Source organism: Macrotis lagotis, chromosome 5, assembly GCF_037893015.1.
Source record: "Macrotis lagotis isolate mMagLag1 chromosome 5, bilby.v1.9.chrom.fasta, whole genome shotgun sequence".
Taxonomy (NCBI): domain Eukaryota; kingdom Metazoa; phylum Chordata; class Mammalia; order Peramelemorphia; family Peramelidae; genus Macrotis; species Macrotis lagotis.
Window position 1 is genome coordinate 97,113,011 of NC_133662.1, and position 55,517 is coordinate 97,168,527.

General features: G+C 36.7%; 1 protein-coding gene across 1 annotated transcript; it reads right to left on the reverse strand.

Annotated features, from left to right (window-relative positions):
* Window positions 1–5,497: 5,497 nt before the first annotated feature.
* COQ3 (coenzyme Q3, methyltransferase) lies at window positions 5,498–32,442 on the reverse strand. Its single transcript, XM_074187220.1, has 7 exons — window positions 32,313–32,442; window positions 22,480–22,588; window positions 20,719–20,868; window positions 15,054–15,153; window positions 13,766–14,008; window positions 10,017–10,176; window positions 5,498–7,678 (listed from the first exon to the last, which is right to left on the reverse strand). Exons 1-7 carry the CDS (start codon window positions 32,425–32,427, stop codon window positions 7,494–7,496), a joined length of 1,062 nt encoding a protein of 353 aa, XP_074043321.1. The 5' UTR covers window positions 32,428–32,442; the 3' UTR covers window positions 5,498–7,493.
* Between the last annotated feature and the right edge of the window lie 23,075 nt (window positions 32,443–55,517).

The window sequence follows — 55,517 nt, forward strand, 5'->3', positions numbered from 1 at the left end:
GGAATATAATATACCAGAAGGCAAAAGAGCTTAGAATGCAGCCAAGAATCAACTACTCAGCAAGGCTGAATGTCCTCTTCCAGGGAAAAAGATAGACTTTGAATGAACCACGGGAATTTCAAATGTTGCTTTCGGAATGGCCAAAGCTGAACAAAAGGTTTGATCTTCAGATACAGGACTCAGGTGAAGCATAGAAATTGGAGGAGAGGGGGAAAATATGAGGGACTTAATGATGAACTGCATGTATTCCTGTATAGAAAAATGACACTGATAATACTCATATGAACCTTCTCAATTAACAGAGCAGGTAGAAGGAGCTTTTTATAGATGAAGCACAGGAGAGAGCTGAATTTGAAGATAAAATATGGTGTAAAAATGGAGTCAATAGAAAAAAAGGGAAATGTAATGGGAGAAAGTAAAAGAAGAGGGGGAATAGGCCAAGATATTTCATATAATAAGATTTTTCTTTTTACAATGAGCTATTGCAATGATATGGAGGGGGGGAGGCAAGGGGGGAATGAGGGAATCTTTGCTCTCATCAGAGGTGGCTAGGAGAGGAAACTGCATATATAATCAATGGGGTATAGACATCTGGAGTAAGAAGGAGAGAAGGGGGACAGGGGGAACAGAGGGATTTGAGTGATGGAGGAGAGAATGGACCATGGGGTGAGAGTGGTCAGATATAACACATTTTCTTTTTTACTTCTTGCAAGGGGCTGGGATTGGAAGGCCTGTCCTAGACCATAGGGCCAGGTGGATACTGGGCCTAAGGGGTGGTGTTGGGGCTCAGGGCCTCTTGGCCGCAGAACCAGGGATCTGTCTGCTGCGCCACTCAGCTACCCTACAGCAGAGTCAGAGTGAAAGGAGAGAGAAAATATAGGACATGGTAGTGGAGAAATAAGAAAGGAGGGAGTTGCGATCAGCAATGGTAATGTTGGAAAAATCTGGAAGTAACTTTTGCAATGGACTTATCGCATAAAGAATATGATCCACCCGTGAGAGAGTTTTTGTTGGTGTTGGAACAAAGACTGAAGCACATTTTTTATTATTATTATTATTTCGGGGAGGGTGTAGGGCAAATGGGGCTGGGTGGCCTGCCTGGGGCCACATAGCAGGATGATCTCTGGGTGTCTGAGGCAGGATTTGGACCCAGGTGCTCCTGGCTCAAGGGCCAATGCTCTGTCCTCCACCCAGCCACCCCTACTATTATTACTATTTTATTTTATTTTGGGTCTTTTTTTTCCTTTTTTTGGTTTTTTGCTCGTGGCTCCAGGGCTGGTGCTCTGTCCATTGCGACACCTGGCCATACCTACAATTATTACTATTATTTTTTTAATTTTAATTTTTTCTCTCCCCTTTACTTTATTGCTCAAGTGAGTCTATATTTATGGGGGAGGGGTATTTTATTTACTCTTAAACAATAATATTTTATTAATGTAAAAATATTATTTGTACAAAATGAGAATAAATATTAGAAAAAAGAAATGCAAAGCAGGTTGACTTCAGAAAAATCTGGAAAGACTTAAATGAACTGATACAGAGTGATCAGAACCAGGAGAATACTGTACATAGAAACAACAATATTGTACAATGAACAGCTATCCTCAACAGTAAAATGACTTAACAATTCCAAAGGATTCATAATGAAAAATACTATCCACTTCAAGGGAAAATATGATGTCATCTGAATAAGAATGAAACATACTTTTTTAAACTTTTTGTTCATGTTTTCTTGCACAAAAAATTAACATGGAACTGTTTTACATGATTGTACATTTATATCCTATAACAGATTGCTTACCATCTCAGGGAGGGAAGAAAGGAACTCAAACCTTAAAAAAAAGCTGTCAAAAATTGTTGTTATAGTAATTGGAGAAAAACAAATTAAAAAAAAGACTAGAGCTTTAGGAAACTCAGCACTCACTCCTGGGCATCTGGGTTGTCTTGGTCTGAGCATTATCAAATTCTCTCTCTGGGGCATTATAACCAATCTGGTTCTTTCCCAGTTGAGCTCCCTACTTTTACTTACCTGTGAAGAGTCCTGCTATTTACAAGAATCTCTGGCTACTGCCTATTGGCTATGGCTATGACTGGCTGTGCTGTTGAAATGAAGTATATGAATGAAATGAATGAAATGAAACAAATTCAGAAAATTAAAAACTCTATTTAAAGACTTCCATTTTGGGGGGCAGAGCCAAGATGTCCACAAGAGTGGATCTTGTCCTAGGTGCTCTCTCATAAATCTTTGAAACTAAGGATACTAAGTAAACTTTTGAGAGACAGAACCCACAGAGGGACCCAATCAGGCAATTCTCCTACTCAAGGTAACCTGGAAAAGAGCAGAAAGGCTCTGCTCCCCGGGGTCGGAGGGGCAGCCCACCAGAGGGAAAGGACTTCAGCCTCCCAGAGGCAGCCCCAGGGCGCTGGGAGCCACAGCTCACAGGAGAGGGTGAGTTTCCTGACCTATGCCCCAGGGAGCACCAGGCACAAATTGGGGAACAGTGGGGGACCTCTGCCAGAGCGAGCACATGGAGCCCAGCCCTCAGGGCACACAGAGAGCAGCATGGCCACAGGCATTCCAGATCCAGGAAACAGAAGCAGGTAGAGCCGGTAAGCAGGAGCCCCCAGGGCATGAGCCCATTGAACCTAGGAAGGGGAGTGAAGTGAGAGAGACTGCAGAGCTCTGTCCTCTGCCCCTGGAACAGGACTCTGGGGCTCTGACCACATTCAGATCCTGATCTCAGTCCAGGCCTCCCCATAGAACAGCAGGGCCAGCCCCAACCTGAGCCCTGTGGCAGAATGGGGGGAGCTTGTGGTCATTCACAGACCAGGAGGGAGGACAGAGCCTCACACACTGAGACCCTTCTGGGAGTGTCCCAAAACCTCAGGAAGCACCCCAAAAACAGGCTTAGACTGGGAAAATGAGCAAGCAGAGAAGCAAGAGAAACACCATTGAGAAATACATTATCTATGAACGCAAGAAGGATCAATATACTCAGTCTGAAGATGAGGAAGCACAAGCTCCTGCATCTAAAGACTCCAAGAAAAACAGAAATTGGGTTCAGGCTATGACAGAGCTCAAAAAAGACTTTGAAAATCAAATGAGGGAGTTGGAAGAAAAACTGGGAAAAGAAAGGAGAGAGATGCAGGAAAAACATGAAAATGAAGTCAGCAGCTTAGTCAAGGAAATCCAAAAATATGCTGAAGAAAATAGCATGCTAAAAACCAGCTTAGGTCAAATGGATAAAACAGTTCAAGAAGTTATTGAGGAGAAGAATGCTTTAAAAAGTAAAATTGGCCAGATGGAAAAAGAGATAAGAAAACTCTCTGAGGAAAACAAATCCTTCAGACAAAAAATAGAACTCAGGGAGATTGGTGAATTTACCAGAAATCAGGAATCAATACTTCAAAACCAAAAAAATGAAAAATTAGAAGGAAATGTGAAATATCTCATTGAAAAAACAACTGATATGGAAAACAGACTTAGGAAAGATAATTTAAAAATTATTGGAATACCTGAAACTCATGATCAGGAAAAGAGCCTTGACATCATTTTCAAAGAATTACTACAGGAAAATTGCCCTGATATTCTAGAACTAGAGGGCAAAATAGAAATGGAGAGAATCCACCCATCCCCCTGAGAAAGAGATCCCCAAAAAACCAACCCCTAGGAATATTATAGCCAAGTTCAAGAACTCCCAAGTCAAAGAGAAAATGTTACAAGCAGCCAGAAGGACACAGTTCAAATATCGTGGAGCTACAGTCAGGATCACACAGGACTTAGCAGCAACTACATTGGAAGCACGTAGGGCTTGGAATACAATATACCAGAAGGCAAAAGAGCTTAGAATGCAGCCAAGAATGAACTACCCAGCAAAAATGAATGTCCTCTTCCAGGGAAAAAGATGGACTTTCAATGAACCAGGGGAATTTCAAAGGTTCCTTTTGGAATGGCCAGAGCTGAACAGAAGGTTTGATCTTCAGATACAGGACTCAGGTGAAGCATGGAGATTGGAGGAGAGGGGGGAAATATGAGAGACTTAATGAGGATGAACTGCATGTATTCCTGCATAGAAAAATAACACTGATAATACTCATATGAACCTTCTCAGTTAATAGAGCAGGTAGAGAGAGCTTTTATAGTTGAAGCACAGGGGAAAGCTGAATTCTAAGATAAAATATGGTGTAAAAATGGAGTCAATAGAAAAAAAGGGAAATGGAAGGGAAGAAAGAAAAAAGGAGAGGGGGAATAGTCCAAGATATTTCACATAAGATTTTTTTTTATTACAATGAGCTATTGCAATGATATGGAAGGGGGGAGGCAAAGGGGGAATGAGGGAACCTTTGCTCTCATCAGAGATGGCTGGGAGAGGAAACAGCAAATACACTCAATGGGGTATAGACAACTGCAGTAAGAAGGAGGGGGGAGCAGGGGGAAGGGGTGGGATGTGAATGATGGAGGAGAGAATGGACCATGGTGGGAGAGTGGTCAGATATAACACATTTTCTTTCTTACTTCTTGCAAGGGGCTGGGATTAGAAGGCCTGCCCAGGACCATAGGGCCAGGTGGATTCTGGGCCTAAGGGGTGATATGGGGGCTCAGGGCCTCTTGGCCCCAGGGCCAGGGATCTGTCTGCTGGGCCACTCAGCTACACTACAGCAGAGTCAGAGTGAAAGGAGAGAGAAAAATATAGGACGTGGTAGTGGAGAAATACAAAAGGAGGGAGCTGCGATCAGCAATGGCAACAGTGGAAAAATATGGAAGTAACTTTTGCCATGGACTTATAAAGAATATGACCCACTCATGACAGAGTTGTTGGTGTTGGAACAAAGACTGAAGCACATTTTTTATTATTATTATTTTGGGGGGGTGCAGGGCAAATGGGGCTGGATGGCCCACCTGGGGCTGCATAGCAGGGTGATCGTTGGGTGTCTGAGGCCGGATTTGGACCCAGGTTCTCCTGACTCAAGGTCCAATGCTCTGTCTGCCACCTAGCCACCCCTACTACTATTACTATTTTATTTTATTTTGTATTTTTTTCCTTTTTTTTGGTTTTTGCAGGGCAGTGGGGTTTGGGTGGCTCGCATGTCACACGGCTGGGTGATTGTTGGGTGTACGGGGCCAGACATGGGCTTGGGTGGTCATGACTGCAGGGCTGGTGCTCCGTCCACTGCACCACCTGGCCATACCTACAGTTATTACTATTTTTTTTAATTTTAATTTTTTTCTCTCCCCTTTATCACTCAAGCGAGTCTATATTTTGGGGGAGGGGGTATTTTGTTTACTCTTAAACAAGAATATTTTATTAATGTATAAAAAATTTGGACAAAATGAGAATAAATAAATATTAAATATTAAAAAATAAAAAATAAATAAAAAAATTTAAAAAAGACTTCCATTTTGATTGCCTGAGTTGGCTTTGTTGGTATTCCCCCCTTCTATTGTCTACAGGCATCCAACCAGCACTTTGTACAATTTGGGGGGTGGATACTCAAATGTCTCAAATTTCAGGATTTTGAAGGAATAAGTATTTGATCTAATTTTTTTTAAGGTTTTTATTTTTGCAAGGCAAATGGGGTTAAGTGGCTTACCCAAGGTCACACAGCTAGGTAATTATTAAGTGTCTGAGGCCGGATTTGAACTCAAGTACTCCTGACTCCAGGGCCAGTATTCTATCCAGTGCACCACCTAGCCATCCCAGGAATAAGTACTTGAGATCAATGTTGTCAACCTCTTTTCAGGAAGCTATCTTGGCCAGAAGTTTTTGAGTAATACTATATCTGCATCACAAAAATTAAGGCAATATTCTCTTTTAGAGTTATTGCTTCTGATTTGTTTTTTGACCCACTCATTACTCAAGATGTTATCACTAAGCCTCTACTTAGGTCTTTATCTTTTGCTTGTTATGATCTCTAAAGAATGTTTGGTATTTCTGGTTTTTTAAAAATAATTATGCATAACATATCTATGTCCTAGGACATAGCTCTATTATTGAAAAGGCATTATATGGTGTTGAGAATTATGCTTATTTTTATTGCTCTTATTGTCATGCCTCTATTTATTTGTTCAGCTCTGTATTCTGGTTTTTGCTTATCTTTTTCCTAGATTTGCCTAGTTCTCAGAAACATTAAAATCTCCTATAATTTTCTGTGTTACTTTCTGTACAGTGGGTATGCCAGGGCCCAAGAATCTAATCTGGAATCTCAATTAATGTAAGCTACCTTGAATAAAGGTAAACAGCAAAAGAAATTCCAGTAGTAGATCCCACTTAGGGTTTTCTTGGCAAAAATACTGGAGGACTTTGCAATTTCCTTTTCCAGTTCATTTAACAGATGAAGAACTGAGGCAGACAGGATTAAGTGAGTTGCACAGGGTCATACAACTTGGAAGTATCTGAGTCAGATTTCAACTTGGGAAGAAGAATCTTCCTGACTCTAGGTCTGACACTCTATCCACTTTGATATCTTGCTATTCCTGCTTGCAGTTAATTCAAATTCTACTGACATCCCCAAATGATTGAAATGTATGAATATAATACAGTTGATATAAAAAAAAATTAGTGTTGAAACTGACCTTCTAGAATAGATGTAACATTATTCTTCACTGAGTACTTAATGGCACTATGCAGACATTCTACTATTCATAGACTAAGAGTAAAATTTTAGACATACATTTTTGAACATGGCCAGCGGGGCAATTTGTTTTGTCTCACTATGCATATTTGTTACAAAGGCTTTGTTTTTCTTTTATTTCTTTTCCAACAAGATGGGAATGTGGGAAAAGCAAATAGATTTTTTTGTCATTTAAAATATTAAACTAAATTTTGGGGGATTTTTTGCAAGGCAATGGGGTCAAGGAACTTGCCCAAGGTCACACAGCTAGGCAATTATGAAGTGTCCAAGGTCAGATTTGAACTCAGGTACTCCTGACTCTAGGGCCAGTGCTCTATCCACTATGCCACCTAGCCGCCCTCAAAAAATTAAACTAAATTTGTAAAAAAATCTCTAAGTTCCAAGAAATAGCTTCAATGGGCTACAAAAATATTCATCTATCTTCTAAATATATCTGACATAAAGGATATACTCTGGATAAATCTGTCAAATCTTTGTTGCCAATTGCATGACAGTTTAAAAATAAGATAAAGAGAAACATAATCCATTTTTAAAAAGTAAAGACAAAGATAATATTTGCTAGTAAACATTTCTGCAAGATGAAATATTTAACTTAAATACAGATTTTATTTTTTAAGTATGGGGACAGAAAAACATGCCACTCTAAAGAAAATTCTCTAGTTTACATATTATTTTAGCAAACTAAGATTTTAGTGTTAAAACAGGCATGTGAAGGTGACTGTAATTTTAAATGAAAACATTTTTTCCTGCAATTTTAACTTTTCCTACATGATTAATTCTAGAAAGTCCATTTTTTTTAAATGCTCACATTTAAAAGCATTAAAATAGCATGTAACATTACTAAAATGCATAGAAGTGATTCATTTCGGAGATGCTTCCTGATCATCTGTGCCAGGAGCAGGGGTATGTTGCTCTTTGGTTTCCACTTGTGCACTAGATTTTATGGCATGAGCTGCGTAGTTAAGGCTGGTATTTTTAGTCCATCTCCAGTGGCCTGAAAAAGGATTATACAGCATTCCTGCTATTGTCTGGACCAAAAGACCATCTAAAAAAAATCACAAAACTGATTTAATAAATCATAAACTACCAGTAATGAAAAGTAAAAGTTGAAGGTTTACACACAAACACACATACACACACACACACACACACACCCCTCTTCTTGAACAGCACAGGCAGTCATACCTTCTAATTAATTAGAGAGAAGATCTTACCTGAAAGAGGCCTCTATAATGATAGTTTCTTAGGTATGATTTTAAAAAATGTTACCAAAATGAATTTAAAAACAAATCATTTCTAATGGGGACTATAATAAACATTTATTAAGTACCTACTATGTGCTAAGCACTGGAGTTACAGAAAGAGGTAAAAGAGAGTTCCTGCCCTCAAGGAGCTTACTATCTAGTGGGGAATATAGACAAAGCAAGCTATATACACAGTAATTAGGAAATAATTAACAGAAGAAAGACACTACAATTAAAGAAGGGTTAGGGAAAGCTTCCTATAGAAAGTGTAGTTTACTTGATATTTAAGAATGTCAGTAGGCAAAGAAGAAAGAGAGAACACCCCAGGTCTGGGATGCATTGAGAGAAAATGCATAATGTCAAAAAATGGAGTGTCTTGTTCATGGATTATCCAGGAGGCCAACATCACTGGGTCAAGAGAACATGATATGAGAATAAAGGGAAAGAAGACTGGCCCTAGGGCTATGAAGAGCTCTGAATACCAAATAGCATTTTGTATTTGCTCTTGGAGATAATAGGAAACCAATGGAGTTTATTGGGGATGTGTGACATAATCAGACCAACATTTTAGAAAAATCCCTTTTGTGGCTGGATGGAGGAGGGATTAGAGTCGGGAGAACCTTTTGCCAAGCAGACCCATCAGCTGATTATTGCAGTAATTAAGGAATGGGGTAATGAGGGTCTGCTCTAGAGTGATGCCCAAATACCATGAAATTTAAACAGTTAACATCACAGCATAGTCAATATGTATGACAAATTTGTTAACAAATACATTGGTCACATAAGTGGACAAATAAGTGGATCAGGGCTTAATAATGGCCAGGCTCACCATATCATTTTTGATGCAAACTTGTTCAACATTGTAGAAGGTTTTTCTACTCATACATTCTTGGTTTACTACCCTTTGTTAAAAAGAAGTCCACATAAATGTTTTGATGATTGCACATGCATAACCTATATCAGATTGCTTGCTATTTCAGGGAGAAAGGGGGAATGGATAGAATTTGGAACTCAAAACTTTAAAAAAAAAAACTGAATGTTAAAAGTTGTTTTTGCATATAATTGCGGAGAAATAAAGTGCTTTTTAAAAAAGAAGTCCTATACTTTTAGGTATAGGCAATTTAGTGGATTAATTTGAGGGTTCTTTGGACTTTGCCTGCACTTCAATAGAGAGAACATGAATATGAGTAGGAAAAATGCATAAAGAGGGGTGCAACCAGACACTAGGGCTAGGGCTTTCATCTGCTGATGATAACTAGGAAATACCCTAGTCCAATGTGACTAGCATCACAGAACATCAAAGTAGTTAAAAGGACTCTTGGAGGTCATCTAACACATTACCCTAATTTTCATAGATTGAGAATTTTAAGAGACCTTAGAGATAATCTTGTCCAACTCTCATATTTTACAAGTGAGAAAATTGATCAAATTTGGAAACTGGAGATAATAGAAACAATTGAGGACAATAGCACAGGGTCACAGAAATATCAACTGGAAATATTTTTTGACTCTAAGATTAGTGTTCTTTCCACCAGAGGTTCTTAGTGGAGTATCCATGATCTTATTTTTTTCTAATGTTCTGATAACTGTATTCCAGTATAACTAGTGTCTTTTGTCATCTTATGTATTTTATTGCATATCTATAAAGACATTATTCTAAGAAGGAGGGCTATAGACTTCAACAGGGTGGCAATGTGGTCCATGATACAAAAAAGGTTAAGAACTCCTGCCCAAGGCCAACCCTGCCCCTTGCAGATAATTAAAATGAAGCCTAGAGAAGTCAAGTGAGTTGCTTAAGATTAAGCTTGTAAGAGACAAAACCAGTACCAGAAACCCAGTCCCCCATATCCCAGATCCAGTTCTTCTTCTCAACAATGCATAGATACCTCTATTTGAGACCTTTCTGCAGGCCTAATGAAACTCTAACTTGGATCTCAACATAAGGTTGAGATCAATGCCCAGGTTGCCTTTTCCCTTTCTTCTTTCTCTACTTAAAAGCTAAAACAAGTTATTAGCCTTCTAAATTAAAATACTGGTTCCTCCTGAATTTGTTGGACCCTAATTTACTGCTTTATGTGTCATCTTATTTTTGCAAAGAACTATTTCAACTTAAGCTCATAAAATTGTTTTAATACTTACTTGACTCTAAAAGGCTCTCTAATTCTTCTGGTGAAACAAACTTCTCCCAGGTGTGAGTTCCTTTAGGTACAATGCCTACAATCTGTTCTGCAAAAATAATTCCTAAGGCATAGGAAAGCTGTGTTTTGTTGATTGTAGTAATGAAAAAAGAGCCTCCAGGCTAATAAGAACAAAAAAAAAAGCAGTAAAAAAATTCAGAAGGAAGATAATCACCAGTTGGGTCACAGGTTTGAGACTGTTTCATGATAGGTTCAAAACCAACATAATTATAATGAGATGTAAATAAGAAAAATATAATTTTATCAAAATAATATTAGTTGATTTGAGGAGAAAAATCTCTTTTTTTTAATACCTTCACAAAACTAATCACAGTTACTTTTTCTATATGAGTTTTGAATAACAGTCCCTGAAAATAAGATAGAAAATTCAATCAATATTTACATTTTTACCTCATATTCATCTGATTGGTAAAGTAGCAGAAGAAGAAAAAAGCAATGTTTGGAAAGCTTATAGGAAAACAGGTAGACTAAGGCACTAGGAATATAGAGCTGTCAACTGGTTTGATTATACCCAAAATGTCACTAAACCAAACATACTCCTTAACTCAGAAAACCAACTACTAGTGTCTACCAGAAAAATCAAAATCAGAAGGAAACAACATTTGGATCTCTTTCCATAGAAGCAAAGGAAATAAAGTAAATTCCCTTTCATTGGGGAATGGTTGAAAGATTATGGTAATATAAATAAGGGAATATTTTATACTATAAGAAATTATGAATATAACAGATTCTGAGAAATTTTGGAAGACTCTTAAATTGATATGGAGTGAAAGGAATAGAACCAGGAGAAAAATTTGTGTATAAATACAACTTTAAAAGACCTCAGAACTCTAAAACAGTGAACAATTTTGACTTTAAAAGACTGACAATGATACCTTCCATATCTTGACAGAGAGGTTAGAAACTCAAGATTTTGAATGAGATATGCATTCTCAGGCAAATGTTGACTTGTTTTGCTGGATTAGGCATACATTAGTTACAAGAGAAGACAAGTATTGAGGAAGGAGGAAACAAAGGTAGTATGTGAGTGAATACTGACTGACATGTAAAAAAGAGCATTAAAAAAACCATTTATTTTTTAAATGACCAGAAGGAAAAAGAGTGCAAAAGTTAATACAATAAATAAAGTAGTTTGGTCAAACTTTATAATTGTGTACATATCTTTAAAAAAACATGTAGATATGTATGTGTGTGTGTGTGTGTATCTTTTAAGGAACATATACAAAACAGAAATTTAATTTCTAATATAAGCCTCTTTCTTGTTTTTTTTTTAGGGTTTTTTTTTTTTTGCAAGGCAAACAGGGTTAAATGGCTTGCCCAAAGCCACATGGCTAGGTAATTATTAAGTATCTGAGACCGGATTTGAACCCAGGTACTCCTGACTCCAGGGCCGGTGCTTTATCCACTATGCCACCTAGCCGCCCCTTTGTTCTTCTTTATATACTGAAATTTTTGTTTGTTGGTGATTAAATTCACAATAAAAAAGAAACCTTTAAAATATAAGGAGTCAGATACCTCTAAAATATGGGAATCAAAAACAATTTTTTAAATAACCCAGAAAAAGAAATTGAAAGAATAACAATGTTCCTAAGTACAAGTAAAGTACTTGTTAATAGTTAATAGTAACTCAAGCTCTTAATAATGTTTTTCTATAAAGCCCCAGCATGCCATAATATCTTGTGCAAAAATTACTGTTTGACCTCACAATCTATGTATAGCACAATCCTGTTATAAAGGGATGAGCTGCAATATATATCATACTTATTAGGATATTTACTTTGAAATATAAATCAATAATTTTCTATAAGAAAATACTATAAGAGGTAGGATAAGTTGTCACTTTCTATTATGAAATAAAATACTCAAAAAAGACTTGGAAAAAGAGGGAGTAAGGAGGATCCTATCATAGAATGATAATGAAGATATACCCTGGGAGAGATCCAATTAGATTTAGTTTCCTTCACAGGAAAAACATATAACTTCAATTTATGAGCCTCTTAAAAAAGAAATTCAACCAGTGTGCAATGGAAGCTGAGGTTTTATACTATGTAAAAAGTAGCCAAATCACTGAGAGATTTTGCTACTGCTAGATCACTAGATATATATACCTGAACCAAGGCTATCTCAGTTATTAATTCTATATTTCAAGGATTCTTATTAAAATGTTATTTTAGAAAAACAGAACTTTGCTACATAGTCTACTTGATTATGTGAGCAGAGAGAGAGAAAAAGGTAAAAATGACACTGAATTAAAGATTTAGTCAGGTAAAACTGTATTCCAATTCATCAAACAATATGGGAAATCAAAGAATGTAATGCAAAAATAATTACAGGGAGATGATGTTTCTGGATACCGCTTTTATCCATTTCTCCCCTAATCCTTTTACCATGTAGAGAAAGAATTAGCACTCCTGTCAGACTGTTGGGGAAAAAAAAAAGCAGCTTGAGCAAATCTCTCTAAATTCACTAATTTAGCTAGATAAATGAAATAGAGGAAAAGTAATTAATTTTGTTTAAAAGGTTTTTCCAAAGAAAAAGTGTACATAGTAGAAGTAAGCATTTACTTTCAATTCCTTCTAAGTTAAAGAATTTGTACAAGAAAAGTTCAACAAGAGAAGTAAGAAAGTAAACAGAAGGTTCCTTTGGCTCCTGAAATGAAGATGATCATATCTAGCTACTTTTTTTTTCCTGGAATACTTCAGTTACATATGTATGTACGTGTACCTATTTATTTTAATTTTTTTTTTTTGCATGGAAATACAGACTCTCAGCAAGCCCAATGTCGGTTCAACATTTAAAAAATGAGATTTAGAATTTAGGAAATAAGTTCAAATAGCTACACTAGTTAAAAGAGTATTTTCTAGAAGTCTACTGGGCAATGAAGGAAAAATTGGGGAAAGCATTCTGTTTTTTCGGCACCTGGACCAGAGAATTGTCTCAAACAAAATACTGTTTAAAATTCAATGACAATGTGGCCACATGAAAGAGAAATTCTGGAGTATACACTTAAACTACAAAGCCTTGATTTAGCAATTGCACAGGATCCTGAACAGTCATATATATATATATATAATGCATACATGCACACTAAACACTTATGTATATGTGTGTGATATGCATATATGTATATATATACAGTACACATATTTACACACAAAGCATATGTTGTTTGTGTGTGTTATGTATGTACAGAATTGCTTACTATATACAATTTGATCACTGAAATTATTGTAATAGATCTGATTTTTTTAATTGATTATAAATCAATTGTTCTCAAATTTTTGCAAAAATATCCATTAACTATTTAAACTAGTCAACATTACAGGAAAGAATACTACTATAAGTATGCATAGATTTCCAAAGTTGCTCTAGGTTCCAAAATTATTATAGAGTTTTTTGCATTGCCTAACAGAATCAGGAATATGGTTGTCAAAGATAACAGTTCTGTATTGAATGGTATCAATATTCAGGGCCAAGTCAAAAGCACATAAAGATATGGTCAGAAAAGACTTAGTCAGGTTCCCCAAGACATGCTCAGATCTTAAGGCTGAAGCTGGAGAATGAATGGCTTCAGTTGCAAAAGGAAATCTATTACCACATGCACAAAAATAACCCCTTGACTCTGCCAAGACCTGCCTGAGTACCTACTTCTTAAAAGAGAACCTTTGACCAACCTAAGACAATACTTACTTTTAATACTTGGCAGCAGCACTGAATAAAGGTTTCCAAATCATTCACATGCTCCACTACCTCTGAAGCTACAACAGCATCAAAAGTTTCTGCAGTCTCTTCTACAATGTCTTCCAGGGAACATACTTTGTACTGGATTCTCTTGTCCAGTACTGGATCAAATGATTTGTGCTGTTGTGCTGTTTTAATATTCTCATTCAAAGGATCAATTCCAGTAACCAAAGCTCCCAGGCGCCCTAGAGGCTAAGAACATAAAGGATTATCACACCCAGAAAGAAAACGAGAGATGCCTACACTTTCAGCCTAAAACTTTTAATAATTTTCTAAAAGGTCAGCAGTCAAACATGAAAAAAAAAATTTCTCTGGCCTCTGGTCACATGGCACAAGTCAAAGCAACCAAGCATGGTAGCCAAACCAAAAATACACTATTTATTATTATGGTTTTGCTTTTTTTTTAAATAACAGTCTTTGAGCTCTCTTGACCACTACAGAGGACTGAACCACAGTCTTCTTCCTTGACAATGAGAAATTATTCAATGTGAGATGTTCTCTTTTTCATTTTTATAAATCAAAGAGTATTTTTGCAGAAAAACCATATAGACTCAGATTATATTTTTATAATTACTCAGTTTTTATAAGGCTGGATTAAAAAAATAATATAAGCCCTCATGAATAACAACAGCCTTATCATCTCGCATTTGGCTTTAGACCAAACATTTTATATTTAAAGTTCTTTGAGAGGCAGTATGGTATAAACTAATAGTTTCTTCTTGCCTTTACTACTTATATGCTATTACATTAATGCCCTTAAAATGTGGAAGAATAATTACAGTGTTATTTCATAAGATTTTTCACCATGAGCCAAGACAAGGTTTTAGCAAGACTCTTCTATATTATGGGTTCTATAAGAAAAGTACTCAGAATATAGAAGGAAAGGCTACTTGCTAATCCCCCAAGGCCTGGTATAAAAAAGCAACAAACTTTACTTTCACCTATTATAACTCCATGGCTAAGTTAAGTGACTGTAGAAGAAGGGCTTTTTCAGTATCATATATTTTATATATATATAAAATATATGGGATGTAGATTATCAATCATTAATTTTATATACTTATATATTATACATATAATATATATATATATAGGATTATATTATCATTCATTCATTCAAATGTTTCCTAAAAAATTTAATGAATACTGTAAAAATCTGTTTCCCTCTCTCTTAGGCTTCAATTTCAGTTTTAAAGGGGAGGAAAGTGAGATAAATATCCACCAATCTGATTCTTACTTCACATAACAATCCACCTCCACAGCCAACATCTAGAATCTTCATTTCAGACAATGGGCTTTCCAACTGATGATTAGTAACCGTTTTCAAAAGATTATCTCTAAGAAAATAAAAATAAAAATAAATCTGTGACTCATTAACTCTAAAAAACACAAAAATATAAAAGTTCAGTAATTGATTTATTAATAAAGTTTTAAAGTATGCTATTCTTAAAGAAATGCTATATTTGCAATTTAAAATCAGTTTATAAAAATTTCAAAAGTTTTATTTAGGAACATACAGAAGTTTTTCCAATATTCAAAACCAGAAAAACTAAAGAGTAACTCTGAAATTAGGGGAATAGGAGGAGGAAAGAATAATGAAGACCAGAGACAATCCAGGAAATTGACAAAGATGATTATATTTGTCCTTTGTTCTTGAAGAAGACCATGACAAAGGGGAAGTGAAATCAGGACAAGCACATAAACTGAATTTGAGTGAGGGGGTGCTGTGCAAAGTCATCCCACCCCCCTCACTTTCTCCTTCAGCTCTGAGTCAGTGGTCAGATATGAATCAGGATGACTAAAGATGACCTGGATATGAGGCAATAAAAGTTAAGTCGCTTGTCCAAAGTCACACAGCTACTAAGAGTCAAATGTCTGAGGCTAGATTTGACTTCCTCTACTCCTGACTCCAAGGCCAGTGCTCTATCCACTGGGACAGTAATAGAAAATAATGGACAAGCTGTAGAAAAGCAAATACACTAATCAGTTGTTGAGAGGGGTATGAATCCATAAACTTTGGACAGCAACTGGGAATTATACCAAGAAAATGACAGTAAAGTCATAGATATCTGACTACTAGGCATAATGCCTGATGTTAAGTCCACTATAGAAAGAAAGATAACCATGTATAATGAAATATTTATGCAAAACTTTTTGTTCAGCAAAGAGCTAGAAACAAAGTTTACTATTAATTAAGGAATGGCCAAACTGTAGTATCTATCTATAAAAGAGCACTTAAAAATGTTTAATGTGTAATGAGTTCAAAGGTGAGAAATAATTCCAGTGAGAAGCAAAAGGGACAATTGTTTTGAGACCAAAAACCATCCACCAAAAGACTTAAATCTTAAGACAAGCACAGAAGATATAAAGAAAGAATGGATAACAAAGAATGAAAAGAAAAAAATGTAGCACAGTCCTATAAAATTAGTTTCATGTGTGTAAAAACTCAAACTGAATTGAGGTTGGGCAGAAAAGTTAATGTAACACAAAGTATTGGGTTTTTAAAACTATACTGAAGACTATCAAAAAGGTCTATCTATTTTTAACACCAGTATTCCATTATTAAATAGATATGGAAGGTTTTCTGATTTCAATATCATAGGACATTTCACTACCAATGGAAGACATTGATTGAGAATGGAAGATATAAATTGAGAGGGTAAGTTATTTGCCCAGATCACATAGCCAATATGTGGCAAAGGCAAAAACAGGAACTTCTTGACTCCGAAGTCAGTTTTTTTATCCATACACCACAATGCCTCTCAGAAAATACTGTTGTTTTAAAAGAGCCAATAGTGCACCTCAATTTTAGAAGAATTAAAATTACAAAAAAAAAAACTATGAAAAGATTAATGATGGATATGAAGAAGTTTCAGTGTATTATCAAAATGTAGTGCTTTTAAATAATTATAAGGGTATATAATTTTCCTTCTTCAGAAGCATAATTATGGAAAGCTATGGAAAAAAAGTGATAAAAATCAAGAGAACTAGTGGTCTGGTTCTTAATCTGCAACTTGCTTATTATTATGCATTGCTCCCTATTTATTTATGACTTTTATTTCCTTTTCATTTTGAATACCAAATTCCTTTCCCCTCTTTCCTCTCCCAGTGATTGAGAAGGCAAACCATATGATATTAATTAAATATGTGAACTAACACAAAACTTTTTTCCATATTAGCCACAGTGATAAGAAAAAGTCAAGAAAAATAAAATAAAATCAAGAAAAAAAAATACTCTATACTTCAATTTGCACTCAAAATTCATCACATCTCTGGAGGTAGATAACATTTTTCATCATGAGACCCTTGGAATTGTCATGAATCATTGTATTGATTAAGTCTTTCTTGAACAAATCACTTGTAAAGGACCTTAGAGATTATGCAGTTCAAACTCCCTATTTTACAGATAAGTAAAATTGAAACCCAGTGAGGTTCAGATGATTAAAATCATGCATCAAGTCAATTATGCTTCCATGGTCTGTTTTCTCATCAGTAAAATGAGCAGGTGGATCAACTCAAAAATTTGATAATCACAAAGCATCAACTTCCCTACTGTGCCAATTTATTATTATTATTTTGTTTTTAGATTTTTCAAGGCAATGGGGTTAAGTGGCTTGCCCAAGGCCACAAGGCTAGGTATTTATTAAGTGTCTGAGGTCAGATTTGAACCCAGGTACTCCTGACTCTAAGGCCGGTGCTCTATTCACTGTGCCACCTAGCCGCCCCTGTGTCAATTTATTATTGTTTTGAAAAGGAAATCTGTTTAATGGAAACAAATTTTTAAAAAGAAACATTAGTATATATGTGCTGGACAGTTCTGGGATTAATCCAAATAATGGTTACAGTAGTCCTAAAAGGAAGAATGGAAGATGAAACATTAACTGAAAAGAAGTTTGAGAAACAGGTGAAGGATGGGATGATACAGCTTAGATAGTAGAAAACTGAAAAAGATTTAGGAGCCTCCAAAGCAAAATAAGAAAATGAATACATATGGAACAATAGTATCTTCAAACCACAAATAATTCCCAGAGTCAATGATCATTAAAGCTGGAAGGGACCCCAGAGGTCATCCAGAAAGATTCTTTCATTTTACAAACAAGGAAAGAGTGAGTCAGAGAGGTTAAATAGCTTGTCCAGGTTCACACAGAGTATGAATGATAAGCTTGAAACTTTGTGTGCAAATTTCTAATCTACTGTCCTTTACAATACAAAAAGATAATTTAGATAATCATGGTGCTGTGTAAAGGTGAAAATCAATATATCTGTGTCAATCAAAATTAATTACAGGCAGTCCTTGTTTCTTTCTTTTTTTTTTTTGCAAGACAATGGGGTTAAGTGGCTTGTCCAAGGCCACACAGCTAGGTAATTATTAAGTGTCTGAGGCCGGATTTGAACCCAGGTACTCCTGACTCCAGGGCTGGTGCTCTATCCACTGCACCACCTAACCACCCCTTCTTTTTTTTTAAAGAAATCACCACTATTTATCGATTATTTCACTATTTAAAGACCTGATCCACTCATTGATTATTTTCAGTAGTTTTGTATAGCTTTGTATAAATTTGGTGGGCAAGATTTCATCTTAAAAAAGTACAAATAGGGGTAGCTAGGTGGCGCAGTGGATAGAGCACCAGCCCTGGAGTCAAGAGTACCTGAGTTCAAACGCGGCCTCAGACACTTAATAATTTCCTAACTGTGTGGCCTTGGGCAAGCCACTTAACCCCACTGCCTTGCAAAAACTATAAAAAAAAAGTACAAATATCATCTAATAGTAAAAGAACATAATTGTAAGCTAAATAGAATGATGGGGGCAAAATTGTAGGGTGAATGGGAAATGATCTATTTTTTTTCCTACTCTGTGTTCTTGATGAATTTTCAGTGGACAAAAGATCATAGATTTAGAATGGGAATGGGGGCAGCTAGGTGCCACAATGGATAGAGGACCATCCCTGGAGTCAGAAGGACTTGAGTTCAAATCCATAAATACCTAGCTGTTTGATCTTGGACAATTCACTTAATCCTATTGCCTTAAATAAAAATAAAATTTAAAAAATAGAGTGGGAATGGTCATCAGACATCATCAAAATCGACCCTTTCACTTTATAATTGAGGAAATAGGCCTTTCTGAGGCTAGTTAAGTCATTTCAACTCTTAGTTTAAGTCTCCTTGTGTATAAACCTTTTCCTCATTTGCAAACTTGCTTTCATCTTAAATATTTTCCTTTCCTTCTTCAGGCTTTCACTAAGACATGGGTCCTTCCTAATGACACAGTCTTCCTAATCTCCCTTGTTTGTACTGGTTGTACTTTCATTTATTCTTCCTAACTCACTAGTTAATGGTAGGAAAGTTGGCATACTTCCAAGCTTCCATTCTACCATTCACTGAGTAACCCCTTCTCCTTTGAGATTCACTTAGTCTATACCTATCAGCCAAACAAAATTCTAGTAGCTGTTAAGTTCCGACCTCCAAGACACTCCCTTTTCTTCCTCAAGTTGTCCGGTGCCTGGCATAAAATCTCTCTCCTCTCCAATTCCTGATCTCATACTAAAAAGACTTCAACATTTATAATTATTGTCCTTCCAACACCCTAACCTCTCACTTCTTCAATTTACTCACAATTATGTACTCTTCCACCCATCCAGACAACATACCCTTGACCTTGTCATCACCCACAAATCTACCACTTCTATGTTCATGAATTTGGTAATTTCCTCATCTGATCACAAACCTATTCTTCTTATTCTCCCTCTGCCTTTGCTAGTTCTTCATCTTCACTGCGGTGTCTAATTCACCCCCTCTCAATCTCTTCCAGGCCATCACTACTGCCCTGGGTACTCTTTCCTTCTTCCTTATTTTGGGCCACTTCAGTTCCCCTTGTCTTCCTCTCTCAAGTCCTTTGCCCTCCCTCCTATCACCAACTTTGTTCTTCCTCATATGCTGCTGAACAAAGTTGGACAAAATCATAAAACTACAATAATGAGAATCTTCCAAATTTATGTTACATAATCCCAAGTGAGCACTTACCACAGCAAGGCAACATTTAAAACATCCATCTCCCTAACTGACCCACTATCTCACTCACCACAGTCGCTTTTCCAAGACTTTTTATCCCTCCTCAAATCTCCTAAAGATCCCCATTCCCCTATTCTCATTGCTAAGAACCTTGCTTCATATTTTACCAAAATAACTGAAGTCATTCACCAAGCACTCCTTTTTCTCTCCCTCCTCTTCATTTCAAATTGTGCAGATATCATGCTCCTCCTTGAACAAGGCACACCATCTCCTGACTGCATTTTCACTGGTCCCTATGCTTAGAAAGGCTTCTTGTAGAAAGTAGAATTTTAGATGGCACCTGAAAGAAGCCAGGGAAGTCAGGAGGATCGAATTTAAAAAAAAAAAACTTTTTAAGTATGATCAGGGGAAAAAAGTTTGCTGAACTGAAATGAAAATAGGATCTTATAGAAAATCAGCAGAACAGGAATCAGAAAATTTAAGTTGTAATATTTGCTAGGTTACTGAACTAATAAATATCCTCAGAAAAATAGGCTAGCATCTTAGTATTTCAATTTTCTCAATTGTAAAATGATCTGATATCATCTGACCACAGCTACTTTTCAAGAACTTAATCATAATTAATTATATGGCTAGGAGGTACTTTATGAGTACTAAAGAAAAGATTATCACATTAGATGACATTATTGATAATATAACAGAATAACAAATATATTCAAACAGCTTTGTAGTGATCATAACTTCAAAGCACAATAACAATGTATACTTTTCTGTGCATTTTTGCACACAATTTATATTTATACAGCAGAGTATATATTATAAGAATATATAACAGAAGAACAAGCACTAAACAGAGTATCATTTAAGAAGACTAAAAAATTTACAAACAGTACCTAATAAATGGCACCCTTAAGTCATTCATAGAATGAAGAGGTCCATATACTCCTTGTTCATCCCACCATTTGTATGCCAGGGCCTGAAATGTTTTCATCTCTTTTGGATCCACTGTTGTTGAAGTGCTACATAATCTCATTCCAACATACCTGAAGAATGAAAATAATGAAAACATAAAATATCAAAGGTCTTCAAAATGTAAAATGGCTAATATTACATTCTTGCTGACAATTCATAAAATATAAAATCCTCAGGTTCCTCTTTCATATCCCTTTGTTTTATGAAGGAGTTTGGTTAATGCCATCATGGCTGATTTCCTTTGAAATCAAATCTTTTATAATACTATATTCTCACTGTGCCATTAAGAATGGAAAGAAGTTTGCTTTTCACCTAAGTTACTAGGATTAATTTGAGGCTTTCCAGGCTCATGCTACCAGATAGTACCAAGATGATTCTGAAAATTTCAGAGGATAGAACAATTTCTGGCAAAGTTGGGCAGGAGGAAATGCAGCATACATGATACTGTGCAGCAGTGTTTGGGGAATGGATCCTCTAAAGAAATTTAATTACCAGAGACTGTGCAGTACAACCCTACAAAAATTGGATTCTCTAGTCTCTCTTCAAAAGGTTATAGAGAATTGATATGCAACAGAACTATGTTGTGTAGGTTTGGGCTCACAACTTTTTAGACCTTTTAAGAAGCTCCTATATGATCCCCGCCCCCCCTTTTTTTTTTTAGTTTTTGCAAGGCAGTGGGCTTAAGTGGCTTGCCCAAGGCCACACAGCTAGGCAATTATTAAGTGTCGGATTTGAACCCAGGTACTCCTGACTCCTGGGCCGGTGCTCTATCTACTGAGCCACTTAGCTGCCCCCTACATGATCCTTTGACTAAGACCCTTAAAAGGGTATAACTTTCCAAAAGTTTTAAAAATTTGAAATCCAAAAGGTTCCTGCACAATTGAGTTCCATGTTCTAGCACAGTAACATCCATTACAGTGAAATTCTAATTTATCAAATGTTGGGTGATGTCAATTAGGCTTTATCAAGTCACATTATGTTCAGCCATATCTATAAATCCTGAAGGCAAGGTACAATACACATGTCCTTTTAAGATACAGGTGGGGGTGGCTAGGTGGCGCAGTGAATAGAATACTGGCCCTGGAGTCAGGAGTACCTGGGTTCAAATCCGACCTCAGACACTTAATAATTACCTAGCCGTGTGGCCTTGGGCAAGCCACTTAAACCCATTGCCTTGAAAAAAAAAATCTAAAAAAAAAAGATACAGGTGGAATTCTTCCTTAATATTATGTTCCTCCACCTTTTCTCATTTTTTCTGACCCAATAACTTCAAAAAGACACTTATACAGGAAGTAGGAGTATATACTTGAGAAATAGAGCTCAATCTAAGTACTATTTCGTATAAAATGCAAATTTTATTTTGTGAAACTAATATAATTATGCAAAAGTCCCAAGCTTAATGCTAATTGTATTCATATCCATTTTCTCTTTAACCCAAATTATTTATGGTTTCTTGTGTTAGATTATTATATAACTATTGAAAGAAAAAGTGACATACAAATTTGCATCCTAATTTTGAAAAATAAGAAGCCCTTAATCAAAGTATTTGATTATCACTTAAACACAAATTAGGAAGCATCATCTCACTGATAAGTGAGATGAAAAATTATTACAATTATGATAAATCATTACATTTCTCCTACAAATATGTAATGATTATATTGACTAGTCAATAAACATACCTGTAATTTTTCATATAATCTGAGTAGGCAAAGGTCAGATTGTTAGATTTTAAGCACATGATTCCTCTGTCACTGAATGGCCAAGATAGAGTTCTATTGGTTTGCTTTCCTGGATAAACAAGGAAATAAAAAGCAATGAAAGACAAGGCAAAAAAAAAAAAATTACCAAGAATAATCCTTACTGATAGACAACATAATTTTATCTTGAAACAAACCAACACAATTCATTTCTCTATTATATCACAATTGATAAAAATTTAGATAGATTTCTAAGATAAAAGGAAAAAACTGTTCAGACTGTAGTCTATTTTTGAAAAACAAAATTCTCATTACATCCATTTAACTAACAGCTAGGTGGTTCAGTGGATAAAGTGCTGGACCTGGAGTCAGGGAGACCTTGTGGTTAAATTCAGCCTCAGATATTTACTAACTATGTAACCTTGGGTAAGTCACATAACCCCATTTGTTTTAATCCACTGGAGAAGGAAATGGCAAACCAGAATCTTTACCAAGATGATGATGTTTGTCCTCTGTTCTCAAAGAAGACCTAGACATCAGGGGAGGACAAAAATATGAACTGAATTTGAGTGAGGGGGTGCCGTACTAAGTCACCAGCCTCACTTTCTCCTCCAGAGCCAGATAGGAATAAGGTGACTGGAGATGTCCCTGGATGTGAAGTAATCAAGGTTAAGTGACTTGCCCAAGGTCATACAGTCAAAAGTCTGAGGCTGGATTCAAACTCCTATCCTCTTGACTCCAAGGCCAGTGCTCTATCCACTGTGCTACCTAGCTGCAAACATGATTTGTGGAGTTATGAAACATGGCTGAACAACAACACTACTATTTAATCATGAAAATATTGAGTCTACCTTTTTTTTAACCACTGTTACTCAACATAGTAAGCATCATATTCAAATCTGAAAGTAGGGAATTCTATTTTAAAGTCAGATTAATTTTCTCCTCAATTATATGAAAATGCATATGTTCACACTAGTCCCTATTCTATCAATTTTATATTAGAATTAATAGTATAACAGAAACAACAGTAGACCTGAACAGGAGACTTACCAGGAGGCCTTGTTAGAGTTTTATCTCTATGGGATACTGGGAAAGCCATTTAATTTCTCTGCATTTCAATTCTCTCATCTGTCAAATGGGGATGATAACCCTTACACTGCCTGCTTCTTGAGATTCACACTTTACAGAGTGTTTCAAAAGTTTTAGTACAGGGTGGCTAGGTGGCACAGTGGATAAAGCACCGTCCCTGGAGTCAGGAGTACCTGGGTTCAAATCTGGTCTCAGACATTTAATAATTACCTAGCTGTGTGGCTAAGCCACTTAACCCCATTTGCCTTGCAAAAAAAAAAAATTTAGTGTAGTTTTAAGCTTCAATAACTTAGTCATTAATGGCTTGTTCAATTTCTTTTCCTAAACTAGGAAAATATTCAATTTTCTCTTCTATTACTCTGAGCACTTTATAGTTTTATAAATATTCATCCATAGTTTTCTAGAGTATAATTAGACAAAATAATTGCTTTAATTTCATCTTCATTGGTGATGCAGTCACCCTTTTCAGTTTTAATACTAGTAATTTGGTTTTCTTTTTTTAATCAAATTAACCAATGGTTTATCTATTTTATTGGGTTCTGCCCTATAAAACCAGCTCCTTATTTTATTAATTAGTTTAATGGTTTTTCTCTTTCAACTTTACTAATCTCTCCTTTGATTTTTCAGGATTTCCATTTCAGTGCTTAAATGGAGCTTCTTAAATTTTTTTTCTAGGTTTTTTTTAGTAGCATGCTCAATTTATTAATCTGTTATATCTCTCTTTTATTGATGCATGCAATTAGTGATAGTTTTTGCCTTAAGCATTGCTTTGACTGCATCCCACAAATTTTGTAATGTCTCATTTCTGTCATTCTCTTTAATGAAATTATTGATGGTTTCTTTGATTTCTTCTTTGACCAACTCATTCTTTAGTTATTTTAGCCATTTTGTATATAGAATCCTTCTGACTGGATTATTAAAAATAATTAATGACAAATTATTAATGATACTTAAAGTTCTTAGAAAATATATGCATCATTACCCCATACATACAGAAAGATACACAGTTGAATTTTATTGAGATCCTTATGATTTCTATTTCATGTTTACCTTTTTATGCCTCTCTTAATTCTTGTATAGAAAGTCAAATTTTCTGTTCAGCTCAGGTCTTTTCATCAAGAATGCTTGAAATTCCTTTATTTCTTTAAATATCAGCTTTTTTTACATTTAAAAGATTATACTTAGTTTTTCTAGGTATGTTTTCTTGGTTGTAATTCCAGCTCTTTTGCCTTTCAGAATATTGTACTCTAAGCTTTCTACCCTTTTTAATGTGGTAGATACTGAATCATGTGGATCTACACAGGATTTGAAAAGTTTCTTTCTGGCTGCTTGAAGTATTTTCTCTTTGACCTGTGTGCTTTGGAATTTGGTTATATTATTCCTGAAAGTTTTCCTTTTAGGATCTCCTTCAGATATTGATTGGTAGATTATTTCAATTTCTATTTTATATTCTGGTTTCAGGATATTGGGGCAGTTTTCCTCAATTATTTTTTTTCTTTTACAAGGCAATGGGGTTAAGTGACTTGTCCAAGGTCATACAGATCAGTAATTATTAAGTGTTTGAGGAGTCCTCCTGACTCCAGGGCTGATGCTCTATCCACTGTGCCACTCAGCTGCCCCTTTCCCTGAAAATTTCTTAAAATATGACATTGAGGTTCTTTCCTTGACAATTGCATGCAGTTGAAAAAATAAATAAAATATCATAGGGAGGCAGAACCAAGAATGCAGAGTAAAGGAATTCCCACGAGCTCTCCCCCAGACACTCCAAATAAAATATCACAAAAAAAATGTTTTTTAAGATTCTATGAGAAGTGAATATGGTAGGTAAATGTAGTATCTTTTTGAGTTCCCTAAATCTCCAATACCATGAAACTAAGAGAAGCTGCCATTGATAAGGAGAATGCTATGGTACCTCCATATTTGTTCTATTGGGGTTCCTGCATTCTCTGGGTCCTGAAGGCATCCAGACAGCTTTGATAGGAGCTACACATTTCAAGATGTAACTCTCAATATAAATAGTATGTTTAATATAGTTTTGATCTAAGGGAAAATTCTCCCAAAGTTGGCATTTAAACTATAGTCATGAAATAAAGCTACTAGAAGCACAATTGGGTTTCAGACAAGTTACAGCTCTAAAATCCCATGCTCCTATAAAGGGTAGTGCATCAAGATTATCTCAGCAGATGGCCTTCTGAAACTGCCAGATTTAATGTGCTCTTTGGGCTTATCTGATTCATCAATGTGTTATTTTCTGTTGTGCTGATCTACTCACAAATAAAAAGCTATTACTAATAATGTGAAGGAAGCACAAAACCTTCAGCTGGGCTTAAATTTAATTCTATATTTATGTATGGTGTGGTAAGGGAGAGGAGTAAGACAGTGGTTTCGGTCCTTTTTTTTTATGTGAAATCCCTTCACTCTTTAGTGCTCTTTATTTTTTTTAGTATATATTTTATTTTTTCTTCAATTACATGTTAAAACAACTTAACAATTTTTTAAAGCTTTGAATTCCAAATTCTATCTTTCCCTCCCTATATAGTATGCAATCAGATTAAACATCTGCAATCATGTAATATATATCCATATTAATCATAAGAAGATTCAAGTTAAAGAAAAAGAATGAAAGAAAATGAAAAATAACATGCTTCAGTCTACATTAAAACAATTTCTGTTCTTTCTATGGAGACAGATAGTTATGCTTCAAGATTAGTCTTTTGGGGTGGTCCTTGAATTATTGTATTGCTGGGAACAGTTAAGTCATTCACAATTCTTCATCATAAAATGTTGCTGTTACTATGTATACCATGCTCCTGGTTCTGTTTACTTCACTTTATGTCAGTTCATGTAAATCTTTCCAGGTTTTTTTGACTGCTTCTGCTTATCATTTCTTAAAGCATAATAATATTACAATTACAGTCATATATCACAGTTTTTTTAGCCATTCCCCAATTGATGGGCCATGCCTCAATTTCCAAATACTTAGTCACTACATAAAGAAATCTATAAATGTTTTTGTATAAATAGGTACTTTTCTCTTTTTTTCTTAATGTCTTTGGGACTTAAAACTAACAGTGGTATATAGTTGGATAAAAGAATATGCACAGTTCTATAGCCCTTTGGTGATAGTTCCAAATTGTTCTCTAGGATGGTTGAATCAGTTCACAACTCCACCAACAATGCATTAGAAGACAGTGATTTCTTGATCTCCAAAAACAGACCCCCTCCAAATCTCCAAACACACTATGAAAATGAACACATCATAACAGCATCTATCCTATCTGAGATTTCCTTGACATTTTATTTATAATTCTCTTACCTTCCCAGATTGCCTTGTATTAAAGTTATTTGTGGTCATGTCAGATCATATACATATGCAGCTAGACTCAGAAATATCTTCAAATGAGGTCAGTTCCAATTTTAAAACCAAAGGCCAGGGAATAAATAATTATGGCTCAACTCCCAAGAGTGAACTGAAAGGTCTCATGGGGGGGGGGGGGTAAGGGAAAATAGTCAGTGTATTGAAAAAATGACTGGGTCAGAAGTAGGTAGGTACAACAAAAGTTCTAGTCCATATTCTGCCACAAAAAAGACTGTGTGACCTCAGGCAAATCATTTCTTCTAAGATTATATAATTAGAGACAGAAAGGATTTTAGAAGTCATGGAAAGCCCAACCTTTTTTTACATATGAGGAACCTGAGGCACAGAGAAGTGGTCTAATTTAAGTCACTTGGCCTGGATTACTTAACTAGTAAGTATCTAAGGTAGAATTTGAACTCAGGTCTTCCTGACTCCCAAAATCATAACTATCCATTTACCATGTCACCTGTAAGTCTCAGTTTCCTTATCTATTAAATGAGAGAGCTGGACTAGATGACCTCCAAAATCCCTTCTAGCTCTAAACTGATGTTACTATGATAAACCTCTCTTGGAAATTACCAGAATAGCCAACTTCACATTATCTCTATTAATTTTTCTCCCAGAAGAAAGGGTACATTATTTCATTCAATCATTCTATGAGCATTTATTTATGTGTCTACTATGTGTCAAAAACAGTGTATACTAATGGGTATCACACTGCATGCCATCTCAACGAGTGGGAAAAAGAGAGGGAAATTAAAATTTTAAATTTTTTAAATGAATTAATTTTTAAATATATTTTATGTGAATAACTGAGTATACTATGAAAAAAAGAAACTCTTGAGGAACTTCAGCTTTACTGAAGAAAACAAATACATTAAAACAAATGCAAAATAAAAACAAATTGATTTTAGTAGGAGTATTCTAGCAATTGTGGAGAAAAGGAGAGGAAGGAGTAATAAAGTCCACTGTGACCAGCACCTGAGAAAGGTCTGGTAAGAAAGGTGTGGAGGGAGTGAATTGCAGGTACAGTCACATTCAATACAAAGAAATGGGAGATGGAACATCAGCAAACAAGTCAGTCAAGAGAGTGAAGGAAAATAACATGCAATTATCTTAGAAAGGCATCCTTTCGGTTTCCAATTCTTTATCACTACAAAAAAGAGCTGAGTAGCTACTTCATACCTAAGCTATAATGAACCAAGTAGCCTCCCCACCCTACTAAATGAAGAAACCCTTAAGGAAAATAAAACCCCAGTTAACAAAATCTATTAAGGAACTCAATCTAAAACAGATTGCTTGAGGCTTACACTCTTAGCTGGGCCAATCCTGCCCACCCTGAGATCATGCCCATCAGGTTGTGCTTTTAAGGTGATTTGAAGGCTGTCTCCCTGACCAGCAAAATCTGGAAGGCTGGTCTTTCTGTCTTTACTCCGCCCCCAGGCTGGTCCTGCTGAAATCAAAATCAACAGACACACTAGGTTATTTCTGTGGCTGAAATTATGGTGAGGGCATCTCCCTTATTAAAAATGAATTATATTCAGGGTGGCTTCATGGATCCTGAGATTCCCTGAGGTTCTGAAGAAAAGCTTTGCTGGTCTCTGGTCTCCAGAGATATTTTAATGATCCTTTTTTAAAAAGTTTTATTTATTTAAGGCAATGGGGTTAAGTGACTTGCCCAAGGTCACAGAGCTAGGCAATGGCCAGTGCTCTATCCACTGCACCACCTAGCTGCCCCTCCAGAGATATTTTAAAATGTTTCCTGGCCTAGACCCCCAATGGCCTCTGCAAATAAGCTAAAAATGTGGCAAGAAATTAAGCAGGAAAAGAACCAGCTGTTGTTGATGATGGCTTTAACTTCCCACTCCCTGGTCATCGAACCATCAGGCATCTGGAAGGAATTAAAACTCCCCCCGGTGGTCAACCACCAACTGCTGGTGGAAAAAGGATTTCCCCAATGTTTCCTCTACACAAAAATTTACAGTTAAGAGAAAAATTAGAAAATTCACAAGCCTAGAAATTAAGAACTCCACAAACATACATAAAGAGAAGCTGACTTGGCTAACCTACTTCTACCCCAAAAGGGGCAGAACTCAAGTTGAACTGCATGGATATTAAATAGGTATCAGAGTCCAGCAAGCATCATTAAATGCTAATACCCATCAATTCCTCCTTAGGAGAGTTCTTAATTGAGGGGTAACCTATTCAACCCAGGGCCCCAACCCATTAGAAATATATTACCACAATAAAGCTAGCTTACTTTACTTGCTTTACACATTAAAGCTAGTCTTGCTGTATACCACATATTTCCTTGTATTGAATTTGGTAAATCCCAAACCTTAAAAAAATCTGGCTCATAAGACCATCAAAAAAAAGGAAAATGACAACTGTTGGAGAAACTGAAGGAAAACATGCCCTGTAGATAAAGCAACAAATTGGTTATCTATTCTGGAAAGCAATATAGTATTACATCCTTAAATACACTAACTTTTCATATTCTTAGAACTAGCAATATTACTTCTATGTCTGTACCCCAAAGGGATCAAAAGTATCCACATGTACAAAAATACTTAATAGCAGTTCTTTTCATTGTAGCAAAGAACTGGAAACTAAGGAGGTACCCATCAGCTAAGAAATGGTTTAATAAATTATGGTATATTAAGGCTATGAAATACTATTGTGCCATAAGAACTGATAAAATGAGAGAATCTTGGAGAAGCATGAGAAAAGAAAAGAGAATAACTCACATAACAATACTGTAAAGACAATTTTGAGTGACATAAGAATTTTGATCAATGCAATGACCAAGATCACAAAAGACCAATGATAAAGTATGCTATCAACCACTTAGCAAAGAAATGATAGACTTAGGTTGCAGAATGAGATATTTAGTTTTTGGGTAATGCCAATGGGAAAATTTGTTTGCTTTGACTATCCATATTTGTTACAAGGGTTTATGGGTAGAGTTGTTTTTTAACTGATGGAGGAGGTGTTGAGAGATAAAAGTAACTAAAGAAGAATATAATTCCGGGGTGGCTAGGTGGCTAAAGCACCGGCCTTGGAGTCAGGAGTATCTGGGTTCAAATCTGGTCTCAGACACTTAATAATTACCTAGCTGTGTGGCCTTGGGCAAGCCACTTAACCCCATTTGCCTTGCAAAAACCTAAAAAAAAGAAGAATATAATTCCTTAGTACAATGACTATTTTTGCCTTTTCATTTGCCTCCCCTATCACTCAAATCATTGAGACACCAATAATCAATGACTAGACTTATTTTTAAATGAAAATTGTAATATTTTATTTATAATAGCAAAGAAATGGAGTGGTCACTGAACTGAGGAATGGCTGATCAAATAATGGTCTAAGAATAGGATAAATCATTTATGAATATAAATAGATATGATTGGGCAACAAGAAATGAATTAAGTTGGGACACCTGAGAAGACATAAAACACTTCTAGAAAACTTTATCAAATTTTTAATATGAGTTATTCCCCAACTGATAAATGGTCAAAGGTATTTTTTGATGAAGGCAATTTTTAGATGAAGAAATCAAAACTATATATAGTCATAGAAAAAAATGCTCTAAATGAGTATTGATTAGAGAAATGTACATTAAAACAACTTTGAGATATCATCTTACATCCATCACATTGGTTAAAATAACAGAAGGGGAAATGACAAATGTTGGAGAGGATGTGGAAAAATTGGGACACTATTGGGATAACTGAATTGTTGGAGAGCAGTCTAGAATTATGCCCAAGGAGTTATAAAACTGTGTAAATCCATCCTTTGACCCAACAACACTACTATCAGGCCTATTTCTTGAAGTGACTAGAGGAAAAAGGAAAAGAATTTATATGTTCTAATATATTTATAGCAACCTTCTTTGTAGTGGTAAAAAAAAAACCCTGGAAATTGAGGGGGAAGACCATCAAATGAGGAATGACTAAACAAGTTGTGGTACATGATTATGATGAAATGTGCTATAAGAAACAATAAACTGGTTGATTTTAGAAAAAGATGGAAAGACTTGCATGAAATAAAGAGTGAAATGAGCAGAACCAAAAAAAAGTGTGTATACAGTAACAGCAATATTGTTCTAAAAACAAGAAAGTCATTTTGAGTATTATTAATATTCAAATCAATTGCAAAGGATCTATGATGAAAGATGCTATCTGCTTCCAGGTAAAAAAATGATCATAGAAGCATGAATATATGGTTTTATAAATATGTAGATACACACACACACACAGACACACACACACACACACAGACACACACACATACACAAAAACACGTCTTTATCCAAAGGTAGCCCTCTAGTCCAGGGTGGGAGGGAAGGAGGGGGAAAAAATAAAGAGTCCAGGGCAGGGGCAGCTAGGTGGCACAGTGGAAAGAGCACCGGCCCTGGAGTCAGGAGTACCTGAGTTCAAATCCAGCCTCAGACACCTAGCTGTGTGGCCTTGGGCAAGCCACTTAACCCCCTTTGCCTTGAAAAAAACCTTAAAAAAAAAAAGAGTCCTTAGGCTGAGAACAAAAGAAAAACTGAGGGAAGCACAGAAAATAGGATAGCCTTGAAAATGAAGTGTAATATTACAGTTTTTTGAAAAGTAAACTGTGAAATGGAGATTCATGGCTTCATAGTGTACAAAGAAATGGGGTTTGGGGTTTTTTGTGATGAATAATTAATGTTAATTAAATAATTTTTTGTGATGAATTTAGAATGAATGATGAAATTTTTGTGATGAATGAATAATTAAAATTAATTTAAAATTTGTGGTGCATGAATAATTAATGAATAATTAAACTTTTGTGGTGCATGATTAATGAATAATTAAATCATTAAATTTTTAAAAGGACACTGCAAAGATCTGTCTATAACTTTTATGAACATAACAAGGCAAAGAGCGCATCATTACAGAGGTCAGACTTCTCTACTCTCTGAGGCCCCCTCGGCGGGATGGTCCCAACTGATAGAGTAATTTGTCTTGTTTGACTACGAATAGTGATTACAAGCGTTTTGAGGTTTTTTTCTTTTTTTAAACAGGGAAGAGGAGAAAAGAAAATAATGGGGTTTTTTTAATTAAAAAAAAAATTAAGGGTAAAAAAGCGGGAGAAAATAACTTTGGGAGGGTAGCCTGGGGCCAGCCTGCGACCTCTCCCGGCTCTCGCAAGGTCACTGGAACGTTCCAGACTCCAGGCCCCGCCCCAGGGCTCAGTCCTGGAATTCCTCTCCCCCTTCCCCTCCCTCCCCCCGGCTCCCCGCCCGCGCCTGCGCATTTACCCCAATCCAGCCCTCTCGGCGGCCCTGAGCGCCGGCTAGGCGCGTGCCCGAGGCGCGGGAGCGCGCGCGGTCGCCACCTACCTCCCGCCGCCGCTTCCGCTGCGGCCCCAGGTCCGGCGCCTCGGCCCGTGCTCCGGGCCCCGGTCGGCCCCGGGCCGCGAGCCCCCAGGACCCTCAGCGCGCGGCCGCCCAGCATCGCCGCAGCCCGTGTTCCCGCTCTTTCCGGTCCCCCCGGCAAACAAGCGCCCGCCTCGTAAAGGTTCCGCCGCTCCCTGGCGCTCAGGGGTAGCCCTTCCTTGTGGTGGGTCCTTTTTGGAAAGGGGAGGAGGAAGCGAGGTCCAGCCTGCCTACCGACCTAAAATATCTCCAGTTTTTGTTTCCCCACCTAAATTAAACTATTTATTTAGTGCCTTACCAAACTTTTTTTTTAGGAAAGATTTTGTTTATTTTGAGTTTTACATTTTTCCCCCATTCTTGCTTCCCTCCTCCACCCCCCCACAGAAGTCAGTCTTTACATTGGTTCCATGGTAAACATTGATCCCAGCTGAACTACATTTGGTTTTTTGAGTGAGTTTAACAGAACAAAAAGCAAAAACATTCACTGACACTTTTAGATACCTAAGAAAACAGGGCCCTGCACACATATACAAGAAAGATTTTTATTAGGGGGCGGCTGGGTGGCACTGGCCTTGGAGTCAGGAGTACCTGAGTTCAAATCCCGCCTCAGACACTTAATAATTACCTAGCTGTGGGGTCTTGGGTAAGCCACTTAGCCCCACTGCCTTGCAAAAAATAAAAAATAATAAAAAAGAAAGATTTTATTTATTTTGAGTTTTACAATATCCCCCCCATTCTTGCTTCCCTCCCCCACCCCCACAGAAGGCATTGTTAGTCTTTACATTGGTTCCATGGTATACATTGATCTCAGTTAAATGTATAAAGTATCACTAGTTTTAATCACAAAGCAGTACCTCCAGTCACATTTTTTCATTTTACTGATGAGGAATGTGAAGCCAAATGGAGCAAAATGCTTTGTCCAATTCTGACAAGGCTGATTGTTGATGTTAGTAGGATAGGGAGTCGGAGTTGTGATTATTTTGTTGAAAGGAGGTTAAGTGACTTACCCAGAGTCACCCAGCCAGAATGGCAGAGATGTAGATCCATAAACATTTACCAGGTGTGGGGCAATGTGCTAAGAACTGGTTAATTCAATGAAAATTAAATAATTCCTCCTCTCAAGGAGCTCTGTTTAAAGGGGGGAACAACATGCAAATAACAATAATCAATAAACTACAAATAGGATAATTTGAAATCGACAGAGGGAGGACACAGAAATTAAAAGTTCCTTCTGGCTCCTGAGGAATACCATGAAACCCCTTATTGATATAAGTAGAGGAAAAAATATATTCTATGTTCCTTCTGCCCTGATCATGTCAAACAGTTAACCTCTGAGCTTACATTAACACCGAACTGCATCTCATTGACCAAGCTATGGAGCTGAGGTCAAAAAACTTTTTTTTTTTAGGTTTTTGCAAGGCAAACGGGGTTAAGTGGCTTGGCCAAGGCCACACAGCTAGGTAATTATTAAGTGTCTGAGACCGGATTTGAACCTAGGTACTCCTGACTCCGGGGCTGGTGCTTTATCCACTATGCCACCTAGCCACCCCCTAAAAAACTTTTTAGTAAAGTACCTTGCCCCTTCCTGACAAGGACTGCCTCCAGATACAATGGATTGCCTGCCCTAGCCAGAAAGGATTGAATCTTTGAGCTAGTTTCCCTTATGGACATGTCTTCAATTATCTCTTCTTTGCATTATATTGCTCAACTATGGCAGCTAGGTGGTACAATGAATAGAGCACCAGCAGGACATGAGTTCAAATCCCACCCCAGACACCTGACTCTAGCTGTGTGACCCTAGGCAAGTCACTTAACCACAATTGCCTCATATCCAGGGCCATCTCCTCACCCATATCTGGGCCCTGGACCCAGATGACTCTAGAGGAGAAAGTGAGGCTGGTGACTTTGCGTAGGACCCCGTCGCTCAAATCTGATTCACATGCATGTCTTACCTCTCTGAGGTCATGGTCTTCTTCTAGAAGGAAGGACAAACAACATGACCCCATCTACGTATCCCTATTTATCTTGTGTCTGCTCTCTGAGTTACTGTCCCCATCAATGTATATCTAATTATTTCATCTTCCTGCACCTTTAAAAGTTCACTCTTTCCTCATACCTTACTACTTATTCCCTAATGGCAGTTGCTATTGCTGTTAATCTCTCCCTCCACAATAGTATGTAAATAAACTTTTTTGTCCCTAAATACTTTTGGGTCAGAGCCTGTCCTTTCATGAATTTGTCACACATTCAAACCCAAGACTAGACCACACCCCAAAACATTTTTAAACTTCATCAATCTCTTAGTCCAGAACTCTTTGCTTCATGGTATGCATCCCCTTGCCCATCGATTGGGGAATGCTAAAAAAGTTATAGTATATGAATGTTATGGAGTACTCTTATTCTATAAGAAACCATCAATGGTCAGACTCTAGAGAAGCATGGAATAAATAATAGTAACGGATGCTAAGCGAAGGGAGCAGAACCAAGAGATATTGTACACATTAACAGCAACATTGTGAGTTGACCAACCTTGATGAATGCAGCTCCACTCTGCAGTCCAAAGAGCTGGAAGACCTATTATGGACAATGCTATCCACATCCAGAGGAAACAAAACAAAACAAAGAAAACCTATAGAATTTGAATGAACACTGTTCACTTTTTAAAAATTTCTCTTATGTTTTTCTTTCCTGTGTCATGGTTTTCTTTATTTTCCCCTAGTCCTAATTCCTCATACAGATAATTACTAATTTGTAAACATGTTAAATACAAATGTACAATGTTCACCAAACTATTCAACATTAAGGGGAGGGGGGTGGAAAGAGAGGATGGAAGGAAATTATGTAATATAAATATGCATATGCATGTAGGTGATTATTGAAAAACTTTCATAACATGTAATTGGAAAAAATAAAATAAAATATCAGTTTAAAAAAGATAGTCCCATCAGTTTCTAATGAAAAAAAAAACTGATGTGTTCCCAGTCACTCCTTTAAATCACAGGATCATAGATTTGGAGGGGAAATTAGATATAATGAAGTCCAATACTCTTATTATCCTTCCTACTAAACCCTCTCTACCTCCAACCTTCCCTTTTACTGTAGTGGGCAGCCTCATCATCCAAGTTCCCTAGACTCATACTAGGAATCATCCTGAATTTCTCACTATCTCTAGCCCCACCCTCCATATCCAGTGTTGCCAAGGTCAATAGATTTCACCTTTGCAATATCTCTCTTACAAAAGGACTTTTTCTCTCTTCTGGCTCTGCCATCATTCTGGTATAGGCCTTCATCCCCTCACACCTGGACTATTGCAATAGCCTGCTTCAAGTCTTTCCCTAGTCCAGTCCATCCTCTATTCAGCCACCAAAATGATCACTCTAAAGCACAGATTGATGATGATGATTGTCTTTCATTTTGGAAGAAAATCATGACATCAGGGAGGTTATTCCATAGCATACAAGGAAATTGAAATTGAGTGAGAGAATACAAAGTCACCAGCCTCACTTCTCTGGAGCCATCTGAATTCAGGATTATAGATCAAGACTACTGGAGATGGCTCTGGATGCAGTGGGAGATATTGGTCTTTTAAAACTAGGTCTTTTCCAGTTCACAGTTTGACCGAGGCAATTCAATAATAAAGATTAGGTAAGGGAGATAAGAAGTCAAGAATAGACACTTCCAAAAATACAAAACTAAACTAAACCAGGTGGGTAAGACCCTCAAGGTTTCTCTATGATCAAGAAGAGCCTCTTTTGCATAGTCAAAAAAAAAATCAATCATGAAAGGGAAGACCCTCACTCTGAACCAATCAGGGCAAACATATCAAATTTTCTGTACTTGTCTTTTTATCAGGAAAGCATGAAAATCCTCTATTGCATTGAAAAAGCCAAGTTTTCCCCTGAAAGAATATGTTTAATTTTTTAGGGTAGTTGATTCTTGGTTGTAATCCAATCTCCTTTGCTCTCCTGAATATTGTATTCCAGGTCCTCCAATCTTTTAGTGTTAAAGCTGATAAATCCTGCATGATCTCAACTGTGAATCCTTGATATTTAAATTTTCTTCTTTTTTTACTGCTTTAGCTGAGAATTCTGAAATTTGACTACAATATTCCATGGAATTTTTATTTTATTATCTTTCTAGGGTGATTGATAGATTCTTTCAAAAGCTATTTTTGCTTCTTATTCTAGGATATTAGAACAGTTTTCCATAATAATTTTCTGCATGATATTGTTCAATCTTTTTTTTCTGATCATGCTTTCAAATGGACCAATAATTTGTAAATTATCTCTTCTGGATCTATTTTACAGATTGGTTGTTTTTTTCCTAAGAGGTACTTTACATTTTCTCCTATTTTTTCAGCTTTTTGGTTTTGGTTAATGGAATTGAGACTAGTTCATCAACCAACCCCTTAGAGGCTTTAAACATAAGTATTTTTTCATTGCTTTACTCTTCTCAGAAGATGTTTTATCACCCCATCAGAATAGTAGCTATCAATGTTTAGCAGTTTTTGTTTTTCTAACCATTTTGTCTGTTGAGCTCTGGTCCTATGGAATAAGCTTTTTTTCCCCCTGGGGATCAGGTTCTGATCCCTATCTTTCTGCTCTGGCATTTCCTGAGTTCTCAGTTTGCTCCCTGTGCTAGGATAGCCCAGTGCCTCACCAACTTCCCAGGGCTCACTACCTTGCTCTCCAGTCTGGAGTTGGGACCCTCAGAGATTCCAACTGGGACAGAGCTGTGCTGGGACCTTAGCTGTGGTGTAGGTAAAAGCATCTCACTGATTTCCCAGCTCTCCAGCCTACCCTACCCTTTAACCTACACTACAGATCTTTTCCTAAAATGCTTCCACGATATCTTGCTGAACAGCTGTTTAATTGTTCTTTTTTTTGGGGGGTGGGGGTTCTGTTGCTTTAGGATCTGTTTAGAGGCTTCATTCAAAATTGTTTCAGGAAAGGCTTGGGGAGCTTCCTAGCTTTGATTCACCGCCTTAGCTCCACCCCAGAAGTGAAGTAGGGGAAATGTTAAGAGAAATTATTCTTTTCCTTCTACACTGATCATGTACCTTACTCTTCTAAGCTAAAAGATGAGGTCAATGAACTTCTGATAAAGTACCTTGCCCCTTTCTGGCAAGGATTCCTGATTAAGTCTTTGATCTGCCACCCCTCATCACTATATCTCTCATTATCTCATTCTCTGCTCTCTGAACTATCTGCTTCCATCTACAATTCCCTACATCCTCTTTAAAGCTTGCTCACTTCTCAGTTGAGCTGTTTGTCTTGCTATGAAGCTAGCCTGCTGTGGGGAAGCATGATCTCCTATCTCCTTTATCACCTTTATGCCCTTCTTTACTTCTTATTTCCTAATAACTGCTCTTCCTTTGAAGGACTACCTACTCTGGGTAAGCATCATTCCCCCAAATAACTTCACACCCCTTTGCCTTATCCCCCTTATCCCCTACTGGCTTGAACTCTTTGAAAAAGTTGACTCTTGGGGAGTGAAATTCTCCTCGTGGTTACTCTCTCTCTCTCTCTCTCTCTCTCTCTCTCTCTCTCTCTCTCTCTCTCTCTCATACCTTTCCTTCCTGCTCAACTTCTCATGCTGGGTTAGGTCTAGATTGTTCCTTCCTTTAACTTCCTTGTCTACCTAGGTATCAGTGGTTTCCTGCCTTCATTTTTAGTCTTTGTTTCCCTTATCTTCTGCAAATATCAGCCAATTCTCCTCCCTCATTACCCTTCCTTACTGCTTTTACCCTGATGGTCCTCCTTCCTTTGGGAGGAATGATTCCCCAAACTCTCCCACCCTCTTCTCCATGCTGCTAGATCCATGTTATCCCAGCTCTCTGATGCTGGACCCATATGGTCCCAGTTCCATGCAGCTGGATTCATAGTGATCTAGGTCCAGTCACTGTCTCATGACTGTTTCCTTTTCCTTTCCCTTTTCCCCCCTTTCTTAACTGCCTTTGCTGTTCTCTTCAGCCCAGCTTGTAGCTGTTGCTTCATTACTTAAATTTACTATGTTCTTAAAAATTCACTTTCTTTATCTTGTTAAAGAATCTAATGTGAACTTTTTGAGTAACCTGGGAACATTTGCAGCAACCTGTGAATTAAAATCTATGCCTTTTCTTGCCCTCCTGAGTCAGATTCTGGTGATTTCTTCACCCAAAATAAACCCCTATCAGGCCTTAAGCTTCCTCCTCTGAAGTCCATTCTCCCAGCTTCTAGTTGGCTTATTGCTAAAGCCTAGCTTGTATATATTTTTTTAGGTTATTGCAAGGCGGGGTTAAGTGGCTTGCTCAAAACCACACAGCTGGGTAATTATTAAGTGTCTGAGACCAGATTTGAACCCAGGTACTCCTGACTCCAGGGCCAGTGCTTTATCTACTACACCACCTTGCTGCCCCTAGCTTGATGGCATCTAAAATAGGTGCAACTGTTCAGTAATTTGAACATTCCTTGGCATTGTTCTTCCATAGGATAGCGCATAAACTGATCTTTTCCAATCTGGTGTCCACCATTCAGTTTTCTAAATTTGCTGGCATATTGAATACAGCACTTTAACAACATTTTTTTAGGCATTAAATAGCTTAGCTGGAATGTTTCCACTTCTACTAACTTTATTGTTAACAGTGATTTCTAAAACCTATTTAACTTCTTTCTCCATGATGTCTGGCTTTAGATCAGCAAATATACCATCATAGTTATCAGTAATATTCAGATCTTTCTTAAATAGTTCTTATATATATTTTCTTATCTAGATCTCTTCTTAATCTCTTTTGCTTCTGTTGAATCCCTATCATTTTTGTCTCTTATCATGCCCATTTTTGCAAGAAACATTGCCTTGATGTCTCCAATTTTCTTGAAGAGATCTTTTCTCTTTCCCATTCTACAGTTTTCTTCTCTTTGCATTGCTCAGTTAAGAAAACCTTATCTCTCCTTGCAATTCTCTGGAATTCTGCATTCAATTGGCTTTTCCTTTTTTCCTTTCCCTTTCTTTCTGTCCTCACCTTTTGCAAAACATCATCAGACTGTCATTTTGCTTTCTACTCCATCTTTTGGAATGGTTTTTGTTGCTGCTTCCAGGATAGTATTGAAAAACCTCTATCCATAGTTCTTCAGGCATTCTGTATACCATGTCTAATTCTTTAAATCTATTCAACACTTTCACTTAATATTCATAAGGGATGTTATTTAGGTCATGCCTCTACAGTCTTCCTTTAAGGCTAAATTTTGCAATAAGAGATGCATGATCGAAGCAGTCAGTCCCAGGTCTTGTTTAAACTGACTGTATAGAACTTCTTCATTATTGGTTGCAAAATATTTAATCAATCTGATTCAATATTGACCATCTGGTGATATCCATGTGAAAAGGTTGTCTTCTGGGTTATTGAAAAAGAATGTTTTCTATAACCAGAAACTTATCATTACAAAACTCTAACAGTCTCAGCTCTACTTCATTTTGTATTCAAAAGTCAAATTTGACTGTTATTTCAAAATATCTTTTGATTTCCTACTTTTGCATTCCATTTACTTTGATGAATGTGATATCCTTTTTTTGTGTGTCATTTCTAGAAGAAATTATAGATCTTCATACAAGTGATCAACTTTGGCTTATTTGGCATCAGTGATTGGCACATAGACTTGTATTATTGTGATGTTGAATGGTTTCCTTTAGGTTTGAACAAATATCACTTGATAAATTTTTAGATTATACTCCAGTACTGATTTTCTCACCCCTTTACTGATAATGAGGGCTACTTCATCTCTTCTAAGAGATTCTTGCTGATCATCTGAATTAAACTCATCCATTCCCATCTGTTTAATTTTACTATCAGCTAAGATGTTGATGTTTAATCGTTCCATATCACATTTAATCACATTCACCTTAGATCTTACATTCCACATTCCTATGCAATTTTAATCAAAGGGGAGCACTAGCAATTGTGTCTACAGGAAAGAGAAGGAAATGGTCGCAATTCAGGAATTCTAGCATTAGTATCTGTAGGGGAACAATATTCCTTCCTGGATAAAGACCATAGCATAGTCTAGGAGAACACTGACCATACCTCTTCTTAGATCATACCATCTTGGAAGCATTGAAAAATATAAAGACACCCCCCCCCCCCCGCCCCAGCTAGGTAGAAAAACAACAGCATGAAAGATCTGAAGCATGGGATAATGTGCCCTCCACCCCAGAAGTAAAGCCCAATTTCAACATAAAGTTAAAAGTAATATAATAATAGGCTGGAAGAAGTGAGGAAACAAAAAAAAATAGAAATTGATCATAACAAGTTAGAAGACAATGATGTTAAAGCAGCTATAAGCAAAGTCTAAAAAAAATTAGGTGTAAGTCCAACAAAAATTCCTAGTAGAGCTCCAAAAGGATTTTGAAAATCAAATAAGGGGGCAGCTAGGTGGTGCAATGGATAGAGCACCAGTCCTGGAGTCAAGAAGACCTGAGCTCAAATCTGGCCTCAGCCACTTAATAATTGCCTAACTGTGTGACCTTGAGCAAGTTACTCAAAACCCCATTGCCTTAAACAAACAAACAAATAAATAAATAAATAAAATAAGAAAGGTAGAAGAAAAATTGGAAAAGAAAATGAAGATGGAAGAAAATTATGATAAGAGAATCAATAACTTGTTAAAAGAGGCACAAAAATATTGAAGAAAATAATACCTTAAAAAACAGAATTCACCAAATAATAAAAGAGGAGCAAAAATCCACTCTTGAAGAGAATACCTTAAATAACAGAATTGGTCAAGTGGAAAAAAAGCAGGAGAAAAAGCTTACTGAAAAAAATATCATTCCTTAAAATTAGTTTTGGGCAAGTGGAAGCTCACCACTACATAAGACACCAGGAAACAAAACAAAACAAAACAAAAGGTAGGAATGAAAAAAAGAAAAGAAAATGTGAAATATCTCATCTGAAAAACATTGACTTGGAAAATAGCTGACAAAGAGATAATTTAAGAATTATTGAACTACCTGAAATCATGACCAGAAAAGAGCATCAAAATCAAGAAATTTTCAAGGAAAACATCCCTGATATTCTAAAACCAGAGGGTTAAAAATAAACCTTAAAAAAATATGCTTGGGGCAGCTAGGTGTCCTAGTGGATAAAGCACCTGCTCTGGAGTCAGGAGTACCTGGATTCAAATCCGGTCTCAGACACTTAATAATTACCTAGCTATGTGGCCTTGGGCAAGCCACTTAACCCCGTTTGCCTTACCCCCCCCCAAAAAAAAACCTAAAAAAAAAAAGAAGAATATGCTGATTACCTTCTGAAAGAGATTCCAAAATGAAAACACCCAGAAATATCATAATAAATTCCAGTGCTCCCAGGTCAAGGAGAAATTATTGCAAGTATTTAGAAACAAACCATTCAAAACCTGTAGAGCAATAGGATCACTCAAAATTTAGAAGTTTCAACATTAAAGGATCAGAGGGCTTAGAATATAATATTTCAGAAGATAGAGGAGCTAGGATTACAACCAAGAATAACCTATTCAATAAAATTGAATATAATCCTTGGGGGGGGGAAGATATTTAATGAAATAGAGGGCTTTCAAGCATTCCTGAAAAAGACAAAAAATAGAAAATCTATTATTCAAATACAGGATTCAAGAGAAGCATTAAAAAAAGGAAAACATGAAGGAGAAATTTTAAGGACAACAATAAGATTAAAATATTTGTATTCCCTAATGGGAAGATGATCCTTGATTCTCCTAAAAATATTACCATTATTACAGCAGTTGGATGGAATATACATAGGCAAAGAGTATAGATGTGAGTTGGCTTTGATAGGATGGTTTTTAAAAAATTGAGATGAGAAAGAGGAATACATTGGGAGGAGGGAGAGGAAGACTGTGGAAACTGATCTCACATAAAAATTTCATGCAGGAAAAGCCTTTTCAATGGAGGTGGAGACTGGGGCGGGGTGCTATGTTTGAACCTTGTTCTCATTGGAATTGGTCAAAGAGGGAATAACATTCACTTAGTTTGGTATAGAAATCTATTTTACCAACCAGAGAGTAGGACAGGAGGGAGATGAGATAAAATGAGAACGAATGATAAAAGGGAGGGTGGATTAAGAGATGTAGTATTCAGAAGCAAAACAGAGGAGAGATAAGATAAAAATGTAGAGGGGGTGGGGGGAGGGAGGGAGGGAGAGAGAGAGAGAGAGAGAGAGAGAGAGAGAGAGAGAGAGAGAGAGAGAGAGAACAGTAAACAACAAAAAATAAGATGGAGGGAAATACATAGTAAACAAAACCATGAATGTGAAAGGACTAAACTCAACCATAAAACAGAAGCACTTAGCAGAATTGATTAGAAACCAGAATCCAACATAAGATTGTTTACCAAAAATTTTGAAACACAGAGAGACAGAGTTAAAAATAAGAAACTGGAGCAGAATCTATTATGCTTCGTTGATGTGAAAAAAAAAACAGGGTTAACAAACATGGTCTCAGAAAAAAGAAAAGCAAAAGTAGACTTAATTAAAAGAGATAAACAGACAAATTATATTTTGCTAAAAATATACCATAGACAATGAAGTAATATCTATAAGAAATATATACACCAAATGATGTAGCATCCAAACTCTTTTTTTTAATTGAAATTTTATTTTATTTTTCCAATTACATGCAAAGGTAGTTTTTCAACAGTCATTCATTTGCAAATTTATGAGTTCCACATTTTTCTAACACCCTCTTCCCTCCCTACTCCCCATGGCAGCAAATAACATGGTAAAAGTTTTACATGTACAATCCTTATTAACATAGTTCCATATTAGACATATTGTGAAAGAAGAATTAGAACTAAGGAGAGAGAATAAGACTATGAGAAAGAAAGGAAAAACATAAAAGAAATTCTTTTAAAAGTGAACAAAATATGCTTTGCTCTGTATTCAGACTCCATAGTTTTCCCTCTAGATGTGGATAGCATTGCCCATAGCAGGTCTCTCAGGACTGTCCTTGATATCTGAACTGCTGAGGAACTGCAACCATCATAGATGATCATCTTACAATATTGTTGTTAATGTGTATAATATTGTCTTGGTTCTTCTCACTAGTATCCAAATTCTTTTTTTCTAATCTTGATTGATATTTATTTTTTCCAATTACATATTATGAAAGTTTTTCAACATTCATCCACTTGCATATTTATAAGTTACACAATTTTCTTCTCTCCTCCCTTCTCCATCCCCCTCAGTGGCGAAGAATCTAGTGAACATTATACATATACATTTGTGTTTAAAATGTTTACATATTAGTCATTTTATGTATGAGGAATTAGGACTAAGGAAAAAGAAAGAAATCCATGGGATAGGAAGGAAAAATATAAAAGAAATTTTTAAAAAGTGTTCATTCAGATTCTGTGGGATTTGGAGGTTCTTTATTCTTCTGGATGTGAATGCCATTGTCCATAATATGTCTCCCAGGGTTGTTCTAGCTTTCTGAATTTCTGAGAGGAACTGCATCCCTCAAAGTTGATCAACTCACGATGTTGTTGTTTAATGTGTACAATGTTTTCTTAGTTCTGCTCCCTTTGCTCAGCATCAGTTCCTGTGATTCTTTCTATGCTTCTCTAGAGTCCAACCATTCATGGTTTCTTATAGAATAGTACTCCATAACATTTATATACCATAACTTATTCAGCCATTCCCCCATTGATGCACTCCACAATTTCCAATTCTTTGCTACTACAAAAAAGAGTTAGCATTCAAATTCCTTTTTTTAAATTTTAACATTTTATTTGTTTTCCAGTTAATTATACACAATAGTAATATGTACCCATCATTTTTGGCAAAATTCTGAATTCTACAATTTTCTCCCCCTCCCTTCCCTCTCCCCCCCCCATAGAAGGCTGTCTGATAGTCTCTACATTGTTTCCATGTCATACGTTGATGTAAATAGAATGTGTTATAAGAGTAAACATAAAAGTAAACATAACCCCCCCAGAAGATGAGAAACCTGAAGATTAGAGAGAGAGAAAAAAATTGTACTTCAGTCTGTGTTCAGATTCCAATGGCTCTGTCTCTGGGGTGAGTTGCTTTCTTTATCATAAGTCCACCAGAGAAGTTGCTTCAATATTTTTCCCACAGTTGCTAATACTAGCTGTACCTCCACTCTATTTCTCCTCACTCTCATTTATTCTATTCTCTCTCTCTCCTTTCATCCTGGCCAAAAATGTGTTGAATCTGAGTACCCTCTCCCTCTATCTTTCCTCTCTTCTGTTACCTATTCCCCACTTCTGTCCCCCCATTCCCCCTTATCTGATCCCTTTCTTCTCATTTTTCTCTAGGGTAAGATAGATTTCCTCACCCTATAAAGTGTATATGTTATTTCCTCTCTGAGCCATTTCTGATGAGAATTAAGGCTCACTCATTCCCCCTTGCCTTCCCCCTTTTTACTTCATGGAAAAAGCTTTTTCTTGACTCTTATGTGAAATTTCTTTTTTGTTTTTTCAGGGTTTTTTTTTTTTTGCAAGGCAAATGGGGTTAAGTGGCTTGCCCAAGGCCACACAGCTAGGTAACTGTTAAGTGTTTGAGACCAGATTTGAACCCAGGTACTCCTGACTCCAGGGCCAGTGCTTTATCCACTGCGCCACCTAGCTGCCCCTATGTGAAATTTCTTAGCTTCTTCTTCATCTCCTTTTCCTTCCTCCCAGTACTTTCCTTTATTGCCCATTGACTCCATTTTTTTGTTTTTGTTTTTTTTAATTTATTTTTATTCTCATTTTGTACAAATGTTTTTTTTACATTAATAAAATATTCTTGTTTACAAGTAAACAAAATACCCCTCCTCCCCCATGAATATAGATAGACTTGCTTGGGCAAAAAAAAGTAAAGGGGAGAGAAAAAAATTAAAATAAAAAAAAATAATAGTAATAATTGTAGGTATGGACAGGTGGCACAATGGATGAAGCACCAGCCCTGGAGCCACAAGCACCCAAGTCCATATCCAGCCTCGTAAACCCAACAATCACCCAGCCGTGTGACATGCAAGGCACCAGATCCCCACTGCCCTGCAAAAACCAAAAAAAAAAGAAAAAAAGACCCAAAATAAAATAAAATAGTAATAATAGTAGGGGTGGCTGGGTGGCAGACAGAGCATTGGCCCTTGAGACAGGAGTACCTGGGTCCAAATCCGGCCCCAGACACCCTAAGATCACCCCACTATGTGGCCCCAGGCAGGCCACCCAGCCCCATTTGCCCTGCACCCTCCCCCAAATAATAATAACAAAAAATGTGCTTGAGTCTTTGTTCCAACACCAACAACTCTGTCATGGGTGGATCTCATTCTTTATGATAAGTCCATCACCAAAGTTATTTCCATATTTTTCCACCATTGCCATTGCTGATCGCAACTCCCTCCTTTCTTATTTCTCCACTACCATGTACTCTATTTTCTCTCTCCTTTCACTCTGACTCTGCTGTAGGGTCACTGAGTGGCGCAGCAGACAGATCCCTGGTCCTGGGGCCAAGAGGCCCTGAGCCCCCATACCACCCCTTAGGCCCAGAATCCACCTGGCCCTGTGGTCCTGGGCAGGCCTTCCAATCCCAGCCCCTTGCAAGAAGTAAGAAAGAAAATGTGTTATATCTGGCCACTCTCCCCCCATGGTCCATCCTCGCCTCCTTTATTCACCCCACCCCTTCCCTCTGCTCCCCCCTCCTTCTTACTCCAGATGTCTATACCCCATTGAGTCTATTTGCTGTTTCCTCTCCTAGCCATCTCTGATGAGATCAAAGGTTCCCTCATTCCCCCTTGTCTCCCCCCTTCCATATCATTGCAATAGTTCATTGTAATAAAGAAAAAAACTTATTATATGAAATATCTTGGCCTATTCCCCCTCTCCTTTTTTCTTTCTCCCATTACATTTCCCTTTTTTTCTATTGACTCCATTTTTACACCATATTTTATCTTCGAATTCAGCTTCCTCCTGTGCTTCAACTGTAAAAGCTCCTTCTACCTGCTCTATTAACTGAGAAGGTTCATATGAGTATTATCAGTGTCATTTTTCTATGCAGGAATACATGCAGTTCATCCTCATTAAGTCCCTCATATTTCCCCCCTTTCCTCCAATCTCCATGCTTCATCTGAGTCCTGTATCTGAAGATCAAACCTTCTGTTCAGCTCTGGCCATTCCAAAAGGAACATCTGAAATTCCCCTGGTTCATTGAAAGTCCATCTTTTTCCCCGGAAGAGGACATTCAGCCTTGCAGGGTAGCTCATTCTTGGCTGCATTCTAAGCTCTTTTGCCTTCCAGTATATTGTATTCCAAGCCCTACGTGCTTCCAATGTAATTGCTGCTAAGTTCTGTGTGATCCTGACTGCAGCTCCACGATATTTGAACTGTGTCCTTCTGGCTGCTTGTAATATTTTCTCTTTGACTTGGGAGTTCGGGAACTTGGCTATAATATTCCTAAGGGTTGGTTTTTTGGGATTTCTTTTTCGGGGGGATCAGTGGATTCTCTCCATTTATATTTTGCCCTCTGCTTCTAGAATATCAGGGCAATTTTCCTGCAGTAATTCTTTGAAAATGATGTCAAGGCTCTTTTCCAGATCATGACTTTCAGGTATTCCAATAATTTATCTTTCCTAAGTCTGTTTTCCATATCAGTTGTTTTTTCAATGAGATATTTCACATTTCCTTCTAATTTTTCATTTTTTTGGTTTTGAAGTATTGATTCCTGATTTCTGGTAAATTCATCAATCTCCCTGAATTCTATTCTTTGTCTGAAGGATTTGTTCTCCTCAGAGAGTTTTCTTATCTCTTTTTCCATCTGGCCAATTTTGCTTTTTAAAGCATTCTTCTCCTCAATAATTTTTTGAACTGTTTTATCCATTTGACCTAAGCTGGTTTTTAGCATGCTGTTTTCTTCAGCATTTTTTTGGATTTCCTTCACTAAGCTGCTGACTTCATTTTCATGTTTTTCCTGCATCTCTGTCCTTTCTTTTCCCAGTTTTTCTTCCAACTCCCTCATTTGATTTTCAAAGTCTTTTTTTGAGCTCTGTCATAGCCTGAGCCCAATTTCTGTTTTTCTTGGAGTCTTCAGATGCCGGAGCTTGTGCTTCCTCATCTTCAGACTGAGTATTTTCATCCTTCTTGGGCTCATTTACAAAATATTTCTCAATAGTCTTCCTTTTGTTTCTCTGCTTGCTCATTTTCCCAGCCTGGGCCTGGTTTGGGGGTGCTTCCTGAGCTTTTGGGACACTCCCACAAGGGTCTCAGTGTGTGAGGCTCTGTCCTCCCTCTGGTTCTGTGAATGACCATAAGCACCCGCCTCTGCCACAGGGCTGAGGTGGGGGGGGGGGGCTGCTGTTCTATGGGGGGCCTAGACTGTGATCAGGATCTAAATGTGGTCAGAGCCCCAGAGTCCTGTTCCAGGGGCAGAGCACAGAGCTCACAGTTTCTCTTCACTCCCCTCCCTCAGCTCAATGGGCTCATGCCCTGGGAGCTCCTGCTTACAGCTCCACCTGCTTCTGTTTCTGGCTCTGGGCTGCAGAAAGACCAAGCTGCTCCCTGTGTGCCCCGAGGGCTGGGCTCCAAGTGCTCGCTCTGACAGAGGTCCCCCGCTGTTCCCCCACTTTGTGCCCGGTGCTCCCCAGGGTGCAGCTCAGGAGATTCCCCCGCTGCTGTGAGCCGCGGCTCCCAGTAACCTGGGGCTGCCTCCGGGAGGCTGAAGTTCTTTGGCTCTGGTGGGCCACCCCTCTGTGAGGCTGCTCCTTCGACCCGGGGAGCAGAGCCTTTCTGCTCTTTTCCAGGTTACCTTGAGTAGGAGAACTGCTTCACTGGGTCCCTTTGTGGGTTCTGTCTCTCAAAAGTTTAGTTAGAGTCCTTAGCTGATGAATTTTATCAGAGAGCTCCTAAGACTGGATCCCCTCTTGTCGCCATCTTGACTCCATTTTTTACTATGTTATACCATTATATTCTGCTCCTTCCTATGTCTCCTTCTAACAGCTCTTATAAATGAGAAAGTTTATATGAGTTATCAATAACTTCTTCCCATGCAGGAATACAAACAGTTCAATATCATTAAGTTCCTCATAGTTAGTCCTTCTCTTCCACTCCCTCTATGGTTCACCAGAGTCCTGTACTTGGAGATCAATCCTTCTGTTCAGTATTGGTTGTTTTAATAGAAAAGTTTGAAAGTCCCCTGTTTCATTGAAAGTTCATCTTTTCCCCTGAAAGAGGATGTTCAGTTTTGCTGAGGAGTTGATTCTCATTTGTAAACCAAGATCTTTTGCCTCCTGGAATATCATATTCCAATCCCTCTGAGCCCTTAATGTAGATGCTGCCAGATCCTGTGTAATCCGGACGCCTCAGTAGTTGAATTGCTTGCTTCTGACAGCTTTTAGAATTTTCTCTTTGATTTGGGAGTTTGGCAATTTGACTATAACATGCCTGGAAGTTTTTCTTTTGGGATCTCTTCCAGGAGGTGACTGGTGAATTCTCTCGATTTCTATTTTACCCTCTGTTTCTAGAATCTCAGGGCAATTTTGCTGTATTATTTTTTGAAAAGTGAAGTCTAGGCTCTTCTCCTGGTCATCACTTAAATTATTTCTTCTGGATCTGTTTTTGAGGTCAGTTGTTTTTCCAGTGAGATATTTCACATTTTCTTCTAATTTTTGGCTTTTTTTTGGGAAGAGTTTTATTTCTTCCTGATTTCTTGCAAAGTCATCAGTTTCCTTTAGTTCCATTCTGCATTTGAAGGAGTTATTTTCTTCAGAGAGTTTTTTTTATCTCCTTTTCCAGCTGGACAATCCTGCTTTTTAAGGCATTCTTCTCCTCATTTGCCTTTTGTTCTGCTTTTTTCCAATTTGGCTTAAACTGGTTTTTAACATATTATTTTCTTTAGTATTTTTTGTATATATCTTTCAGCAGGCTTTTGATTTGGTTTTCATGATTTTTCTGCATTGCTCTCATTTCTTCTCCCAATTTTTCCTCCATCTCCCTTAATTGCTTTTCAAAGTCTTTTTTGAGCTCCTCCATAGTCTGAGCCCATTTTCTATTTTTCTTGGAGGTTTTGGATATGGAAGCTCTGATTTTGTCATCATCTAAGTATGTGTTTTGATCTTCCATATGACTAAATTAATTCTCTATGGTCAGATTCTTCTTTTTCTGTTGTTTACTCATTTCCTCAGCCCAAGACAGCACTTCCATGGCTTTGGGTTTTGTTCTTTTTTTGGGGGACATCCCACTGGGACCTTTATTCCTCCAAGGTCTTATGCTCTCTTACCTGTGCTTTGATACGTAGATGGCCCCCTTACTTCCCTATGCCCTGGGGCTATAAGGAGGGATCCAGCTATCTTAGTATGGAAGCCCAAAATGCAACTTGGGTCTGAATGTAGGCAACAGCAGAGTCCTACTGCAAGGGAGAGCAGAGAAATTTCTGCAGACTTCCCTTATCATCACTGGGGGTGCAAGTTGCTTTCTCCCGATTCTCCCTTCAGATTCTGTGGCCAGTGCTCCTCACTCCACACTCACCCAGGTGCTGCAGAGTTCTCTCCCCGACCCTTCAAGCTATTACAGGTGATCTCTGGGCTGGGCTGGGCTGCTGACATGGCTTTTTTTCTCCAACCCCAGAACTTCTAAGTTATCTTGGACTGGGAAAATGTATCACTCAGTCTTTCTCTGAGTTCCGCCCCTCTAAATTTTGACTAGAGCCAACATTTTTTTGTTTTTTTTTTTTGGAGGTTGGAGGAAGGAGTTCCTGGGAAATGCTGCCTTCATGCAGCCATCTTGAGTATCCAGATTCTTTGGGGGTTTTTTTGTTTTGTTTTTAGTTTTTTTTGCAAGGCAAATGGGGTTAAGTGGCTTGCCCAAGGCCACACAGTTAGGTAATTATTAAGTGTCTGAGATCAGATTTGAACCCAGGTACTCCTGACTCCAGGGCCGGTGCTTTTTCCACTGCACCACCTAGCTGCCCCCCGAGTATCCAGATTCTTAAAGGAAAAGTTCAATTTTAGAAAAAGAAATAGAAAAACTATACCTAGTAGGAGACTTCAACATTCTTCTAATAGATCTAGATAAATCTAACCATAAAATAAACAATAGGAAGACAAAGAGATGAATAGAATCTTATAAAAGTTAGATATGATAGAAACTGAAATGAAACTAGAAAGAAATGTAGCTTTTCTCACCTTCACAAAAATTGACCATGTATTTAAGGCATGAAAAACTTCCCAACCAATTGTGGAAAAGCAGAAGTATTATATGCATCTTTCTCAGACTATAATGCAACTAATATTATATTGAAGAAAGAGTCATGGGGATATAGATTAAAAATTAATTAGAATCTCCAGAGCTGAAGGGTTCACAAATAAATTCTACCAAACATTTAAAGAACAATTAATTCCAAAACTACATAAAGCATTGGAAAAATAGGCAAAGAAGAAATCCTACCAAGCTTCTAGGACACAAATATCATGCTGATGTCTAAACCAGGAAAAGCTAAAATAGAGAAAGAAAATCATAGACCAATTTCCCTAACAATATTGGTGCAAACACAAAGATTACACACTTTGGCTAGGTACCAAAAACAATAAATAGGGCATTAAAGGGAATATTCCTTGGAATGAGAAGCAGTGTCCATCTAAAATCACTAGCAAGCATTAACATAGGAATAAGCTCGAAGCCCTCCTAATAATAGGGATGAAACAGGGATGCCCATTATCACCATTATTATTCAATGTAGACATAGAAACATTAGCTATAGCAATAAGACAAGAAAAAGAAATCAAAAGGAGGAAACAAATCTATCATTCTTTTCAGATGAAATAATATATATTAGAGAAATCTCAAGAATCAACTAAAAAACTACTTGAAATAATGAACAACTTTAACAAAATTTTAAGACATAAGATAAAGCCACATAAATCTTTAACATTTCTTTATATGAACAACAAAGTCCAACATCAAGAGACAGAAAGAGAAATTCCATTTAAAAAACTGTTAAAGAATATAAAATATTTGGAAGTCTACCTTCCCAGACAAACCAAAGAATTATTTGAACACACTTATAAATCATTACATACAATCAGATCTAAATAGTTGGGAAAATATAAATTGCTCATGAGTAGGCCAAGACAATATAATAAAAATGATAATTCTGCCTAATTTAATTTACTTCAGTGTAATACCAATCGTATTATCAAAAACTTAATTGATAAAGCTAGAAAAAATAACAAAATTCATCTGGAAGTACAAAAGGGCAAGAACATCTTGGGAATTAATGAAAAAAATGCAAAGGGAGGTAGTCTAGCAGTATCAGATCTCAAATTATATTATAAAGTAGTAATCACCAAAACTATTCTTGTGCTAAGAAATATAAGGGTGGATAAGTGTATCAGATTAGATGTATAAGAGACAGTAATAATTGACCATCATAACTTAGTTTTTGATAAATCCAAAAATACCAGCTTTGGGGATAAGAATTCACTATTTCACAAAAACTACTGGAAAAACTGGAAAACAATAATAAATAAACTAGGTATAGACCAATATGTCCCACCACAAGATAAGGTCAAAATGGTTGCATTATTTAGACATAAAGAATGACAACAAAGGCAAATTAGAAGAAAAAGGAATAGTCTACCTGTCAGATCTGTGGGAAAGGGAATGACCAAATAAGAGAAAGAGACTGTGATAAAATATAAAATAGATAATTTTTATTATATAAAATTAATAATAAATTTTATTAGATATAAAATAAGTAATATTAAATTATATAAATTAAAACATTAAAAATAAATTAAATATAAAATAAATATATTAAATTAAATATATAATTTAAAATATACATATAATTAAATATAAAATAAATCTATAAAATTAAATATAAAAATAAATTTGATTATATTAAATAGATCATTTTGATTATATTAAATTAAAACACTTTTGCACAAAACTAAACCAACCCAACCAAGATTAGAAGGAAAGTAGAAAACTGGGAAACATTCTTACAGCAAGTATCTCTAATAAAGAGCTCATTTCTAAAATATTTTGAGACTGAGTCAAATTTATAAGAATGCATGTCAATTCATGGAGTGGCTAGGTGGCTCAGTGGACAGAGCACTGGCCCTGGAGTCAGGAGTACCTTAGTTCAAATCCAGCCTCAGACACTTAATAATTACCTAGCCGTGTGGCCTTGGGCAAGCCACTTAACCCCATTTGCCTTGCAAAAAAAAAGAAAAGCCCTAAAAAAAAAAAGAATACATGCCATTTCCCAATTGATAAATGGTCAGCTATAAAAAGGCATTTCAGATAGAGAAATCAAAGCTATCAATGGTCATATGAAGAAATAATCTAAATCAAGAATTTTGATTAGAGAAATATACTACCTCACACCTATCAAATTGACTAATATAACTAAAAAAAAGAAAATGATAAATGTTGGAGAGGGTGTGGGAAAATTGGCATTATTGATGGAGTTGTGCACTGATCCAACCATTCTAGAGAGCAGTTTGGAACTATAGCCAAAGGACAAACAAATTGTGCATACCCTTTAATCCAGCAATATCACTATTATATTTCAAAGAGATCATTTAATTTTTTTTATTTTTTATTTTTTTAGATTTTTGCAAGGCAAATGGGGTTAAGTGGCTTGCCCAAGGCCACACGGATAGGTAATTATTAAGTGTCTGAGACTGGATTTGAGCCCAGGCACTCCTGACTCCAGGGCCGGTGCTTTATCCACTGCGCCACCTAGCCACCCCACCAAAGAGATCATTTTAAAAAAGGAAAAGGACATTTAAAAAAAATTTACAGCAACCCTTTTCATGATGTCAAAATATTGAAAATTGAGGGGATGTCCATCAATTGGGAAATAGCTACACAAACTATGGCATATGATTTTTTATTTATTTTTTTGGCATATGATTTTAATGAAATAATATTGTGCAATAAGAAATAATGAAAAGTAATTTCCAGAAAAACCTGGAGAGGCTTGTACAAACTGATGCAAAGTGAAATAAGCAAAACCAAGAAAACATTGCACACAGTATCAGCGATATTATGTGTTGATCAACTATGAATTAATCAGTTCTCAGCAACACAATGATCCAAGCAAGACACAAGTACAAAGGACTCACAAAGGAAAATGCAATCCACAATCTGATAAAGAGCTTATGAACTTTGAAAGCATATTGGATCATTTTTTCACTTATTTTATTCTTTTTCCCATTTTTTCCCCTTTGTCCTGTTTCTTCTTTCACGACTGTGTCTAATATGGTAATATGTTTTACATGTTAGCACATATATAACCTGTATCAAATTGTCTAAATTTTAAGAGGAGGGAATGGGAGGGAGAGAGGGAGAAAAATTTGAAACTCAAAACCTTTTAAAAATGAATGCTAAAAAAATTGTCTTAACATGTAATGAGGTAAAAAATATTACTAAAAAGAAAAGTAACTGAAAATAAAATAATTCAATCATAACAAATGAATGAATCAAAGAATATATCATAGAAACCATCAATAATTTCATTAGAGAATTACAACAATAACACACTAACAATATATGACATGCAGTCAAAGCAATACTTAAAGGAAAATTTATATCTCTAAATGCTTGTCTTAATAAAATAGAGAAATGGAAGATCATTGAATTGGCCATGTTACTAAAAAAAATTAGAAAAAGAATAAATTAAAATTCCTTATTTAAATACTAAATTGGAAATCCTGAAAATCAATGAAGAATTTAATAAAATTGAAAGTAAGAAACCATTGACCTAATAAGAAAATGAAGAGTTGCATTTATGAAATTAAATATAAAATGGATAAAACATTGGTTAATTAAAAATTTTTTAGAGAAGAAATCCAAGGGACAGCTAGGTGGTGCAGTGGATAGAACATTGGCCCCAGAGTCAGGAAGACCTGAGCTCAAATCTGGCCTCAGCTACTTAATAATTGCCTAAGTGTGTGGCCTTGGGCAAGCCACTTAACCCATTTACCTTGCCAAAAAGAGAGAGAGAGAGAGAGAGAGAGAGGAAATCTAACTTACATATGTAAAAAATTAAAAAAGTGATTTTACCACCAATGGAGATGAAATTAAAGCAATTGATGGGAGCTAATTTGACCAATAATAAGCCAATAAATCTGCCAATCCAAGTGAAGTGATAAATATTTACAAAAATGTAAAATTTCTCAGAATTGCAGAAGAAACAGAATATCTAAATAACCCTATTTTAGAAAACTAAATTGAAGAATCCATCAACCTAAGAAAAAATCCTTAGGACGAGGTGACAGAATCCTACTGATGATTTGTGAAGTAAGCAGAACAAGGAAAACATTGTACACATTAATAGCAACATTGTGTGATGATAAACCATGATACACTTACCACTTCTCAGCAGTCACTGATTAAAGACTTGTGGAAAGTACCATCCACATCCAGAGAAAGAACTATGAAGGGGCGGCTAGGTGGCGCAGTGGATAGAGTACTGCCCCTGGAGTCAGTTCAAATTCAACCTCCGACACTTAATAATTACCTAGCTGTGTGGCCTTGGACAAGCCACTTAACCTCATTGCCTTGCAAAAAAAAAAATAGTGAGAGAGAGGGAAAAAATGTACTTCAGAAAGAACTATGGAGTCTGAATGAAAACCAAAGCACAGTATTTTCAATTTTTTAAAATTGTTTTATGTTTTGTTTTTTTCCCTTCTTAGGATCTTTCTCCCTTTTGTTCTGATTCTCCTTTTATAACATGATTAATAAAGAAATATGTTTAACATACACAAACACACACACACACATACACACACACACATAACCTATATCAGATTACTGACAAAGTGAGGGGGAGAGAAAAGGGAGGGAGAAAAATGTGGAACTCAAAAATTTTTAATTATAAATTTATTTATTATTTTTGAATTTTACAATTTTCCCCCTAATCTTGCTTCCCTACCTCTACCCCACAGAAGGCAGTCTTGTTGGTCTTTACATTGTTTCCATGCTATACACTGATCTTAATTGAATGTGTTGAGAAAGATATCATATCCTTAAGGAAAAAATGAAAGAAATAGCAAAATTACATAATAAGATAATGATTTTTTAAAAAAAATTAAAGATAATAGTCTTTGGTCTTTGTTCAACCTCCACAATTACTTCTCTGGATACAGATGGTATCCTCCATCACAGATACCCCAAAATTGTCCCTGATTGTTGCACTGA

Excerpts from the sequence above, each read along its gene's own strand:
- COQ3 (XM_074187220.1), bottom strand. The coding sequence starts at position 32,427 with ATGCTGGGCGGCCGCGCGCTGAGGGTCCTGGGGGCTCGCGGCCCGGGG. Across the intron at positions 20,869-22,479 it reads GATTATATGAAAAATTACAG|GTATGTTGGAATGAGATTAT; the intron begins GTATGTTTATTG and ends TTCATTCTTCAG. Across the intron at positions 14,009-15,053 it reads GAGGTGGATTGTTATGTGAA|CCTCTAGGGCGCCTGGGAGC; the intron begins GTAAGAATCAGA and ends TTATGTTCTTAG.